Source organism: Tetrao urogallus (genome assembly GCF_951394365.1).
Source record: "Tetrao urogallus genome assembly, chromosome: 24".
In the NCBI taxonomy this organism is placed as follows: Eukaryota; Metazoa; Chordata; class Aves; order Galliformes; family Phasianidae; genus Tetrao; species Tetrao urogallus.
Window position 1 is genome coordinate 4,484,193 of NC_136837.1, and position 69,202 is coordinate 4,553,394.

At 53.6% G+C, this 69,202-nt stretch overlaps 3 protein-coding genes across 5 annotated transcripts; 2 read left to right on the forward strand and 1 right to left on the reverse strand.

Moving 5' to 3' along the window:
- Window positions 1-5,635: 5,635 nt before the first annotated feature.
- Window positions 5,636-8,598, forward strand: MYOG (myogenin; the record flags this gene model as incomplete). Its single annotated transcript, XM_079546315.1, has 3 exons — window positions 5,636-6,115; window positions 7,940-8,021; window positions 8,477-8,598. The coding sequence occupies 3 exons, from the start codon at window positions 5,636-5,638 to the stop codon at window positions 8,596-8,598; spliced, it is 684 nt and encodes a 227-aa protein (XP_079402441.1).
- Window positions 8,599-10,941: 2,343 nt separating this feature from the next.
- Window positions 10,942-35,050, reverse strand: PPFIA4 (PTPRF interacting protein alpha 4; the record flags this gene model as incomplete). Of its 3 annotated transcripts, none has more annotated exons than XM_079546493.1 (29): window positions 10,942-11,000; window positions 11,214-11,391; window positions 12,172-12,240; window positions 12,461-12,636; window positions 13,265-13,362; window positions 13,731-13,906; window positions 14,263-14,289; window positions 15,396-15,458; window positions 16,421-16,621; window positions 17,127-17,208; window positions 17,432-17,525; window positions 18,111-18,274; window positions 18,395-18,528; window positions 19,123-19,158; window positions 19,346-19,586; window positions 19,996-20,201; window positions 20,448-20,589; window positions 22,502-22,593; window positions 23,892-23,954; window positions 25,334-25,465; window positions 26,304-26,383; window positions 27,016-27,154; window positions 27,264-27,410; window positions 27,820-28,041; window positions 28,198-28,293; window positions 28,581-28,655; window positions 29,011-29,175; window positions 29,298-29,399; window positions 34,814-35,050. In XM_079546493.1, 29 exons carry the CDS (start codon window positions 35,048-35,050, stop codon window positions 10,942-10,944), a joined length of 3,696 nt encoding a protein of 1,231 aa, XP_079402619.1. The 3 variants fall into 3 exon arrangements, with proteins under 3 accessions (XP_079402619.1, XP_079402620.1, XP_079402621.1); XM_079546494.1 differs by having other exon boundaries at window positions 28,198-28,286; window positions 28,574-28,655; XM_079546495.1 differs by lacking the exon at window positions 14,263-14,289.
- Window positions 35,051-54,392: 19,342 nt separating this feature from the next.
- On the forward strand, window positions 54,393-65,605 carry TMEM183A (transmembrane protein 183A; the record flags this gene model as incomplete). The annotated part of the gene is made up of 8 exons (XM_079546428.1): window positions 54,393-54,489; window positions 54,927-55,016; window positions 57,873-58,028; window positions 58,874-59,033; window positions 60,375-60,555; window positions 63,796-63,876; window positions 64,524-64,679; window positions 65,410-65,605. 8 exons carry the CDS (start codon window positions 54,393-54,395, stop codon window positions 65,593-65,595), a joined length of 1,107 nt encoding a protein of 368 aa, XP_079402554.1. The 3' UTR covers window positions 65,596-65,605.
- Window positions 65,606-69,202: the final 3,597 nt, after the last annotated feature.

Genomic DNA, 69,202 nt, shown 5'->3' on the forward strand with positions numbered 1-69,202 from the left:
AAATCGGGACAGCAGCTCATTGGCCAGCTCCCCCGTGTTGTAGGAAAGGCTGCTCAAACCCTCCTGCAGATCCCTATCGGAAAATTCCTCATCAGCACAGGGGATGCACCTCCTTCCCTGCTCTTCCAGCCGGGATCCTTTGGCCCCAGAGCAGCACAAACATTACCCAAAGTGTCTGAGCAGCAGAGAAAGCAGCTTCCAAGCCCTCGTCCCCAGGGGCAGCTCGGTGCTGCTGCAGTGGGACATGTGATTTTTGCATTGCACACAACAACACCGCGCTGTTTGGCGGTGACATTCCCATAAGAAGTCCCTGGGGTTTCTCCTGCCTTTCCCCGCTATGGGCTGGGAGGGTCTGGGGCTGAATTTGTGCCCTGGGAGGTGGTGAATGCATTACCCAGAACCCAGCACTACTGTGGGATGGGATTTGGGGGTAAGATGGGATGGAGTTTGGGGATGGGATGTTATGGGATGGGATGGGGGAGCACCAGATTGCAGAGCAAAGACCTCAGATGCATTCTGAAGGCATCTGTGAGAACAATCCTGTATTTCCTCCATGTCTGGGGGTGCAAATCAGGACCACAAGTGGGGTTATCCCCAACAGTCCCCTCCTCCCCGTATGGGCAGCAGTCAGATCCCAGCGGGCTGAATGCAGGAAGGCAGCAGCCATTCCCCACCAGGAGCTCCAGCCAAAGCTGCGTTTGCTGGAGTCCATCTCCATGGGTGGAGCACGGGGACAGGGCAGGGGAAGGAAGCTCCCCCCAGTCCCCATCCCTTGTGTTTTCCTGTGGGGATGAAAGAGGTGAAACCTGATCTCACGTCTGCTCTGCCTTCCCAAAATATTACAGTATTACAGCTTCCCTCCTCAAAAGCAATAAAGTCGACGGGGCCAAAAGACCAGAAGTGACACAGGTGCCCGGCAAGAGCACCTCCTGCGAGAGAGATAGAAGGGACAAAACCACTGCAAGGCACAGCCCTGGGGCTCCCGATGGGGAGGACAAACTGGGATGGTAGAGCCCAGATCAAAAGTCCACGTCTAGGATGGATTTTCCTCCATCCAAACACACCAAAATTGCAATGGAAAGGGTTTCCGGGATGTCCCCCCCGCGTCCCCTCCCTGAATTGGGATGTTTTGACCCCAGAGAGACGCAGGAGCCTGGAAGGGCGACGGGAACCGAAGGAAGCCAAATCCTGAGCGCTATTTTCGGCTCTCGGACAGGAAAAGCACCTGCTGGGGTCATTACGCCGCGGGAAAAAACAAACGTTGGGATGTTGTCCCCGGGGGGTGGGATGGGAATAGCTGAGCTCATCATCACCGGAGGGGCTCGGGTCCCCATCCCCGGCACAGCGCGGGGTCCGGGCCCGGGGCTGCGGAGGCGGAGGGGTTTCGACGTCGGGTTTTGGCGCTGCGCGGATAACGCGGGGTCTGCTGCCCTGATAACGCGGGGTCTGCTGCCCTCTCCCGACAGCCGCACCGAACGCCCCGCGAGTTCCGCACTCGCACAGCGCGGAGTTCGCTCTGCTCCGCGTTCGGGACGCGCTGGGAGGAGCTCAGCCCTCTGCCGAGGGGCAAAACCTACAGCCGCCCCGTTACCATGAGCATGGAGCGGGGCTGGAGGCATCCACCGGGAGACGCGGGGGTGGGAACGGGATTTCCCTGGGGGGGACCTTTGGAGAAGCCCTTCCGCGTCTTAGCGCTGTCTGCCCGTCCACGAGGTTGGAAAGATCCGTGAATCCCTTAGCCGGAGCTGACACTGACAGCTGGGCATGCGAAGCCCACCCTGGGGAGGGGAAAACCAGCCTTGGGTGGGGGTGCCCAGCCGGGGGGCACGTGGGAGAGCTGCGTCCTCACAACGGGAATTCGTTGGGTGAGGGCACTCCAGAAGGGCTGGGTGTCACCACTGGCATGGCATTGGGTGGGTGGGTGGGGGGGGGAGCTGTCTTTCCTTCTCCTGTTCTATTGCATCCCAAAGTGAGGAAATCCCCAGCGCCTTCTTCATGCTGCTCTTCGAGCTGCCCCTGTGGGGATTTCAGCCATTTCAGTGCCGATATTTGGTGTCCCACACAGGTGGGGCAATGCAGCATCTACTCATTTACCTCCCTCTTTCCCAGACTCCCATCCCATAGGGCCAGGTCTGTCCATTGGGGCCACCTGAACCACACTGGGAATGTGCCCAGGATGGGGACAGTGGGACAACCCAATTGTCTCCTACCCAAGAGACCCCTCCCTGCTGCCCTGCTGCTGTCCCCAGCACTCGTCCTCGGGCCCTGCGCCATCCCCCTGGCCCAGACAGCTGTCCCTCTTGGGGGGGGGGGGGGGGTCAAATAGGCACCATATGTCACTGCTGAATCCCTCGCATTCATGGGTTTTCCTCCAAGCACCCACCTGTCCTCCCGCTCACTGAGCCAGACTCTGCCACCCCAGGAGAACAGCCCTTTGTTGACAACATGAGTGCCCCGGTCCTTGTGTGACGGCCGGGACATGGCACAATGCTGGGGATGGAGGAGCTGCCCCCACTCGTGCTGGAGATGCTGGGGTCCGATGGGTGTTGTGGGCATCTTGGGGGTGAGCACCCCTTCATCTGCAGTTTATGGGTGGGGATGGAAAGGGTTCTGTTCAGGCTTTGGGCCATGAAGCAGGGGAATGGGGGGATGGGGAGGCGTTGTGTTGGTGGTGGGGCAAGCGTTGTTTGGTGAGTGCAGAGGGTAAGAGCACCCAGTGTGGTCCCTGAAATGGGAACCAGTGAATGAGCACCTGGGTTGGTCCCCAGGTATGATCCAAGGAACTGGGGGTGGGGGTACCTGGTGTGGCTGAGGGCCAACATGCTCCATGATCCTCAGACTGAAGGTTCTTGAACCTGGGGCCATAACTGATGACCACAACATGGCCGTTCAGCTGGGCTTTGTACTCCGAGGAGCGTTGTTATCCCTGATTTCCTCATGGAGAGACAGGCACAGAACCTGCAACGATGAGAGGGAGCTGAGTGTGCTGAGTGTGGCGGCCCCATCACCTCCCAGCCCATGGGTGAGCCCAAAGTGGGTGAGGGGATGCTGCTCCCCCCCAGCTGGGGACAGCCACTAGGACACCATCCCCCATTGCTCCCTATGGACCGGACATGTGAGCAGTCCCAAATCCCCGTCAGGCTGAGACTTGGCCCTGCAAAGCCGCCGGCTCGCAGTGCTGGGGCCGAAGGGGCAAGGCAGTGCTGCAGCCCCACCGTGGCCGAGCAGCTGTCACCATCCCAAATCTCTGCCGAGAAGGCACGTCGGAAATCCCGGGTGTCGGAGGAGAGGTCTGCTCTGCATTCCTCATCCAGGAGTGGGGAGCAAGCCAAGCATCTCCCCGCCGCCTGCAGCTGCTCCCAAATATGTTATGACTTGTCACTGCGGCAGGAAGGGATGTCGGCGAGCCTGGAAAGCAAGAGGGGATGTGGGGCAGCGGGGGCCGGGGGTCGGTGCTGTTGGATGTGGCCTTTTGGAGGGAGCGGTGCAGGATGGGCCCTGCTGGGTGCATCAGCGCCCATCACTGGGATGGGGCCGAGGTAGGATGTGCCTGCATCACCTGGCTCACTTCATCATCCCATACAACCACCCCATTCTCCAATTCTTTTCAACAGAAAGGACCCCGCTACCAGTGCTCCACGCGGCGAGCTCACAGACCTCACCAAAACCCCAACAAAGCCACCACGGGGAGTCGTGGTGTGAGAGCCACCAACCTTCAGCCACCACCTCTCCCGGGGCCGAACCCGCCGTGATTTTTCTCAATGGAGATCAGTGTTTTCAGCTCGTGGTGCTGTCGGGGTGAGCCGTCCCCACGAGGCCGGGGCCCCCTCCTCTGCCCGCGGGGGAAGGTCACCCCGTGACGGATCGCAGCACGTTCTGCCCGGCGCACACAGCCCTGCTTTGTGTGCAGCCCAGCCGCCGCCATCCATCACAGGATAACCTGACAGCCGGCAGCACAGCCCTAAGCCCCTGCTGGCTCTGAGCTACCTGGGGCGCAGCCGGCAGCTGCTGTGGGCACCTATGGCACCCGGGGGAAGGTGCCCTGCTCACCCATCCCGTGGCTTTGTGCTGTGATGGGTACCCTTGGGGATGCTCAGGGTGAGGGGAGCCTCTGAGTGTTTGGGGTGCTGGGGGCCCATGGGAGTGCTGGGAGTGGTGGCGGCCCCATCGAGGTGATGGGAACCTGAGAGTGATGGGAGGGATGGGGGCCCCTGGGGTGCTCAGGATGATGGGGGCCCTCTGGGTGGTGTTTGGGATGCTCAGGGTGCTGGGAGTCCCTGGGGTGTTCGTGGTGCTCGAGGTGATGGGAGCTGCTGGGACCGCTTATGGGGCTGTTGTGGGGCTGATGGCTGCTCACTCAGCTGTGGGGTGTGTGAACCTGCTGGATGCACAAAGCCCACAGGGCCCTGGGGACCAATTCATCCCCTTCTCCCCATGTTCCCTTTCTGATCAGAAAAGCCCCGGCGCTGCTGCAGAACACTGCCCATGTTTTATGAAGTGCTAAATGCTTGGCCACTCTGCTATATGGCCCTGCCACGTGCCCGAGGAGCTGCTGTTTCACCCTTCACCCTCCAAACACAATCTCAAAATTAAAAAACCCATCCAGAGCTGGAGCAGTGCCACTGGTTTCCCTCACCAGGTCTGTGGACACCAGCAAGTCCCACCAGTGGGACACAGATGGAAACTACTGGCTTGGGTTCTCCCATCCTAACTGCTTTGTGTCACCGTTTTCATGATTTTCCTCGTGGCCCCTAAGAAATCCCTGTCTGTGCTGGCAGAGGGCTGGCCCCCAAGGGGAGATCACCATGATGAGCCCCAGAATGGGGCTCAAAATGATCCCAAAGTCAGGCAGGGCGCCGGTGGGTGGGTGTTGGGAATGTGCTTCCTCAGAGAGGGTGATTTGGGGAATAAAATCCCAGCAGGGTCAGCTCTGCTCTTGTCTGACATTCTTTCCACTGACCAATCCCTCCACTGGAATCCGGCCCAGAGCAGGAATAGGAGGAGGTGGGAGATGGTTTCTGACGTTCCCCGTGGAAAAAAGCCCTCAGGATTAGTGACAAAGCCAGGGAGATGTGGTTGGAGTCCTGGGGAAGGGTGAAAACCCATCCCATTGTGCTAACCAAAAGCCCATCGCCATGCCTCAGTTTCCCCATTGGGAAGGTGGGAACCGTCCCTCTCAGGGCTGCGTTCCTCTGCTGTCCCACAGCTCTGGGGGGAGCACGGGGGGCACAGCACATATTGAGCAGCACTGGGTTCTGCGCCCCATGGTGCAGCTGCCCCCACCCTGACCACCTCATCCCATAACTGAAGGGACCAGATGACGCAGGAATGCAGGCTGGGGCTGGCAGCCCCTGTGCCACCCGTGGGCTCAAACAAAGCCCCCGTTGGGGCAGCCAGGGCAGCTCCCACCATGCCAATCCCCCCCCCCCCTCACCCCCCTTTGGGCCATGCAGTCCTCGTGGCCGCAGCCGGACAAGTTTTGATGCGAGGCAGCAGCTTAGGGTGGGCTCAGGTTTCCTTTAGGTTTTCTATATTTATCTCTGTGATTTAATGCCAGCGCCGGGGTTTAAATGGCACCGAGCAGTTGGCGCAGGGAAACGGAGCAGCCGTCCCCGAGCCGTGCACACGTCCTCCCATGGAGCTCTTTGAGACCAACCCTTACTTTTTCCCGGAGCAGAGGTTTTACGATGGGGAAAACTTCCTGGGCTCCCGCTTGCAGAGCTATGAGGCAGCCGCATTTCCCGAGCGGCCCGAAGTGGCTCTGTGCCCCGAAAGCAGAGGGACTTTGGAGGAGAAGGACTCAATGCTACCCGAGCACTGCCCTGGGCAATGCTTACCGTGGGCTTGCAAAATCTGCAAGCGTAAAACAGTGTCCATCGACCGGCGTCGGGCGGCCACGCTGCGGGAGAAGCGGAGGCTGAAGAAGGTGAACGAAGCCTTCGAGGCGCTGAAGCGCAGCACTCTGCTTAACCCCAACCAGAGGCTGCCCAAGGTGGAGATCCTGCGCAGCGCCATCCAGTACATCGAGCGCCTGCAGAGCCTGCTCAGCAGCCTCAACCAGCAGGAGCGCGAGCAGAGGGAGCTGCGCTACCGCCCTGCTGCACCACAACCTGCTGTGAGTGAGGGGACGGGTGGGGATGGGGGGCAGGAGCCGGGGTGGGTGGTGGTGGAGGAATGGGGTGGTGGAGCTCAGGTTGCCGTCCCTATGGGCGGGTTGTTGGGGGGCTGATGGCTATTGCGTCGAGCGCAGTGGGTCGATGGTGATTGGTGGGGAGTGGGAAGGTTTAAGTCACAGAAACCATTGTAGAACCATGGGATCATAGAGTTGTGGAATCGTGGGGTCGCAGAACCCGCAGAATGGGGTCATAGGACCATGGAAGCATGGAGACATGGAATCATGGGGTCATAGGACCAGGGAATCGTGGAACCATAGAGCCATGGAAACACAGAGCGCTGGAATCATGGGGTCACAGAGTCATGGAATCATAGAGTCAGAGTCATGGAAACACAGAGACATGGAATCATAGGGTCACAGAGTCATGGAATCATGGGGTCATAGAACCATGGAACCATGGAATCATAGAACCATGGAAACACAGAGTCATGGAATCATGGGGTCACAGAGACATAGAGTCAAGGAATCATACAGTCATAAAATCATAGCACCATGGAATCATGGAATGATGGAACCATGGAACCGTGGGGTTCTATATAGCACAATACAATGCATTACAATACAGTGCAACGCAATATGGTACCATACAATACAGTGCAGTGCAGTAACAAAATGCTGTAACAACAGCTATATAACGTAACATAAAGTAATGGGAGGTAATACAACACACCAGGCCTGGCCACCTGGTGCTTGGGGACTTGTCCCAGTGGGGAGCACCACTGGTTTCTCAGTCCAATGGCATCAAACTGGGATCCAGGCAAGAATCCTTGAGACAGTGGCATCCTGCCCTAAGCACGCAGGGTGCGGCCGGACTCCATCCTCCCCACCATGAGATTGTGGTGGCTGAAGCACGTTTTGGGGGGATATTTTTGTCTGCTGGGGGATGGTGGCATGCGCCTCCTGGCTGCTGAGGCTTTGTATGTGGGAATGTGGAGCTGTGGATAAAGGTATGGGTGATACAGATACAGATGAGAGATGTAAATGATGTATAGCTACAGGTGATACATAGATTGCAGATGTGTCGGTATGAATAGAGATTATGTAGATGACAGGTATAAATGATACAGGTATAGATATGTACGTATAGATAGCATTGAGACAGATGTAAATTATATAGAGATGCAGATGCCAGATACCTACATGTTAATACTGATATCAGTGGGCTTTGTAAGAGGGAAAGACTTGCAGAGATTCATCCTCTTTCAGACCTTTGCACTGAAGGACCAATTCTTTGGTACCGCCAGGCTGCTCCTCCAGCACAGCTTCACGTCCTGAGTACAAAATCAATGATCTGGGGCAAAACCAAAACTCCAATCCATAAGCCTTTCCAGTGTCAGTTGGAAACAATTCCAAGCATTCGTGTACTGGGGGCCTTGAGCGAGCAGTGAGCTGAGGTTTAGGGGTTCCCCAGCAGCTCCTTGGTGCCATCTTTTATTTAATGAATCAATGAAGTGATTTTCAGTAAGTGGCTGTTTTGCCCAAGGATACTTGTCTGTTTTTTTCCTCATAATTGCTGCCTACAGAAATACTGCATAGCAAGCAGGTGGCCACGCACCCCGAGCCCAAATTGGGTTTTTCCGGCATTCATGGAGATTAATGATGAGCCTGGCACTGATGGATCCCCAGGACCCCAGATTTCACCATCTGCTCTGTGTCTGTGACCACGCATTGGTGCCATGCTGTGGGGATGGGGGTGTTTGGGGGGCAGGCAGTGGGGTTTGGCTGGTGGAGGTGGGTCCATGGGTGGCACGTTGGTCCTTGCAGGCACCCAGTGAGTGCGGCTCCGGCAGCTCGTCCTGCAGCCCCGAGTGGAGCACACAGCTGGAGTTCAGCACCAACCCTGCAGGTAAGGAGCTCCCAACCCTCCATCCCAGGGACATCACAGCACTGGGGCTGAGCATCCCTGAGCCAAAACCCACAGCCAGTGGACAGGAGGAGCCTCGTCCTCCCCCCACCCTCATGTTGGGCGAACCCTCCAGCACTGCCTGAGTGCAACTCAGGTTTCTCCCATTGCCTGATGTACTGGAAGCAGCCCTCAGCAGCTCCACGTCCCTGTCCCATCAAGGGTTCATCTGTGTCTGCCCCATAACCCAGCTCTGCCCACTGCAGCACAGAGCACCTGTGCAGAGCTGCCTCTCCCACCCCCTAAAAGCTTCCCCAAGTTTCGCTGCCCGTTGCCATCTTTGAGGAAAGGTCTCAGCCCTCAGGAACGGGTTCTGGGAGCAGATCCCCGTGTCAGTGTGGTCACACAGGGCAGGGTCATGGGGTCACCATCCCATTGCCCTCCCCCTCTTCTCTCAGATCACCTCCTGAGTGACGATGCAGCGGAGGACCGCAACCTCCACTCACTCTCCTCCATCGTGGAGAGCATCGCCGTGGAGGACGTGGCCGTGACGTTCCCGGAGGAGCGGGTCCAAAACTGAGCTGTCACAAAGCCCCGCAGCTCTCTGAGCTCGAAACGGGGTGGGATTGAGATACTGGAAGGATCCAGCTGCTGGAAGTCATAATTACCCCTCCAACACTGTGGACAGCAGCGCTGAAACCGCCCGAATCCTTTCCCACTCCTCTCCAAAAGCTCCCACCAGTGGAAAAAAGAAAAGGGGAGAAGTGTGATGGCGGTGGCTGGCGGCGGCCCCGGGTCCCCCAGGCTGGGGGCTTTTCTTCCTTGGGGGCCAACATTTGTGCCACAGCCAATGTGGCTGTTTCCAAGTTGCTCTTCGACCAAGGTCTCTCTCCGGCGGGCTGCCTTCGCCGGCTTTCCTGCTGACCGCTGTGTGCAGTTGCCATTTGTTTGTGTTTTCTTTTTTAATTATTATTTTTGCTAACTTATTTTGATTTTTTTTTTTTTTTTTTTAAATAAAGGCATTCTTGTTTGAATTGCTCACATTTTCCTTTACCGCTGTTTCATGTCGTGCTAACCTCCCCCAACTCTTAGGCTGTGGTTTTCTTTTCCTCGTATCAGAAAATCCAAGGTCTTTGGATGGACATCAGTGGATGCCTCATGCTTAAATCAGCCCTGCAGAGACCACCGAGCTCACTGGTTTGCTTCTGGGGCTCAGCCCTGTGCCCCAAAAGCATTCAGGGCATCAGGTGATGTTGACTCTGTTTTCCAAAGTTTGATTCTATTTCCAATTTGGGCTCTAGAAAGAAGGCTCAAGCCAGCACTGCTTTAAAATCCTGTTTATTGGAACACACATACATCCTTTCCTGACCCGATCCAGGGTTTGGAGTCCATGCAGTACCAATAATATGACGAAAGAAGTAGGGCATTGGTAGAAAGGGTTCACCGACTCTTCAAATTAAAAAAATATTTAATACTGTATTAGGCAAATAATACACCAAAAAGACATTGTGACTGTATAGCCTCTCAGATATTGCACTTCCAGACAGCACATGATAAGTATAGGTCATTCCAGCCATCAATAAATATCACATCAGAAATAGGGGCCACACAAGGCAAACGTGGCATGAGGAGATGAAGAGATCCTACCCTACGGGGGAGAAATGGGAAGGGCTGAGAGCCTCCTGGATCACCCCTGCCTGCAGCCTGGAGGCAGGAGGGGAGAGCATCTCCTCTGCACCTGGAGGGAAGGAACGGGTCGTCCCAGGGTGCTGGGTGCCCTTGCTGTGTTTCCCTGCTCCCCAAGGTCAGGCCTGACAGCATCCAGGCCAGCAGTAAGCCAGACTGAGGCAGTCCAACCCTTCCCCACTTTGGGGCACAGCACAGCCCAAAATGCCCCGACCACCACCCCAGAATGCTCCTTGCACCCACAGCAGCCCCTTCCCACTCTGCCCTGTGCAGCGTCCATCCTGGCACTGGCTTCAGCCCCTCTGTCCCACCCAGGGCAGATCCTTGGCCATCTCCCCCAACGTCAGGATTTTCACGCAGAGCTGAGCCTGAACCCTCCTCGTGATGCCCGGGGCGCCGGTGAGCTGGTGTGACAGTCTATGGCATATTGGCAACATGAACCAGGCAGGAGAAAGGTTTCCAAATATTGCAGCCCACTTCTGGGGCATCTCCGCTTCTCTGATGAGCTGCACTTCCACCAGGGATGAAACAGGCACCTGGTGAGCACATCCAGAGCCTGGCTGGTGCGAGGTGGGGTGGGCAGAACAGCCACAGGCGGGAGGCACAGGGAGCCAGGGACAGCAGTGGGGCGCACAAGCAGAAGGGAGAGCAGCCTTTTCAGTCCATGGCAGTAGCACTGCGACATCTGTTGGTTTGGGCTGAGAAACAGGCACAGGCTGAGCTCTGGCCTTGTCCTGAAAGGCAGCTGGCACTTGGCCGGATGGATAGTGGGGATGTGCTGAGAAACAAGGTGGGAACGGCTCCGTGAGGACAATGGTTCATCTCCATCTGGGGACCAACGTGCCAACAAACCCACAGCTCCTGGCACTGGAAGGCATGCACTGAGGGACAGCAGTGTCCCAGGAGAACCTGCCACCCTCACTCCAATGAGACCCCTCATTTAGGATGGCATCTTGGGGACACCAGGGACTAGACAACTCATATGTATCACCCAGACCAGTGCTTGGGATGCTGAGCATCTCTTCTGCATCATCCCAGCATCCTGCGAGCTTCAGCAAGCAGCAGGCTGTTCCCCAACTGCACCCCAGTAGTGAGGCAGATCTTGATGACAGCAGGCACCCTGCCTGGGTCACACCAGCAGAGCATGCTGGTCCTCCTGCTCCCCTCTTGGTTCCCACCCAGCTCCGGTCCTCCTCACACGTACCCAGGGCTGGGCTGGCTCCCATCACACTGATCCTCAGCACGAGTACGTCCGGACCGTGGAGGTCTCCAGCCGTGGTGACCCAGAGGCACCAACTGGAAGAGAAACAAAAAGCAGAGCATGGAATTAGCGGCTGCCCCAATTAGTCCTCAGCTTCCCACCAACGCGTTTATTCGGCAGTTGTGTACTAAAGCCACGTGAATCAAAGTGAGAGGCTTTGTACCTTCGGGGATGGGTCAGAAGGTTTAGGACAAGTGGCATAGAGCTATCTGATCCAGCAGGGAGCCTGCTGGGAAGGGGTGGCATACCTTCTGGGGGCATTTTCTTGGCAGGGGCGGATGGAGGAGGCAGTGGCACCAGGCTGGTGACGCGGAAGCCGGCGGGCAGTGTCTCAGCTGAGCCACTGAGCATGTTGATGCTGTGAACGTCCCGCGGGCGGAAGCGCTTTCTCCAGGACGGGGTCCGACGGAAGGTTTTGTCATCGCCCTGGGATGGAAGAGCAGGCTGTGAACCCAGCAGCAAGGACCTCCCACCCTTGTGAGATATCCTCACTGCGTTCATCTAACTGCGTGGGTGCCAGCATGCCAAGAGAACACAGGCTGTGCAGAAGTGTGTGATAGGTTGGGCCAAGGATGTAGGAGAGATCTCTGGCATCCCATGAGCTGGGCTTCATTCTTCCCAGCACGCCCATCTCCTCTCCACCCCGCCTGCAAAGATGTCAACACAAAAGCCCCAGTAAAAGCCCAAAGGGAAGCACATAGCTGTGTACTCATCTGGAAGCACCTACTTGTCTTCATGCTCTAAAGAGAGCTCTGACCAGCTCTGCTATCATATCTCATGCAAGAAAGCTGTATGTAGGACAGATCTAGATAAATTCCCACCTTCAGTGACTCAATGTGAACAGCTTTCTGGCTGCATAACAGGGTATCTCCAACCCACGCTTTACCAGCTGCTATGTGTCATGTCCAGAACATCTGTGCTTCTAAAAGGCTACAAAAAAAAGTAGCTGGCAAGGAAAGCTGGGTGATTCCTCCCCAAATTCAACCCACTAAGTACTAGAAGAGACGCACAAGACCCTACCTCACTTGCTTCCATAGACAGTTTTGAATTTTAAATGATTTAGTTTTAATTTATTCCATTGTTTATGCAACTGCTAGTTGTCTTCCCAGGATAAGCTGGGAGAGGGAAGCAGTTCTGTTTCTCCTATTTCTTAAACAAGAACAGGAACCCAGCACAATTTGGGCATGGGAGAGGTTTGGTACTCACATCGTCCAGCCTCCGATCTGTGCCCAATGCAAGCAGATTGTTGAACTCCCTTTCCAACACTTGTCGCGCCTGAAAATAACATCAAATGAAACACTCTCCATCTATGGGAGCAGCTCTAAGCACAACTCCCCAACCCAGACCAGAGAACGATGGAGAAAAAGCCCATGCACCATCAGGGTGCTCTGCTTTGAAAGGCAGAATTGAGTTGGTGGGACTGGTGGAGTCACACTGCAGCTGTGTCCCATGCCAGCCATCCTCCTCCAAAATCTCCCACGGAGGCCCTCCTTACCTGTGTGTTCTGCGTGGGGATTTGCAACACGAGAGCCAGACTGTTGTGGTCAAAGTTTTCGTCAAGGGCCAGGAGTGCTCCATGCACCCCGCTCTCAACAAGGTTGTTTGCGTACTCGCGGAGCCCGATGGACTGGATCCAGTGAATGACCTGGTCATTGGTCCACACCAACACATCTGCAAAAGAGCAGGAGCACGTTTCAAGGCAGCCCAGACAGTACTCTTGGTTGTGCAATAGGTTGGGATGCGCTGGAGTCCTGGCACACAGCCCCAGGCTGAGCCTGGCGCTCTCCTTCCTGGGCCAGCAGCAGTGCCGTGTAGCTCACTTCGAGTTACCAAACTAAATGCAGAAATGACAGGCAGAAAACAACTGTGAAAATTAATGCTAAGAGGCCTGTATTGATGATGTAATTAGGGGCATTATCAATAATGAGTTGTAATGTAAGCACAGGAGATCTCAGGATAGCCAACAAGGAAGGGGAGCTTGATAAGCTGGGGGTGTCCTGAGTACCTGAAAGGGGCAGGAGAAGCTCACCTGATGCTGGGACAAAGCCCTTCCTGTCTTGACACCCTACCCCCCTACTCATGCCTGACTGGGGTGAGCTTAAGGGTACTTGGAGCAATCTGCTGGGGAAATACTGCAGGGACAACAGCCCTACAGGAGTGAGTGCTGCTCACAAATACTGGTTTTCATTTAGCAAGTGCTGTGTTAAGAATACGAGACAGGAGAGAGACCATTACTGGGCATCTCTTTGCAGGTTCTCGTCAGCCTTTCCAGAGCAGGATGGTGGATGTGGCTGCTGACCTTTGATTTCGTGCTGAGTCTCTTCTCGCCTCCTCTCAAGCTCTTTGCGGTCGTAGTTGAGCCTCTTCAGGCACATAATGCCATACTGTAGGCTGGTGCTGCAAGGACACGAGACATCACCCAACCTTCAGGAGGGCAGACGCCTTGCAGGGACCCCGCAGAGGGACCCACTTCCCTACTAACTCTCCATGTGCCCAAAGGATGTTTTAGTGTAGGATTGAGTCATCACAGATGAAATTCAAAGGGATGATCTTAGCTGGAAGCTGGGGAACATCCCTCCCTTTTGTGGTAATCCCCCAGTCCTTCCGTTTTATCCCATTCTACGAGCAGGCTGTCCCAGGTTTGGCCTAGACGAGCCACCCTCCAGCACTGAGGCTGGACAAGAGGAAAATCCCTCAAAAGTCCTCATCCCCTGGTCCACACGCGGGTACTGCAGCTCAAGGACCTCCCAGAGGAGGGGACTCACCGGTGGAAACTGTCCACCATCTTCAAATGCACTCTGAGGTCTTTCTTGGTGAGGTGGTCCAGCATCCGTGCATCAACAAGACACTCCATGAAGTAGCTGCGATACTGTGGGAGGCCCAGGCTGGGCAGCCACTCATTCCCAATCCACTCGTGGTTCATGTCCCCATAGGCCAGTGTCTGTAAAAGCAAATGGAGAAGCTAGGGAAAAAAAACAGGGCTTAGGAGACCTGCAGACAGCCCCAGATCAGTGACAGCTCAGTGCTGCAGCACGGGGGTCTGCTGTCCTGACGACTACATGGGGACTGGGGAGTTCAACCCTAGTTTGGGCTGGAGGAGCTGGAGGGAATGGTTCTGTTGGCCATGGCCCACGTTCTGCTCACAGATCAAGCACCGGGCGCAGGCTCAGCTCCAAGCAGGACTTGCCACATGCTGATGCCCCACGCTCATTCCCTGGGTGCCCCATGGTGTCCAGCTCTCCCTCCCACATCCACCCCACGTACCGCCCGATGAATGCGACACCGCAGGGACCTCACCTGTGCCCAGCTGCCTTCCTCTGTGTCCTAAGCGTGACACATGCAGCATGTCAATAGAAAGGACAGGTAAAGTCAGTACATGGCAGCATTGCACTGTGATGGCTTACGCCACGTGTGCCAAGCGTGGGACCCCCTCAGTTTGATGTGATTCTGGTGGGCTTGGGGGGCTCAGCCTTGCTAGCAGGTGCTGGGGACATCCCAGTCCTGCAGGGCCCAGGATTCATGACATCTCTGTCAAGCAAGGATGTTGGATGGGGCTTTTTTAACAGGTCTTGGGCATTAGCTGGCACAGACACTGGGGCTTAGACATCCATCATGGGAAGTATGGGCAGCTCTTGGGTCACCTCAGCAGCTGGAGAGAGACACTTAAGCTTCAGCTCATGGGTCACAAACCATGACAATCTGCCAATTTTGCAGCTTGTTACCATGGGCTGGTTGCTCTCAACCTCACAAAACCTACAAGGGAAAGTGTGGCATTGTAACAGCTGTAACTCTGAACTCTCTGTCCTGCCAATAACAAAGCTCTGTGCCACCCAGACAGCAGGCATTCAGTAAAATGCCAAATCAATTCACACTGCCAACCCAAAATGCTGCCCCAGCTCTGAGATTCAGACAGAAGGTCATTAAGTTGCTGAGATGGGAGCATGGCTACACCTCTCCAAAGGACCCACAGCTCTTGGGAGCGTGGGCACATCTCTCTGAGGAACCATAAGCTATCAACCAGTGATATTGACAGCAGGGGCAATATTTGGGTGTGCTATTGTCAATGGATGGTGACTTTTCTGGGTGTTGGCTGACCAGTGTGGGGCTCAGTCTCATGCATCAACTGAGATCACTCTTGTATTTTGTCTTTCTTTCCTGTTTAACTCATAACTGACACTAGAAACCCAGCGAAACCCACAGGGGCTTGACAAAGGAAAAGGCATCTGATGGTTTTTAAGCCAGCTTTAGAAATTGTTGGGATATTGAAGGCTGAAAGACGGTTTCTAGACAGGTGCACGGTGCTGGCCAAGAGCTGACACATGAGACACAGCAAAGATCCCCTTCCCTGCCGGGGTTTTTAGTGCCTCAGTGCATGTCTGGAGCCCAGCTCGGTAACTGATCCGCTGCAGCAGCAGGGCGGCCAGCCTCACCGTCTTGGTAGACGTCGCCATGTTCTCCATCTCCTCGTGGGTCACCCAGACATTTCCAGAGGACTGGAAGAGAAAAGGGCAGAGTGGTCAAAGTGAGCTGCTGTAGAACCAGGGTTCAAAGGTACGGTGGACACAATGCTGGCTCAGGGTGAAGGAGGATCAGAGCATCCTCACACGTGGAGCAGAGCCAGGAGGCATCTCGCAGCATCACTGCAGCATCCATGCAGCATCCGTGCAGTTTGAGATGGCGACATCTGAGCTGTCCATAGAGCCATAGAGAGTGCAGCAAGGTCTACTGGCATTTCGTCTGCCTTTATACTTCGGTTTTATGTTCACAGAGCCTGCAGGCTTGCCTCTGACAGCTGTGACCCCAGACAGGGCCATGTGAGGGCATGCCTGGGGCTGTTCCTTTTGCTGACTGTATTTCTACAGGCGTGTCTTGGCTTACTGGGGCACCATTAACCCCTTGGGGGCTTTAGGGACCAGCACAAGATATAATCCTGCTATCAGCTCCATATCTTATCCAGGCCAAGTGGGGGATCTGCACTTACTCTGACTTGCCCCAGGAATTTCAGACAGCCCCAAGGAAAGATTTCAATTGAAATAACTGAAATAATGGTTCTGCATAACTGAGCTGGCCCTGCAAACCAAACATGTGCTGTTTAGGTGGGATCTTATTCCCCCAAGATCTGACAGTGCCCAAGCTTTGCTCTTCACTGGCTGCTCTGCAGGGTCAGCCTCCTGCTGACAACCTCTGCGTGTGAGGATAAGAACATCCGATGGGGTCTCAAGGCAGGAAAGTGCTTCACTCTTGGTGGCAGTAAATGATCTTTGTGCCAGAGGACACGTGTCTGGTGGGCTTACTGGTCCTTAAGGCTTGTCACCCACCCACAGCCTGCACTGAACACTGGCAAGCTCTTTCTTGTTGCACTTGCCTGCAGTATTGGCAGACAAGAAACCAATGAGCCACTGTGGTCCTACAAAGCCAGGGGATGGGGAAAACAGTTGTGGGGTGGAGTGCTTACCGTCCGTGAGGTGGGTGGTGCCGATGGGCTCGTGAGTGAAACCATCTCCTGGATGGCCAGGCGCAGCTTCAGGCGATGCAGCGCATTGCTGATGCCGATCTCCCTCTGGATCTCAGTGTCAGACAATGCTGACATGATGGCTCCACTCTTCACGTTGGCTCGGCAAGCAGCAACGTACCAGGCTGGCATCCCGACCCAGAGCTGTTGAGACAGGGCAAAGTTGGGGACCCACCCTGGCAGGGTAGAGGACACCCTGTCTGCAGCTCCACATCAAAGCTGCATACACATGTTGGGCTCCTTTTCTGTTTGCACCTTGCACAGATTGCCTGTGGGCAGAGCAGCTTCCCTACATCTATCTCGTAGAGCATAGGGAAAGTACACCCACTGAGTCTTTCAACTCAAGAGCCTGAGGAAACCCCAAAGCACAACCCCGCAGACATGAGAGGGACTTGGGGATCTGCTCTGCTCCCCCAGCTCCACTCACTTGGATCTACAGACGCTCCATTGCCACCTCCCTTCTCAGCTGGGGAGCATAGAAAACATCTCCATGCTTTGGGAAGAGGTTCTGAGTTGCTGAACATGGGCTGTTTTGCAGCTACCACCCACAAGCATGGAACAAAATGGAACTGTGGGGTGCTGTACCCCTGCCAGGGGAGCACACTGCACACTGTGTGTGGGGACAATGTGTGGGCATGCTCTGTCTTACCTCCAGCCAGGACACAACAGTGGGGCCATCCCAGTGAGCAAAAGGCAATCCCTTCCTCCGAGCTTCTTCCAGAAGTTCATGCCTGGAGCAAAGAGAAGCAGAAGAGTGATTTATTGGGAGCCTGAGGGGAAGAAAGTAACTCGCAAATGGGAAGAGGCTATCAGAAGCAAAAACCAGCTGGAAACAAAGCAATTAAGGAGCTAACATGGCTCAAGAGGGGGCGAAGACAAGAAGTCTTCTCAGCCCTGTGTCACAGCTTAGCAGCCAGGGCCATTTTCTTTCTGTGGCAGAGGAGGTTCACTCACTTCTTCCGCAGGCGCCGATCTTTTTCAGCCTGAGCACCCAGCTTGCCGAGTCCCAGAGGGTCCTGAATGCCCACTTCTGTGTCGGTCAGCAGCACTGTTGGGCAAGCAAGATACTCCCAGGTCACCATGATGTCCCCCATGGCACTGCATGGATCCTTGCACTGAGGTTTTGGGCATGCACAATTACAGTACAGGAGGTGATGGTCTCCATTTCCAACCCATCCCCAGAGCATCCCTTGTCACACTGGAGCCCACAGGGATCCCTGCCTGCCAGCTTTCCCATTTCAAAATGCTCAACATTGATGCAGTAAAGGATTCCTGAGTGGAAAAGCAGCTCCCACCACAGGGCTGAGCAACATCAGGGAGGTGCCATGGGAGGGAAACAGATCTGAGAACATTAGGGATAAGATAGAGTGATGGGGGATTGCTATCTCTTGGAGAGCATTAGCACTGGTACAATGCTCAGGTCAGAAAGGTCCACGGGGCAGAAAGGACCAGGGCCTGCCCCAGGATGCCCAGAGCTGGTGGCCTCGATGTCCCCAGGCCAACCGACTGTCCCTGCTCCTCCGCCTGTAACCCCAACACTACTCCAAAGCCAGAGAGGGCCGGAAGGTGTGAGTAGAGCCTGACCCAAGAGAACGCCCGCCCGGCATGCACAGGAATGGGGCTGCTCACAGACCCTGCCCTGTGGCTCCTTCTCTGCTCAGCTGAATCAAGCGGCCCTTCTCTTTTTTCCCGAACAAACGCCCGATGGAGGATTTGATCCCCTTCCTCTTGGAGCCCTTGTGCAAGGAGTCCTGGCTGCTGTTGCTGCTGGGGTTACTGGCCTGTTCCTCCAGCGAGCTGGGGATGGGGGGAGAGGAACAGCAAAGCCTTAGGTTATTGCCGAGCAGCACAAGAGTCGTGGCAAACCCCAGCCCATCTCCACGCCGTGGACTGAGATGCAGCAGGTGCTCCACGTACCTCTTCCCATCCTCCTGACTCAGTGCAGGGTGGCCCAGCTTTTCCAGCCGCAACGTCCTGGGGGAGGATGGGGGAGAAGTCTCGCATTTGATGGTGGTTTTATCCTCTCGGCTTTCATCCCGAGCTGCAGGTGACTAAACAAGCACAGGAGCCATGAGGTTGGATGGCCAAAGCCCAGCATTGTCCTTGTCCTGCTGCCTGCCCCGGAGCCCCTCACTCTTGTTCCATGGAGGCATGGCCAAAAGAGCCTGCAGTGTCCTGAGGCTTTGCCACGCTCCAGGATAAGCCTGAAGCAGTGCTCCAGTGGTGGCTCGAGTTGCACAGGCAGATGGGGAGGATTCAGCCACAGGGCCAAAATCCTGGGAATATGGGGAATGAGGAGGAGAGAGGATGCAGCTCCATGGCCCAGATCAAGGTGTAGGGACAGACGCTGCTGCCACAGCAGAAAGCTCTGAGGAAGACAGATGGGAATGTCCCAAATACACCCTGTCCCCAGAAGGGATGCTCAGTGTTTGAGGACCCAGTGGCTGTCTGACCCTCCCCGTGTCCTGCAGAACTTCAGGCTGCCAGCTGGACCATCTCCAAGCACCTTATGGGATCCTCCTGCTGAATCCCTGGGGTCCCCAGCTCCACCCCACACCTGGTGCACCCTGACCTGGTGTGGGCAAAGCCAGGAGCAGGCTGGAAAAGGGGCTTGGACAAAAACCAGCAGAGTGGGAGCCACTCACTAGCAGTTTCCTCCGGTGCTTCCTCAAGTCGCTGGGCTGATCGCAAGGGAGAAAGCAAGAGAGACACAGAAAGGGTGGCAGTTAATGGAGAAACCCCTCAGCAAACGCAGGCATCCTGTTCCACACCGCTCAGCTGTATGGACACTGGGATGCTGCTTCCACCCTGAGCAGCCACATGCACACCCCGTGCCCACGCTCCCCCCTGCCCCACCAGCCTCCTCACCAGCGTCATGATCCCCATGCGGTCCAGGTCCTGAGCAGCACTGCGGGATGTCAGCTTCGGGGTGGAGCGGCCGCTGAGAGGTGGGGATGAGCTGGCCAAGGACAGGGCTGTCAGCGAGGTGGGGATGGAGGCTCTTTTGCAGAGCTGGGTGAGGTTGAGGCCTTCCATGCTGCCGCTGGTCACACGGGTCTCCAGCTCCTCTGCACGGAGCTCGGTGGATTCCTTCTCCTCTTGGATCATCCTGCAGGAGCAGTGGGCTCAGGGCTCCTGGTTCCACACCATTGTGGGGTGGTCCCCAGCCTCTGGCACCTTCCAGCCATGGGACTTACTGACACTAGGGAAAGGCAGTCTGGGTGCTGTGACTAGAGCCCCTGATCTCTAGGAATGGCAGTAAGAGCCATCGAAATCCACATGAATCAAGGCTGAGGGATGTCCCATTTCTTTCTTTTTTTTAAACAGTGATCTTTTGTGTGAACCAGCTCTGATGTCACCAAAGGACAGAAAGAACCAAGCCCTGTGGATAGATACCCCGGAGCCATTTCCCTGGCTAAAGTTGGAGCAAGACATCGATTTTAGGGCACCAAATCCTCCTCCCCACTCTAAAGCCATTTTATGTCAAAACAGCTGTTGGTTTGGGCTGTGACCTCTACCTGATCTCCTCGTTGATGGCATCCAGCTGCTCCTGGAGCATCATGGCCAAGGTCTGGGCATCCGAGTGCCCACCAGGGGAGAGCACATCCATGGAGCTGAAGAGCGTCTCGCGGTCATCTTCATCCACATCAGAGATCTCAGGATCGCTGTCAAAGGCGTGAGGCCCCGTGGCCAAAACGCTGCCTGCCTGGGTCTGCTCCCAGTCCTGGGGGAACAAGATCCTCTGGTCATACATGGCACCTCCACGACCCCGAATGCCAAACTGGAGGCCTCCAAGCAACACTCAACCACAGTACAGGGGGAAAGCAATCTTGTCATGTTACTTCCGTTCACTTGCCAGGTGAAGGAAATTCCCCCATGTCTCCAGGTCAGGGAGATGGGAGACCAACGTGCAGGGAGACCTCAGTTCTGACCCCAATCCTGGTCCTGTGCTGGCAGGAGGGTGGGTTACCTTTGCTGGCTCCTCTCTCCGGGTGGCGAATCGGCCCTTCTGGGTCCGAGGCAGGGCTGGGGCTGCTCCAAAGGGCTCAGCAGGGGCATGGACCACAGCACCCAGAGGGAAGCGCAGGTCTGTGGCACTGCCCATGTGGGACCTGTGAAGAGAGTTCCATTATGGACATTGCCCATGCAAGGATGCTTCTGTCCCTTGGCCGCTTTCAACATAGCCCTCAGGATAGAGGAGGGGGACAGGGCCACTCTGGAATGACCAGCCCAGCAATACCTCTCTGCTCTGCTGCAAAATCAGGCTCCAGAAGAGAAAAGTGTTCCATTTTCCCAGTCCCAACCCTGTAGGAAGCACAGCCCCAGGCCCTGCCCCACTGCTACCCCCCCTTTTGCTGTGGTACCCACTGAATATCCATTTTGGCCTGCACTGTCCAGCACCTCCCAGCATGTCTGGAGTCCCCTTGTGTGTGACCTCATCTCCACAATGGCAGTTAGACAAGCAGTGCTTCTTTGTATGTTTTCTTCAATATTTCCACAAGAAAAACCCTGATGAATAAAATCCCATTTGAAACAGATCTTCCAGGTGCAAGGACATGAGCATCACTTGGGACTTCCCACCAGAAACCATTTGGGACTTCTTTATCCTCCTCCTCCAAGCTCGTGCTGGTGCTCGGGTACAGAGCAATGCATCAGCTGCAGTGGGACATGAGGCCAATTACTGCCACTTGTGGGACCCTGTGCACACCTCCACATCACCTGCTCACCCCTCCTCACCCTAAAGACCATCCACGTGGCTGAGCAAAGCATCCCAGAGCACAGGGTTGTTCCTCCCTATACGCACTGCAATAGGAGGCACAAGGTTTGGGCTTGCTTTAGGAGGACAAAAGCATTTGCCCAGAGCAATCAGCAGATTTTCCACTTGGGTGGGTTTGGTTTCCATCAGAGGGCCATATGTAGGCTCCCCACCCCCAGCAAAATCACCAACATGAGCAGCTCAGCTCGGCGTCAGCTCAGTGTTTGCAGACGAAGGCACAGCCCAAGTTTCAAGAGGATTTAAGCTGTGGAGCTGCTGACAAGCTGCTCCCAAGCTAAAAACAGATAAAGGCGCCTTAGACAAAAGCTGACATTTCAACTGGGGGATTATTTTAGCCTCTGTAACTCAAGCTTTCTGCTAAACTGCCCTTCAAGAAATAAAAAACTAATAAGTGAGCAATGCCCTCGCTGCTCTTACAGACCCATACAAGGAGCTCCCATGTATGCTCCAGGCACTCCTCCAGCACTCTGCTGTCCTTCATCCTCACACGTTCTTCCTCACTCTCCCTGCTTCTTCTTTCCAGTGCTGAAATGCGTCCTCCACACACTTTTGCCTCTGCTGCCAGCAGATTTGAGGTTTGCTGCACCAGCTCTCATTATTTGAGTATCAGAGGCTGAGATCTGATGAACTCACCTCATATCCTGCAGCACAGGGCTGGGGCCCCCCTACCTCCCTGCTGACTTTAAATGAAAGCGTGGCAGAGCAGAGGGCTAAATGGGGGTCTGCACTGATGGTCACCATGGCAAGACAGCTTCCTCCTTCTCAGTTCATCCCCCACACACTGGGGGAGAAAGGCGTTTGGTGAAGACCCTGCTGTCATGGGAGACTTCTGCAGGACTGAAAATGAATCCCAGTGAAGAAAATGTTGCATGATCCATGGCAGTTTGAGCTGGGCAGTGAGAACAGGACCTCGATAAAGCCACCCTGGGGTGACACAGCTGAGAGCAAGGTAACACAAACTCCGAGTCCTTTGTGCAGAAAAAGAAATGTATGTCCAGTGTTGTTTTTTTTTGCCATCAGAAGAGCAAATCTGAGGTCATTCAGTTAGGCTGGGTTGTTCTCCACAGTCTGTTTCTCAGCCCAGGACAGATCTGCTGCGATGCACCACCGCGCAGCTCTGCATCAAGGCTTGCTGGCACTGAAATAACCCATGCCAACAGCATTTGGGGGCCCTAAAAGAAAAGTTCCCCAAAACCATCGCAGTGGGGTGTGTGTCAGAAAGCAGGGTTTCAGCAGAAGCCTCTCACCTTGTATGCACGCTCTCCACAAATGTCCCACTTCTGGTCTTGAGCTGATCAACCTCCAGCCGCAGTTTGTCGATCTCATCTGACAACCTCCTCTGTTTGGGGCAAAACAGATGGGCACAGGGGTTGGTTTCGCACTGAAGAGCAGCCAAGTTTGGGGCAAACCACATCCGCAGTTATTTCCAGGTTTTCCCTCTAAAAATCCCCATCCCTTCTTCAAAGTACCTTTGGTACACCAGTAAAGAAACAGCTCATGCAGGCGACAGTGAATGGTGATGCTGGGGCAATGCTGTGAAGGGAAGGAGTGATCACAGACACATGCGTGCTCGAAGCGATGCTGGCTTGCAAGATGAAGAACTGGTCCCACTAAGATGCTCTGGCTTTGCTCCAGGCTGCATGTGCAGATTCACCGTGGGAAACAGTCAGCAGCAAGGGATTTACCAGCCAAATTGGTGCTGGGCTCATCCCTCCTGCTGCCAGCACCAGGGAGGGGAAACTGTGCCTGCACTATGTGACCAGGCTGTCCTGTGGGAGATGCTGGGGAAGCTGCAGGTGGGCAGAAAGGCAAAGGGATGGAATCCTCCAGGCACAGCAGGATCCAGTCCCATGGGCAAATGGGCTGAACTGGGGGGGGCAACATGCAGGCTGCATCATGCGGGTCTCTGGGCTCTGCCTCTGAGAGCAGGAGTGATTGGGGAGCACAAGCAGAGCCCTCTAACTCTTCTTCTTGCAGGCAGGGAGCATCTGGGAGAGCAAAAGCTGCCAGTGAGGGGGAAAGCAGCTCCCCAGCCTTGCCAGCCATGCATGAGACACGGGGCACATCCCAAAAGCTCCTGCTGCTGCAAAAGATGCAACCTTCCAGCTTCAGACTCATCTCGCAGACCCTACAGAGATGCTTTATTTGAGAGCGGGGAAGGTGTGAAGACCTGCGGGGATTTCTGCAAGCTGGGCATGGAGCTGGGCATGGATCTCCCCACCAACAGAAAGAGGGGGCTGGGGCTGCCTTGAGGGTGAAGGGAATGTGGCTGCCCCAGCAGCACTGTCACTTGCAGCCAGGCTGCAGCAAAAGCACAGGGGCAAACCCTCCTCTAGAAATGAGGACGAAGCCACCACGACCTCACTGCTGTCCTCGGTGGGGGGATGGATGAGTGTGATAGAAATACAGAGATGGGACTGAACATGCCTGTTAGGGAACTGAACCGGGGGTCTCCAGGGAGGTGGGTGGCAGCTTCCATCCACTGCGTGGGTGAGCTTATGGCCTCCTGCTGCTGGGTGCTTTGGGATCCCAGCTCCTCCGAAACTAGAGTGTTTTAGGTGGCACGACTGCCACTAGTCAGGGGTTAGGAGTGAGAAAGCGCAGTCACTAGGGCAGGCTCCCTGCAGCAGCATTTACCTTGTCGTGCTGGTGTTCCTCTATCTGCTTTTGGGTATTTTCCAGCTCTTGTAACAATGTGTTCTTTGAAAAATGAAACAAAAGAAAAGGGAATAAAAACAGGAAAGAAGAAAAGACATCATTTAGGAAATGGCTGTGTGGGGATGGCCAGCGTGGAATCATTACATGGAGGGTGGGCTGGGCATCTAGCAGGAGGGACAATGACGGTTCCCAAACTGTTCCTCATCTACTTGCCCATGAACCAGTCCTCTCTGCAAACCTCCTGCTCCTCAAGCAGGGCTGCCAGGCCCAGCTTTGTCTCACACTGGACAATTAAGCAGTAATTAAGACATTTGATAGCTAGGGCTTGCAGATTAGGAAGTTTGTCTCAGAGGAGATCAACGCCTCCTGCAGCTGAACTAAAAAATGGCTCCAGCATCTGCAGTAGAGAAGTGGCAAGGAGGAAGCAGAGCTTGCAACTGCCTGACCTTTTTGGGAGGCCAAATAGCAGCATTTTTGCCCAGGGATGACCTTGAGAAACATTCTGTGTGTGTCAGCGATGGCAGCAGGCTGGGGAACCCACAGTGCCCCTCCATAAGGTGCCACCACCCTGGCCCTTGTTGTTTGCTGAGAGAAGAATTTGAATTTGGTCCTGTGTGTTCCTGTTCTTTATCCAGAGACATCTGCTGAATGGCTGGACATGCTGGCACAGGCAGGTCTGGTTGGGGACAGGAGGTGGCAGAGCAGCAGAGAGATAGATCTGTGCCTGGAGGCATTAGCAAGGAGGTGCATCTCCTCTTTGGTCTGATTTGGGGGACCAGAGAGTCTGGTCCCTGCAGGAACCCAAACAGAGATGAATTACCATGTGCTAATCTCTCGTTGATGTTTCAAAGTTTATCCCTGCTCTGGGTCACCCACTTTCCCAGCTAATTGCATTCATGCAGTTGAAAGGAAAGCCTGGCTTCCTGAGTGAGCAGGATGGGAGCTGGGATGCTGCTCACAGACACCTGGGGAAGGCAGATTGGTCTGGCAGCAGGGCCTGGTGAAAAGGGAGGTTTCAAAGCAGCACGTGGAAGGCTAGGGGATGAATGCTGCATTTTTTCCTGCAAAATGCAGTAGGGTTTCATTCTGACAGCTGGGTACAGGCTGCAGTTGAGGCTGCGCCAATGCAGACACAGAGAAGCAAGGGAATGGAGCAGGATGAATCCTGCTGCTGTCAGAAGTGGAGGTGATGGGGAGTGGATTCTGGTAGGCGAGGGCTGGCTGGAGATGAGGGCACGATGCTGAGCACGCTTCCCTGCAATCCCACCAGCCCTGGCACCTGGCTGGCAACCTGCATGGGATCGATTCCCCATCCCTGCACGGGTGCTTCCAAACTCCTGTGCTGCAGCTGGCAGAGGCTCCGTGCTGTAGGGGCTGCAGACCTTGCAGCCCTCCAAGGACCCCTTACTCTTAGCCACTACCTTTTCCTCCAAGGCTGCCATCCTCTCCTTGAGGTGCAGCTGCAGCCGCTCGTTGGATTCGCTCAGCAGCCGATCCACAGTGTCTGAGAGCCGCTTGTTGTGCTCCTCGTTCATCTTCTCCCTTTGACGAGCCTGCAGCAGCAAACAGCAACCAGTCACCCCAGATCCATTGGATTTGCTCCTCCTGCTATGAGGAGCTCAGTGACCTCCCATCTGTTCCTGCTGTTGGTGTCACAGATGACCCAGGAGACGAATCTACCATTTACAGCACAGATGGAATCCCCTGTTGGTTCTCTGCTGGTCTCTGCTATTTCAGGGCCACGGATGAGAGGACAGGGTTTGACTTCCCACAAGCTCAACCTGTGCACCCCCCAGAGCCAGTCACAACATGGTGACACTTTCCAGACTCCAGTGGATCCTCTGGATTTGCAGAAGTTTCTCCAAATCTCTACTCTTGGAGAAAGCAACCAGAGACTTCCCCAGCATGACCAAGACCTGGGGCACATGCTGCAATGGCAGCTGAGTGACCCAAGAAACATGCATGGCAGCCTCCCTCAGCTGCCTGCTGAGGAACACAGCAAGACTGTGCATCCCGTGACACGCTGGCTACATGTTTAGGGCTGTCCCATGTTTGGGGTCTTGGCTTGATGTTTTGTTTGGGCAGCATATGGAGTAGCAGGCACTCCACAGGATGGAAGGTATGATGCCAGGACAGGAATGTGGAACACTAACAGCAAGAAATGAATACCTAGGAGAGAGGGAAATCACAGCGGACTGGTGTAAGCTCCTAGGTGAGGAGACATTCTGGGCAGGAAAATATTAACCAGGTCCTTCACCTCACTCTGTTTTGGAGACAGCGGTGAGCCAGCCCTTTACACTGTCTCCAGGAACCCAGCTGCCAAGGCAAGGGAGAACTGAGGCAAGATCAGGACCTGCAATGGCTCCTCCATCCAGGCTGAGCAGCACTTACCCTGGCCAGCTCCTGGTTCTTCTCCTCCAGCTGGCTCTCCAGCTGCCGCAGGTGCTCCTCGATGCTCCCATGCCTCTCTTCTGCCTGGGAAAAGCAGAGCAGCCCTCTCAGATGGCGTTTCCCAAAACCAAAGAAGCCCTCCTGCATCCCTCCTTCCATCCCTGCATTTGCATCCTTTCCTTAGATGCGGCACTCCCTTCTGCTGCCTGTATCTCCAACATGGCTTGCTGTGCTGAGCTTTGAAATGACTGCTAGCAAGGGGACTGGAGATGGGGATGCTCCAAAAGCAAATTGGTACTCATCCCAGCACTCTGAAATGTCAGAGTTGGCCATATCCACGACTTCCTCTATGCCTGTACACTCCCAGATCTAGCCTGGTTCCCTCTTCCTCCTCTTTGTTTCAAAGTGGCCCCAGAAACAAATGAAGATCACCCTGACCAAGCAGCATCATCACCTTGGGGAGAGCAGCTGAAGGAAAGGAGCAAACCCTGCATGTGCAGGACTCATCAGGAGTCTTAAAAGCTGAGTACCGTCCCTGCAACCATAGGGAAGGCAGAGGGCAGCAAAGCACAAAGGCTGGGACTGATAGCAGGGCGCCCTGAGCCTACCAAGGGCTGTTGCTAAAGGTGGGCCATCAGACCTGCCTCACCCCCAGTTCCTGCACTGTCCCCTGGCCCCTCTGTCTCCCAGCACCCCCCAGCACCCCACACACTTGCCTTGGTGAGTGCAGCGATGCGCTGGGCCAGCTCTGCTTCCACCTCAGGCAGCGTCTCTGCTTTCCTCATTGTCTGCTGCAGTTTCTGCTCCGCCAGCTCCAGCAGCTCCTGCAGGTGCCGGGCTTTCTCCTCGCACTGTGTGACACATCACGATGTACCACGAGGCCCTGCATCGTGACCCCAGCCTCATTTCTCCCTCCCACGTCCCTGGGGTAGAGGGGGCCTCTGGGTCCTGGTTCAATACCTGTCGGTGCAGGGACTCCTTGTTGGCCAGCTCGCTTTCCAGCTTGTCGTTGAGGTCATGGATGGAGGTGGCTTCTCGCTGGGCTGCCAGGTAGCGTTTCTCCAGTGTGGTGATCCTCTCCTCCATGTCCTCCTTCTGAGCCAGAGCCTGAGGAAGTGATGGGACTGTCACGTCCTGATCCCTGGCCACCAATCTGGGAACAACTGGGCCACACAGCTCCTCCGAGCCTGGGACACCCCAAGTCCGAGGATGCAATAAAACCCCTGCTGCACACAAAGATGAGTAGGAGAGGGATGAAGGGAGAGTCACAGGGAAATGTTCTGATGTGGACACAGCTCACTGCCCTGGGTCTGCAGCACACCTGCATATCGCAGTGCCTGCTATAACATCAGGGCGCTCCTGATGGTCTCAGGAACAAACCCCAAAAGCAAAGTCCTGCTCTGGGGAAGGACCTTCACCCTCCTCTCTATGTGTACAATCCCTTCCCAGTCTAAAACAGCTGTGAACGTCTCTGCAACTGCAATGGGCATTGCAGTGCAAGGGGGCAGGGTCTCACCTCTCGGAGATCCCTCTGGTATTTGCTGCTCATCTCTTCGGATTTGATCAGATCCTTCCTGGCAGTGCCCAGATCCTCCTCCAGCTCAGCAACACTGGCAGCCAATGCAGAGATGTGCTCCTTGGCCTGGACCACTTCGAAATTCTGCTTCTCCAGGAGCTCCTGTAGCTCCACCACTCTCCCTGCCTCGTCATCCGGGTGGACAGAGCCATTGGAGAGCCTCTGCAAAGCAGCAGAGAGGAATGAGGATGCCTGGCTGCCCCAGAGCATGGGCTGACACAGCCTGTGGCTGTGCGCTGCGTGAACACAGCCCTGCAGGGACCCAGCAATGTGCCTGAGAGGGTGGCATGGGGTTTTTATGCTTTCGGGGGTTCTCACCTTCCAGGGAAGCTTCTGCGCTGGCTCCTTGGGCTCTCTCTCATCCCTCTCAGTTGCTGGGGCCTCCCGAGTGGCACCTTGCTGCAGAGCTGCCACCTGCACACCAACAGGGATTAATTAATAACAGAGAAATGAGATTGGGTGCTCTGGCTATGAATGAGGCTGCAGAATTTACAAGGTTTCCTCTTAAACATCAAGCCTTCGTGTAAATAGGAACTTCAGAACAGCCTTGCATTAAAATTCCCAAATGACACTTTTCTGATCTGCATGGGCCATAGTTCACCAAATTCAATAAGAATCCACAAACGTGGCATAGCTCCAAGCAGTTGTAGCCCAGCAGTTCCCCAGCAAGGGCCTGGCATAGGCTTCCAAACACCTCTTACCTGCCGATGGGCATCCACGAGCTGCTCCTCTAAGGTTGCCACTCGCTCTAAGGATGCTCGCAAGCGCTCTCTGACCTGCAGTTGGGTAATAGAGTGGGAAATGTGGTTATTTATTATGATGAGAATGCCCAGGAGCCAGGGAAAGCCCGAGTCCCTTTGATCTGGCTGAGGGCCAGGCTCAGATGGATCCAAGACCAGGGCTCAGGAATGCTCCAGGCTCTTGCTTGGGAGAACAAAAGCATGCTATAGAGGAATAGCTGGGGTTAACCTGGCTCTAGGAGGAGAGCCACGGCCAAGGGAGCTCGGAGATGTCTTTCATCAGAGCAAAATGTTCAAAGCAAATGAATCAGGAAGAACTATACGCAATGAAAAGAACAAACAGGGTGCCAAAGGCCAGCAGTCCTCATCAGATCCCAGCAGCCCATCTCACCTTTTCATCCAGTGCCTTGTGATGCTCAAAGAGTGACTTGAGTGCCTTGAGCACCTCGACCTCACTGGAAACCCCAGATGGTGACTGAGCCTGACGCTTCACCACGGTCATCCTCAGGGACCGCTCATGCCTCGACACCAAGCACTCCAGGTGCTCCAGCAAGAGCTGCAAGAGAGCAGATGTGAGTTTTTTACCACCTTGGGGCTGGCAATGCCGATATCAGCTCAGCAGCCCACGGCATCCTAGGTTTCTGGGGGCTGAAAGCTAGACAGCATTCTCACACTCACCCGGGTGTTATTGCGCTCAGCTTTCAGCTCTGAGATCTCCTCTTCCCTCTCCAGGAGCTGCTCCCGACATGCACTGAGCTCCCGCGTCAGCGTCGCAAACTCCTGCAGAAATCAGGGCATGGCCATTAGCTGGGAGACCGAGAGTTGGAGCCAGCATCCCAACCCTGCTGCTGGGACCACCAGCACGGAGCATTTCCCACCCCAACCCAGGCAGTGAGTGAAGGAGACAGCAACACGGGCAAGCTGGGCAGTGATTTATTCCTGGCCTCTCTCTGTGCTTTAGACAAGCAGGGAATCCAACATCCCGGTGTTTAACCACTTGGTTTGATGGCCAAGAAACAGCTCTCTGGCTCCAAAGGTCTTTGATGGCATTAAAGCACGTCTCCCAGTTGCCAACAGTTTGTCCTGAGCCTCCAGTCCTTGCTTCCATCACCGACCTCTTATGAGAGGTGATATCCAGCAAGAAAGAGCTGTGCACAGGGTGATGCCACAGCCAAGCTGCAAACCCAGCGCATCCCTGGGGATACGTGGACGCCTCAGTAACACAGTGACTGCATCTCTGGCTATGCTGGAGCAGAAAGGATTCCCATGGTGCAGAAGGGTTCATTTTCTCTTTAAAAACAAGCACCATGCACCTGGGTTAGCCCGGATGCATTCACCCACTGCTCCCAGTTGCCATTTTAGGGACCAGTTTGCACAGGGGCTACGCAGCATTTTGCAGCTGGGACTTTTTAGGGTGAAAAATGCAAATCAGAAAACGCTTCACGAATTTACACCCCTTTCACAGCATGAGAAGGACTGAAAAGGAGAAGGGTTGCAGAAGAGGCTGAGAAAGATTTGCTCGAGCATTAACAAACCAAATTTTGACTGGAGGCTGAGAGTGGTTTCACAGCATGCAAATCTCTTTCACTCTCATTTTCAAGTTAGACAAATAAGAAACCCTTCAAGCTGAAGCAAGACGTCGAGGCTCAGTTTGAATTAAATGCTCTGCTCGGCTCAAAGGGGAACCTCTTGCTGATGTCCCACCACAAAATTAAGAGTGCTTTAATCCCTGTTTGTCCCAGCTACATTTCCCCTCTCCCTTCTCACACCATGCCCTGAGCTGCCTGCAGTGATGTGGTTTTCAGCCTGCAGAACTGGGGGCAGTGGTGTCACTGGTGGCACCACGATCCCATAGTGGGGCAGGACCAAAGTGTGGGGCAGTGGGGAAGAAGGGAAAGAGCAATCCCAGCAGCCAAGCCAGTCACTGTCCCTATGAACCAGCACATCCCTGCCCATCACCACACCTCAGGGCTGCTCCTGCCTCAGCACTGCTGCAGCACCCAAACCCACCCCCATCACTTCCCCAGGGACTGCTCCAGATTGGCACCGTCCCCATCCCCCAAAATGGTCACCTCGCACCAAAACCTCCCTCACCAGCTCCTACAGCACCCAGGCACCATCCCGTGTTTGCTCTTGGATCACCCCACAGCCCCCTAAACTACAGGGACAAGGCTCTCCCAGCACCCTGCTCCCCCAGCCCATGGATTAGGGCTCAGCACAGCACCGTGCCACAGGCAGATGTGTGCACTGCTGTGTTATGCAAGTGCTGGCACACAAGAGTGAGCAGCATGTGAGCATCCCCATGGATTACACTGGGGCTGGGAGTGGAAAGGGCAGCAGTGAGAGGTACTGAGATGGGGTGTCCCCATATTGATGGCTGCTCTGGGTTGGGGAGCTTTTGTAGGTCGTGATGCAGGGACTCAGCACATCCAAAGCCTATAATCTGCAGAGCTTGGAGGCCTCTCACTCTGCCCCACAGAAGTGGGGGCGGTGGAGAGGAACGCTCTCTTTGCTGCAGCTCTTTGGAAACCCACAGACATGGGGTAGGAAGCTCAGAGCAACAGAGATGCTCAGCAAATTGCGAGGCAGCAAACGGTGCTCCCTGCAGCATGGGGCAGGTGGGGCAAGGCATCAGGGAAGCCAGGAAAGCAGGATGGATATGTCACCATGAGGATGGAGATCACCAGAGCCCAGCCCTCTGCACCCTGCTGTGCCTCCTGGGCTGGCAGAGCTGTGAATATTGCACCCACAATCGGGCCTTCGTTCCAAAATTCAAAGAGATTAAAAGAGAGAAAAAATCAGCAGGAGGGAGTCCCCTGTTGTCAGGGCCAGCGTGCTGAAGCAGTGACAGCTCTATCAGTGACAGCTGTATCCTGGGCTGCTCGGGGCTCAGCATGGAGCTCCAGCCCTGGCCCCACTGAATGCCCCTCTTGCTGGATCCCATGTACCAGCAGCACGGCTACCAAGCCCAGAGCATCCAGAGAGACAGCAATGCTTGTCCTTCCTTGGGGGAAAGCTGCCAAAAAAATAGCAAAAAAAATAGTAAAAAAAAAACAAACCACCAAAAATAGCAGCACCCCTGAGGTGAGACAGGACAGCAGCATGCAATAAGGGTTAGCTGAGCTTGCAGGGCTGGGGGCCACCTGCAAACCTCATTTTGATGCTTTGGGAATAAAAGTAGGAATAATTCACTCCATAACCCATATATAAGGCACTTCCATCAGTGCCCCAACACAACGACAGCCACACCACCAGCAGGCATCCAAGAGGATGTGGGCACAATAAGGACAAATGTCCCTAGGCCCCGGAGGAGGACAGGCACACCACAGAGCCCAGCTTCTCCCCTGATCCGCAGGTGCTTTTGCCTTAAGCCTCAGCAGCAAAGAGGAGGCAGAGATTTGCCTGTCCCCTGGCCATGGTCAGATGCAGAGTTGTGCTGCACGCATTGGTTCCAGCAAACAGTCAGACTAAGCAGGGACACCTCTAAATGGATTAGAAAGTGGAGCAGAGGTGCCTGATCTTCAATCAAACAAAGGATAATCAGACACAACACTGAGAGCACCCAGGAGCCCTGTGGGAAGCCCAGCAGCCTGGGAAATGGCTAATTTGGATTAAAACCAAACCACCCAAAGCCGGATGAGTGCAACTGGCTGGGCTCAGCAACAAGCCCCATGCAGGAGGGATGCAGGGGCATGGATGCTTTTCACAATGCATGCAGGGCTGGGGACGTGGAGCACCACAAGATGCACGGAAATGGGGTGCTGTGGCTCACGGCTGGGCTCTTTGGTCAGCAATGGGCAAATTCAGGGTTCAGGGCCTCCTGGCTGGGAAACAGGTGCATGGAGACCTCAAGGAGAGGCACCAGGGTGGCACTTGTGGAAACTGCCATCTTCCTTTGTCCTTTCCCAAAGGGGTGATGGTTGATGCCAGCACCCTGCCCAGCTCCTGGGGGTTCTAGCAGGCCTGAAAGTCCCAGTAGGTCTGCCCTCCCAAAAAGCCCAGCTCTCAGCCCCCTGGGCAGCCCCAAGGAGCAGTGAGGGTGTGAAGCATGGGGTCTGGAATTAAGAATCGCAAGAGGTTTCCCAGGACATCGGTGGCCCTCTGCACAGCTGCCTTGGTGAAGTCTGAGAGCCTGTGTTCTTCCCCATCACAGACAGGGACAGGGATTCTTGCCAAACCCCCAAGCCCTGGGCAGGGCATAGATAACTGTGGCCTGACGCACGAGCACATCTGAACACATCTTGAGTGCTGCACGTGGCATCCCTGGGTCACACCTGTACACAGCAGCCAAGCAGGAGGGAGTTGACAGATGTGCCAGGGTCCTACGGTACTGCAGAGAGCACTCGTGCCCTGGTCAGGGCTTGATTCCCATTGCCAGCACTCAGCTGCATGCCCCCATGCAGCCAGGAGGGGAAAGGGATTGGAGCTGAGAGCTTTCAGCCCGATTAAGTCGCGTTCAGCGCTCCCACATGAATAAATAAATCATGTAAAGAAGCATTAAGGCAGCTTAGTCTCCCCAGGAAATCGCCCTGGAGTTCTGCCTTTTTGGGGGCTGAGGGGTGCCCCTGAGGATTAGGAAGGGGGGTCTCAGCCACGCGGCAGCCAAACCCCAAATGGGCACAGGGTAGGGGGACAGCAGCTCCAAGCAGGAGCATTCTTGGAGCACTGCTGCCTGCCCCATCCACGGGTCTGCACCACACCCAGCCAGGATGCTGGACCCGTGGCATCCAGCTGAAAGGATGCAGAGTGCCACCTCCCAAATCAAAGTATCCCCAAGCTGCACATCATCCACACAGCCAGGGCCTGGCTCTTTGGAGGCATGAGGAAAGGGATGTCAGCCTAAGGCGGCCACTGAGGTGTGTGTGCTCAACCCTGCTCCAAAAAAAGGTTTCTTCAAGAGATCAGTCCGACCTCTCCCTACTCAATAGGGTCTGACAAACTGCAGTAAGCTCCCGGGCAAAGCAGACATCAGGAAGGAAATACCAAAAAGGAGGAATAGGATGGGACAGGCACATGGGAAGTTCCCCTCTACCCTGCACAGCACCCCAGGGTAGAGAACCGCCGCGTCCCACTTACCTGGTACATGCACATGCTGGGATTAATCCCATTGGGCAGGTGAGAGCCTTTGGGTTTGCTCCCCGTGTTCATATTGAGCCCTCATCTCCTGAGAGGGTGGCTGTGCCCGGAGCCCCCTGTGCCCACATGGGGAAAAGCCGGGCAGCAGCAGCAGCAGCCCAGGGCAATTCCCCATCTGTCACCCACCCTCATGGCATCTCTCACCGCAGGGCAGGGAGCCGCAGCGGGGCACCCAGCCGGTCTCTTTGCAGGCACAGAGCTGCCACCGAGTGCCTTTGTGCTGACCCAGTTTGTTCCGTCTGCACGCTGCCCGTGCGTAGCATGGGGGACCCTTTATTGGAGCGGGAGCAGGGAGTAAATCCGTGCTGTCCCTTAATCCGAGGCGGCAGGGCGGGCCGTGCGCTCAGGGTGACCTGGTGTGCTCTCTGCAGGGAGTGCTGGAGGGAGCAGAGGGGATGCGAGCCCTGGACGTGTGGGAAGTGGCAGCACCACTGCCTGGCATTTGGGCACGACTCAGAGCAACTCTGGGCCATGGGGACCCCAGGAGCTCCTGGGGAAGCACTGTTGGGTGTTTTGCTTTGGGCAGCCGTGGAGAGCTGAGAGAGCCCAGTTCCATGCATAGGGACACAGGTCACCTCCCTGCTGAGCTGCCTTCCCCCGTCTGGAGCAGAGAAGGGATGCAGAAAGCTGGCTGGCCACCGGCCCAAGCTCTGCCCTGGCTGGTGCCATTCATATTCCCCTCCTGTCTCCCTGGGGTGCCCCTGATGCCCAGGTGCGGCACGAGGGTCTGAGATATCAGCACCAGCAGGAAGCACGGATGTGTTTGAAGCCTCCTGCTTCCCTTGGCTGCTGGGATCCCCCCATATTCCACTCAAAACAAAGCCTCCAAATCCTGCTTCTCCCAGGTGTGGGATGCTGCAAGACCCCACAGGAAGGCAGTCAACTGCAGCGCTGTTCTCCTACTCTTCTCTTGACCTCATCTCTCCTAGCAGAAGCTGAGTTTGAATCCAGGTCTCTGGAGCACCTGGAGGAGCTGGGAGCACTGCAACACCCAACTCTCAGTACAGCCAGCAATCCCAGCAGAGCCACGGCAAGCCCCAACTCCCCCATGCCCTTACCTGAGGGAGGGCCGAATTGAGCTGCCTCTGGAGCTGGTCACGCTCCCGCAGAGCCTCCTGCAAGCGGCTCTGAGTGACAGAGAGCGTCTCGCGGGTCTCCCGCAGGGTGTCCAGCAGCTTGTCCCTCTCGTCCAGCATGTTCACCATCAGCTGCTCGAAGTCAGCATCAGCCTCGGAGCCCTGCGGGGGGCCCAGAGGGTCCCCCTCGCTGATGGTGGGCATCACCTCACACATCATGGTGGGAAGTGACAGGCAGCTGAGGGTGCTGGAGGTGCCCGCTGGGGTGCTGGTGGGGGCTGTCGAGCCGTGGGGCCCCGATCACATTGCTATGGGCTCTCACATGCCAGGGAAGCCGGCACTGAAGAGGGTAACGCGATGCTGAAAGTGAGGGGGTGCCCCATCCCTTCTTGGGTGCCCACCGAGGGCTAAGCAGAAGCCAGCATTGCTTGAGCAGGGACGGAGGGACGGCCTTGGTACCCACAAGGTCCTCACAGTCTTAAATCCCCCTGATCTGCTGCGTGGTGCCGTCAGTGCACTTGAAGCTTTTTATGCTGCTGCTCTGATGCCTTTTGAAGGGGTCGGAGCATTTGTGAGCCACAGGGATGCTCAGAGGGGAATGAAGTGACCCTTGGGGACACGGCCCAGCGGTGAGCTTGAGCTGGCAGCAGCACAGGGCGGCTCTGGAGGATACGTGGGCTGCCTGGGCATGTTGAGAAGTCAGATGAAGAAGAGTTGCTCCCCTTAAGGTGAGTTGAGACGGTCCCAGCTGGTGCAGAAACGTGTCTTTATTTGGAGTTTAAACACAAGGTGGTGACCTGCAGTAGAGATGATAAGAGTTCAGATCCCTCCTGCTGCCCCCAAACCCCACAGGGCACCCGCCCAGAACACTTTGTACTCATCCACACACTGGTGGATAAAAAAGATGGGCTCAGCACCCACAGGAACGTGTTGTGTGGTACCCTGCTCCCATGTAGCTGCTATATAGCAGCCAGAGTGGCACCAATCAGGCCTTTTCTTTTGCCTTCAAGGGGACGATCCTAGGGCCAAGCAGCAAAACAATGTGGTGAGATCGATGAGAGCCACTTCTCTAGTGCTGGTTATGGGATTGTTACTCTCAACACGAGTTTTTAATGCTTTACAATAGATTAAATGGTTGAGAGAATGTCTGAAAATCCCTATCTCACCTCCTTTCGAACCAAAAGGTGCACATTGACAAAAAGATCTTCATGCTGTTATGGGCAAGAGCAGCCTGTTCTGGACTTCTGAACTGGAATAAAAGCCCAGCATCAAAGAGCCTGAGCACAGCAAAGGCAGCGTGTGCAAGGAGATGCTTTTGTGCACACGAGGCCATGCAGGCACCCGAGACTGAGGGAGCTGTGGCTCCGTTCTTGAGCTGACACTGGCTCATCAGCTGATGGGAAGTTTGACACAAAAACCCTCTAAAAATAGAGAAGCTCTGGCAAAAAGCACCAGCCCCTCAATGTGCATCCAGCGCGGGTAACGCTGCAGGCCAGCTCCTGTGCAGGGATACGGGGTGGGGGTCCCACAGGTGGCTGTCCCACAGCCTCTGCCTTATGGATGTAAGCATCTTGGCAAAAAAGAGTCTTATCTTAGGGCTAAACCCTATCAGGTTGAGTGCAAAACCCACACGGAGTGGTTTTCATATCCTGTCTCACTGCTGTGCCTCTGCCTGTGGGTTGAGAATGGAGAAAGTGTGTCTGTGCCATGGAAAGCCAGATGTTCCCAAGCGCAATGTAATGTGAATGGCAAAAGCAGCCCCATGGCTCATCTTCCCCCCCCGGCTGCTGGATAGGAAGTGAAGGAATTAAGGCGTGAATTAAGAGACATCAATCAGCACAGAGGAATGAGCCTCGTGGGTGAAGCTTTGAGGGAGCTCAGAGAGGAGAAATGCTGCAGGGAATGACCGGGACATAAATCTGATGGCAGCGATGATGGGGTGGAAATGTATCCCAGCTGCAAGAGAGATTCACATGGCACGAGGAGACTGAGACAGCCTTGGTGGCTCCTTGAACCCCACACAGGGAATCCAAGGGGCCGGACTCAAGGGTGCAGGAGGAGGTAGGTCCAGATTTACCCCACGCACCACCCAAGGGTACATTTTCCCAGTCCAGCAGGTACAGGATGTGCACTAAGACATAAGTTCTGCTACAAACCTCGACAGCTGGAGAGGCAGGGATGAGCCTTCCTGGCACCACAAAGCACAAAACCCCTCTGCAGAGCACAGGTGGGCACCTAGCACACGTCTGTTAGGGCTCTACAGCTGCCCCACCACACCGGTGCACCAGCAGCATCCCTCTGCCAGGGGGTTTCTAGCAGCTAAATCCATGACGATGCTTTGTCACCTCCAAGCACTGCTCTGGAAACATTTGAGCCATGTGTGACCACCTCCTGGCTGAAAGCTAAGCACACCTCAGGACTGGGAAACAGCCCCTGCACTGTGCAGGCATCGGTCATATCCACAACCACTGCAGACACACACTGACACTTCTTCAGCCCAGCATGATTTAGCATGGGATCCAGTCACATAAATCCTGCTGGAGCAGCCAGGATGGCAGCTGAAGAAAGGAGAAGTCGCCTCCTTTGAATCCATCCATTCTCCCACTCCACAGACTTGGGAGTGATTATTCTTGGATTATTTCTGGATTCAGTCATCACGGCTCAAATCAGAGCAACAGCAAAACCGCAGTCCTCAGAGCAGCTCAGCTAAAGAGAAGGACTGTCATCCAGGGTCCTTCTGTGGCAAAGGTTTTAGCTGTGATGCTGAGTGATGAAGCCAGATCCAATCTGGGTTTCATATCTGCTATTGGGGCTGAAGTCTGCTTGGTGAACAACAAAAAGCTGAGCGTGCAGGGATGTGCACAGACATAGGGAGATGCACATCTGCAGGGAGCTCATCCCAAGTGTCAGCTCACACCCTCCAGAGATGGCTTTGTTCAGGACAGACCTCCTCAAACCACTGGACTTTCTCCATTCTTCAACAGGAATAGAAAACCTCTTATTTCCATTCACCTTCTCCTCCATGTGAAGCTCAGCATTTCTCAAGCAGATCTGAATGCCCAGAGAGCCACTTTTAAGTTCCCTGGGGTCACTGCTGTGCATTACCACCCACAGTGCTGCTCACCTGCTCGTGACTCCAGCAGCAGCAGAGCAGACCAGAGGCAGCCCTTTACTGCTGGATGTCAGAGGGCTCCAAGCCTGCTTGCAAAATATTTCCTGCGAATCTCAACTTTTCAACTGCATCTGCTAAAACCACGTAAATGCCACTGCCTGGGTTTAGAGGGCCTTATCTGATGGGATAATCATTGGGTGGAGGAGTGGGGATGCGAGAAGACAGCTGGTGAGCTGAGAAAACAGACACTGAGCAGCTCTAGCATTTTGCTGGGTATTTTTAGCCCCGCAGGGCTGCCAGGCACAGCCTTGCTGGAAGCAGGTTTGTTGCCGGTGAAAACGTACTTTCTTTACTACCTCTCCCCTCAAAACTGTGCATTCCTCACATTTTGCTACGGCAAATCAGCACAGCCATGCACTGCCTGCCTGGGGAGGATGGTTTGCAATGACAGAGCCCAGATGTGGAGCAGCTGATGGAGAACAAGGACTTGTTTTTTTCACCCCTGGGCTGCTTATTTGCTCAGTGTGGCACCGTGGCAAGCCAAGCTGGCAGTGAGATGCTCGGCACCCACCCAGTGCCCTCACTGACAGCCCAGGGAGTACACTGCCTTCTCTTATATCAGGGAAAGAAGCACTCCCAGCGTCTACCCATGCAGGCAGAGGCAGCCTTGTGGTTTTCCTCTGAACGGCTTCGCTCTCATCTCAGCCCTGACAAAGGAAAGAGAAGAAAAAAAAACCCTCCATGGTGCTGTCAGCAAGATCATCACCCCAGCAGGCAGCTGGCAAAGCGGGTTTCACGCGCACCTCGGAGGCAACAAGCTCGTGGAGATTGATCATCCCATAAAAACGTCAGTTTGATCTTTTCCACTCCTAGAAAATCCTCGTCAGCTGCCCAGCCTGCCCTCGCAGGAGCAGCACAGCACAGCCCACACCGACCTGCTGCTCACAGAGCCCGGCGTGAGGGCGGCTGCCCCTCCACGCTGCCCACCACCCCATGCCCACTCCTTTGGGAGGAAGGAGGAGGGTGATGCTCTTTTGCTGCAGGCTTTTCCTTGAAGCGCTTCTTTTTTTCACCTTTTCCTTGTGATGCTGCGTTAAAGAGATGCAGGGTCATATCCTGCGAGCATCCTGCTGATGGCTCAAGTCCTTCCCAGCCTCGCTGGAGCTGAATGTTGCTTCAGAGCAGCCATCCCTGACCCATGGGACCGCTCACAGACAGCAGAGCATCCACAGGGATCACAGACATCTCCACAGCTCTGCCACAGGGCCCACCTTCATTGGGAGATGTGTTAATTACGGGATGAGAAAATGGAGATCACTCCTGCACATGAGACAAACGGGATGCTTGAAACACCCTGGCTCAACAGAGCAAACCGTCACTGTCAGCACACAGCCTGGAGATGGAAATCTCTACTCATGCTGGGTGTCTGAGATGCCTTTGCCATGCGCTCATGCAGGCAGTGGGCTGGGATGTCACCTCCGGAGGCATTTCTCCCACAGCAGAGCTGCTGCTCGTGGCATGCTGTCCAGATGGGGCTTGTCTGCATTGGAGACAGCTGGCTGAGCCCTGCAAGGAGCTCCCCGCATCCCTCTCCAGCCTCTTGGGCTCCAAGGGTCCCCCTCCATCCTTCCTTTCCTTGCCGTGCTCAGGCACAGACCCCCACCTCTATGCTCCACAGGTTTCTTACAGCTCCACAAACCTTAGCAGCACAGTACACAAACTCAAGCCCCTGGCTTCTCCATTCTGGAGGACGTGTAGGAAAAAAATCTTCATTTCAATGAGAAAACCAGCAGATTCAGCCTCATCCCAGCAGCTCTCACAGTTCCTTACATTTACACCCTCACCTCTGAGAAACCACTGGGGTACATTGTGGCCTCTGGGACCTCCAGTAACTGAAGAAGGACAAGGAAGACCCAATATACAGTGAGGCCCACATGCTGGTGGCATCTCCACATTGCACACTGCAGCCCTGCTGATGGCAGATACTGCACAGATGGCACTCAGCCGTTGCCAGGGACAGCCTGTGGCCAGGACACCCAGGGACAACGAGGGAAATGGGGCATTCTGGCTAGAAATAAGGTGCCAATTTTTTTAGCAGTAAAAGATTGATTCACATACTGAAGGGTGAGATGGTTTTGCACATGGAGAGTCGCCACTGCTGAGATCTGTGCTGCGTGTAATTGAGACAAGGTGCAGCGGTGCTTGCTCTCCTTTCTATCTGGTCCCAGTGCCACGTCCCAGCAGGAGATGCAGCAGGTTTGGACCCTGTCTTGGAGGTGGCAGGGATGCAGTGAGTGGCTCTAAAGCATAATTAAAGGATCCTGCAAGCACTAAGACAGCGACTCCCAGCATCTGACCTTAATGCTCACCCCTGTTCTGAAGGCTTGCTCCAAACCCACAAAGCTGTTCCCATCCTCAGCCTTTGCTTGCTCTAAGCTGCTAACTCAGAGGAGAAACAAGGAGGAAACATGTCCAGATCTAGCTGCTTCTTTGCAGTAAGTGTTAGTATTCCACCGATATTTATAGTTCCCTGTGGGAGGAGAGGCATTACACACAACTTCCAGCGGGTATTTTCAGAAAGCCACCTGCTCACCACCGTTGTGCACAAACACCATTGTTCTGCAACAAAAAAGTTCGTCAGACGATGAGCTGAAATCTCTGCCACGTCCTCTGGGGCTGACATGGGATGTGTGGGGTAGGGGATGCTGAGCACCCCAGCAGGGGCTGGAACCACATCTGAGCTCAGCCACCTGTGCCAATATGCAGGATGTTACTGCTTGGAGGGCATCACGTCAGTCACGTTACGCTCCCTGACTTAGTTTCCCTGCTTCTGGATGCAAATTGGGCTGTCTGTCCCCACCTGACCCCAGAGAAAGGCAAAACCTTTCTCTAGGTTCTCTAGGTTAGGATTGCTAGGAGCACTCTGGCATGGCAAGGGACTGCTGGGGTAAAGACACCAACAGGGACTGAAGGATGGAGCCAAGGGAGTAACACTGACTGCAGGTGGGACTCAGAGCGGTGGCTGTGCCTTCACATGGGGGTTTTGCCATGGGCACATCCCTCCTGCCACTGTGACGTTTGCAATGAGGAGTTATTTCACCCAGGAGCTTGACACCCCAGAGCTGGGGCTGTCCTCCTCGCTGCCAAACCAGCACCCACGTGTGCTAATTTATTCAGCAACTGAGGAAGAGCTGCCAGCACAAAGGGAGCTGCTGAAATCTGCACCGGTGGTGCAAAGCCCTGAGAAAAGCCATGGAAGAGCCTCATCACCCAGCCAGGCATTGGCACCCATCTCACAGCCAGCAGCTGGGGCTCATGGCACGGCCCTGGGCACATGGGAGGCTGCAGACTGGAAGGAAACCCGGCTGCAAACACAGCTCAACACATCTCCACACCCAGGAACATCGTCCTCACCTTTGAGCATGGGCTGCACACTTGGAGTGGTGTCAAGGAAAAGCCCAGGGAGGTCATTAGTGAGCCAGAGTGGCAACTTGGGCTTTAAATGTGAAATTTGGGAACTATTGGCTCATAATCAGAGCTAGCAGCAGGCAGACTGGGGAAGTGCCCAGTGCTGCTGGCTCTGGTTTGGACTGCGGCAGACTTGGGAACACATCCCTCAATCTCACTCTAGGAGCTTTCACAGCCAGTGCAACCTGAATAGGAAAGCAATGCTCCAAGAGCACGAGCCACACCACTGGGAAGCCTCCAGAGCTCAGCACTTCACCACCACTTTAGCACACAAGCAGAGATAGAGGCAGTGAGACCCCAAGCCTTCCACGTGCCCCCCATTCCACATCTAGGGGCTTCCCCAGGTGCGTGAGGCACCACTTCATCCCACTCCTCCCAGACGTGGGAGATTTTAGTTCTTCCTACCCAAGAAGAACACCAGCATCGTGGCTTAGGCTCTGGATGGCCCCAACCAAAATCATCTCGGACAGTTTTGGTAACTCAGGGATGTGGGGGCTCCCACTGCATTCATCCCCTGTGCTTTCCCTTCCTTATGCAAAGTGCAGGCTGACACCACTCTCCTCCTGGCTTTTGTTTCAGCAAGTTGTTTAATCAGTTTGCTGATGGCAGAGCAAACATTAACTGCTTTTCGCCCAGCTACAGACGCTGCTTGGTGAGGAGCAGAACCCAGCATCGTGCTCAGCTCAGTGCAATTGGGCACCAAGATAATGGGGCCAGATCCGCACAAGGACAGCCCTGTGGAAATGACCTCGAGGTTGCCCTGCAAGGCAGAGAAGGTGCAGGCAGCCGGGCGTCAGCTCCTGGCACCGCATCCCTGTGGTTTATGGCAAATGACACAGGCAGAAGCAGCCGCACGGGGACATCTGAGGACAGTGACATTTAAAAGGCAGCCAGGGGCAAGGCACAGACACTGGAGCTCTGTCTGCCTCGGTCTAACCCACATTGAGCAAGTCTCCAACCCACCCTCTTCATTAAACACGATTAGCCCACAGACAGAGCTTGCTGGCACACAGCTTGCAGGCACAGCACAGGGGCCACGTATCGACCCCAGGCAGGCACCTCAAAAATACCCAAGCATGGGAAAAGCTCCACTTGGAGCTCACTCCTCACGGACGGAGTCCAGGAGTTAATGACAACAGCAGGGCTTCCTCCAAAGATCCCAGGGTCTGCAGAAGATGGGGAAGAATAAATCGGGCTTTGTGATCATCACCAGCTTTCAGCAGAGCCCCAAGGGCTTTGCCCAGCTCTTCCCACTCCCTTCTTGCTCTCTCTATTAAGCAGCACCTCCTGTCCCTGCTAACAATCCCCAAATACCCCATCAGGGATAGAAGTGCCATAGGGCAACCGGTCCCTTGAGATGTCCCCAGAGAGGCAGAGATGATGCTGGCACTTTGGGGCAGCAAAGGAGAAGTAAATGTGCTCCAATTCATGTCAACTCCATGCCAGTCAAGCAGAACTGGGAAAGTTTTCCCAGTGAACCCATCACCTATCCTGCTTGGCATAGCCCCAGTGGTGCCTTTGTCCTCATCCTCTGCACCAGCACCTGGTGTGGTGGAGTTCAGCACAGAGCTTTATGAGCAGAGAGTGGGAAAGTGAAAAGCAGCAGAAGCTCCAAATTAAGGGAACTAACATGAAATTGCTCCAGAAAGCATCATATGTATGGGAACTACTGAGTCACGGCCTGAACCGTGATTTGATCACCTGAGGTGAGCCATGAGCCAGCCAGAGGAGCACAGGTGAAGGCAATTCAGCTGTGCTGCCAGAAGGGGTGGAACCAGGCTGCACCCCTCCTAGACCTATTTAAGAGCTGGCTGCCAGTGGGGAAGGATCTCTTCTGGAGATTGTCTCTATTGGTGTTTTGTGGTTAGCCCAACTGAATGGTAAGCCTTCTATTTCATTCTCTTTTGTTATCATTGCCCACTTTGCCTAACTCTCTTGATTATATTGCAGTTGTAACATCTTGATATCCATTGATTCTACAGTCATAGCGCCAAGGGAGTGTCAGGAATGAGGGGAACAGTGTGCAGGCATCTGGCCAACGCTGTGAGGAAGGGAGCAGCACCCCAGGAGCCCCGTAAGGATCAGAAATGTTATTTCCTTCAGTCTCTTTCTGCAGGCAAACCAAGCACAGCAGCGAAGGTGCTTTTTAGTGAGTTTAATTACCACGTTTGCAGGCAGTTTTAAGCTTCTGTCTTCTTTATAGTATGGATTTGGATCCCAGACACCCTACAGTGCCCAGCTCCTGCTGGTGTTAGTGCAAGTGGAGCCAGCTACTCCTGCCCAGCTCCATCAGCAATGGCCTAGGGACCTATGTGACTGCTGCAGTCCCTCCAGGCAAGGCAGGGGAAAACATAGTGTGCCAGAGGTTGGTGGGATGCTCATCCAAGCAGAAGTGGCTCCAGTAGCATGCTCTGCTCTGACCTTCCCAGGCTCAGATGTTCCCTGTGGCCATCAGCCCACCTGAGATGACCTTTACCTACTGTGTGATGTGAGGACGTTGGATGGGTGCCCAGGATATGCACACTCAACAGACAGAGCTCCCTGAATTGTCTGCACAAGGAAATAGAGCGATTTATCTAATTTTGGAAGGAGTTTGGGTTGGACAGCTGTAAGCTCTTCCCTGCTGTCGCACAGTGGATCAAGGCCATCTTGTTAGAAGTGAAACTTGCTGCTGTGTTTCACCTTGCTAATATCCACATCAGGGCCTTTGCCGAGCCTGAGAGATGAAATAAGATAAGGATCAAATCTTCTGGAGATGTGGAGGAATCCAGTTCCTGAGTCCCAAGAACTGGATGTATGACAGAGTGGCTCTCCCCATTCCCTATGCCCTATCCTATGAGCACATGGTCATCCTCTACTCAGTATGCTCTGGGGAACGTGGGATAAGACAAGAAGGGCTTCTGGGTCAACCTTGGTCTTGTGGAGGGGAACAGATGGGTTTTCTGGTGGGACTGACGTCCTGAAAAGCAATTACACATGAAGCCGTCCCCAGCAGACTAGGATGTGCTCTGGCCCGGGGCCCAAGTCATCGTGGGTTTGGATTTTAATTAGGCCCGTTTTGGGTATCTGTTCTCTACTTCCCTTCAGATAATGATTTAATTATTAGAGACATGCCTTCAAATTAGCAGCTTCCTCAGTGGATTATTCAGCTGGGATCTCCTCAATTACAGTGCCCATCTCACTGCCATTAAAAGAAGAGGCAGGAAAACACAGAAGAAAACCGAAACTTCCTGGAAAGGGAAACCACACAGGCTGAGCAGGTCACTGTCAAGCCCTTCTCCTCCCTTTATCTCACAGTGGAATAAGAAGCCTAGCTCTAAAACACATGCTGAGTGCTTGCATGGTGCAAGACCATGGATGGCATCATGGCTGCTTGTGCCTCCTGTCACTGAGCCTTGGTACTCAGCAGACCACAAGCAGGTGGGGAGTCTAAGGGTGAGAAGGAGAGAGCAATAGACTGCAAGGTAGGACTCCAAAGTACTTCTTTCTAGTAGGACGGGATGTCTGGTGATCCCCAAGCAGAAAGGAGCTAGGGAGACATGGTGAGGACCCCATTTATTGCCATGTTGGAGCCTCCCAGTCTGCTCCCTGTTGGGAATTACTACAGGGGCAAGAGGAAGGCAGGTGATGGTTGGAGCAAGCAGAAGATAAGGTACAAGTCCTGACAGCAAGGCAGACCTACTCCTTGGGCAGTGAAGTGTGCCAGCTCCAGCAAGGCTCCAGGCCTCAGGGATGAAGGCTGGAGGAGAACAGCAGTGCTGGTTGCAAAAAAGAAATACCAGACACAGGCAGAGTGAAAGACACAGCGCAGTGATGGTGAAACCTTCAGAGTGTGGCTTGACAACATGCCTTAGTGCCAGTGAGCAGTGACTGATCCACAGAACAGCCACGTTCTGACTAAATCGCCAAGAGATGAGCTGCTTCCCTGCTGCAAGACCCGAGCTGAGCACCTTCATGCTGTGGGGCTGCAGCAAGCTCCTTAGGGCCTGACACGACCCCTCTCGCCATGGCAGGCCAAGGAAGGATGTGCATGTGTAGCCCCCCCATCCCTTGCCACAAAGCTCCAGCCACACAGTGAGAATCTCTTTGGTCCTCTTCTACCAAAGCATGTGAGCTTTTGACTGCAGGAGCTGCAGGATTTCACTCGCTGGGAGCGCCGTGACTCCCATGCCAGGGAAGAGGATTTTGCAGCAGTTGCAGGAGAAGCACTGCTGCCTCTCCCTGCTGCAATGGGAGCTGGGTCTGCAGTGGGAAATCTGTGCTGGCTTCTCTGTCACTGCAGCTCACAGCAGCTTAAACCGGCTGCAGCTCTTGCTGCTGCAAGAAGAGCCCTCGAGCACAGCCATCCGTGAGTCTGCGTCTGGAAACACAGCCTGGGTCTCTCAAAATGAGCTTATCGCCCTATTTTTGTGAGGCTACTGCTGCCCTCCTCCTCTGGTTCCTTGCCTGAGCACACAAAGCAGCTGGGCAGTAAAACAGCTGGGTGATGCAGCCTCTTTCCCAGCTGATAGGGATGGGGACACAAAGGCCAGGCATTGCCTGTGTCTGTCCACCTCTCCTGTGGTTCACTTGGCAGAGTTCTGAGCTCTCTCCCTTGGATTTGCTATGAGACTATCGTGCTTGGGAGGGAGTGGATGAGGGAAAAGGTTGTGCCAACATGAGCCATTTCATTTCCTTGAGAAACTGGGCTAAAGAAGATGGGAGTGGAAGTGACACAAAAGAGAGAGAGGATATTCATTAACCCGATAAAACCTCCTGGAATATGATAACAGCAGCAATAACAGACACCTCCCCTCTGGCTGAGGACAAAGAAAGGCTTTCTAGTTATGAAGAACAGGAAGAAAATTGGAGTGGAAGAAAGGAAATGATGTCTGAAATGTCACATGTTATTAAAAAGCCTTTATCTAGGGGAGAAACGATGTGTGATGAGAACGGGGATACGATGGGAAGCTGAACAGCTGGAGAATGAGTGGGATGGGGAGGAAGCATCCAAGCAAGGCTCTGCTGGCCCCTGACAGCCACACAGTGCCTACGGCAGAGGGCCAACTTCTGGAGGCACACATGGGGCTGTGCAGTGAGGAGGGAAGGGCAGCAGCCATGGGGAGCCCCATCACAGCCTCGACCCACGCAGATCAATGAGCCCCACAGAGCTGCTGTGATTGCCCTGTGCAGCATTATCAGCCCTGCTCCCTGCCACCCCTGGGCCACACTACTGCCATAATGTGATGTGACGTCCCTGCCCTGCAAGTGGATGCTACCATGCTTTCTCAGGGCACCATCAGCACAGCCAGGAACCCACACCTACCAGAATCATGAGCTGAGAAGCAAATGGAGCAGCCCCTCCAGCTTCCCCACGAGCAGTGGCACCGAGCTGCAGGTTCTGTCCTACCACCCCAGGAGCTGAGCTGTAGCACACGCAGCCAGGCAGAGCCCCAGCTGGTGCCCACACCAGGTGAGCGTGGCCTCGTGTGGCTCCAGCTTTTCAGGCTGATGGCCAAGGAGAGGAGCGTGGGACTGGATCGGTGTCACGCAGCATTGCGGGCTCCCACAGCAGTGAAGGCAGCTCCGGTCCAGCCCAGGAAGCTCAGCCAGAGCTGCTCTGGTTCTTCCAGCACAGACACAAAGTCCCTCTCCTGCTCACGCTGCTGAGATGAGCCAGCCCCCCCCAGCCTCTTTGGCATCTTGCAGGCAACGAAGCGAGGAGATCTGCAGGCAGGAGTGGCTCAGACTCCCCACTGCAGCCTCCGTGCTTGGCATCGCTCTCTGCTGCTTCCCTGCCAGCTGTGTTTGTGGGTAACACCCCCAAGGGGAGACCCTGACAAAGGCAGCTCCCACCCAGCGAGTGCTGGAAGCAGGCACACGCCTGCAGAGCCTTGCCTCGACTCTGCTTTAATATGCATGCAATATGGCCAGAGCTGCTCTGAATCTGACAGGATTCACTTTTCAGAAGAGAACAAGCAGCAGCCAGCAAACAGCACGCATCTCCCTGTCAGAGCAAGGTTGGGGCAGGCAGGGTGCTGGGAGCTGTGGCTGCACATGGGATCGACTCTTCTGAGCTCAGGCTTCATCTTCAGAGCACGATACGGAAACAACAAAGCTGTCACAGTGGCCGCTGTCATCTCAGCATCCTCCCAGCGCTGCCAGTCTGCACCAGCTGCAGCCTGACTGGGTACCAGCGTTACCAGCACTCATCCTGTGCTCAGGAGTCCTCCCAGATGCACCACGTGTGTCACCACATGTGTCTGGAAGCTCCTTCTTCCAGAGGATCAGCCTCAGCCCAAGCTGATGGTGAGTGAGGTAGAGGGAGACCACAGATCACCTGAGCACGACCTGCAGCGCCTCATGCTTTGGAGAGGAGGGGCTCAGGCAAACCCCCACGTGTGCCTAGCTGCTGCTTGATGGAGACATTTCTCTTTCCTCCTCCCCAGCATCAAAACTTGGATGATAATCACTGGCTTGCTGCCATTGCTTTGGGGCTGCCATATTTAAAAAAAAAAAAAAAAAACAACAAAAAAAGGTTTTCATTTGATCATCTGCTTGTAGTTAATTTAGTTACAAGAGTTTTGCAGTGATCATTTTTGGAGATGGCAATCGGAGCATCTCTGCAAGCAGAAATGGCTATCGCTGCCCATCTCCTTTGTGTTTACGTGTGTATAAAGACATTTTGTCTCCTAACGTGAAGCCAAAATAAGCCCCAGCATTGCTGATCGTTGCACGGCTCTTCACGAGCGCCGGTGTTGCTTTCAAATCACACGTCGTCAATAAATCTAATTCTAACTGCCCTGCAGCAAATGGCATCAGCCTGCACTTGGAGATCTCTCCCACACGTACTCCTCTGCCTAAAAATACCAGTGCTTTCATTCTCAAATGACTTGGCTGTTGTACAGCCACCTTTTTTTTCCTTTTTCCTTTTTTTTTAATATATGTGTATTGCTGCATGGCTCGGTACAGGACATCTGTTATGCTACAAAGGGTGAAATTCTGCTCTTGAGATCCGGTGCTTAAATAATTAACAGCTCTCAGGGTAAAATGAACACTGATTCCTTTTGCTCTGTGTGCTGTGAGGTGTCTCACTTAGGGGGTGTTTGGGGAAGCAGAGACCAGGAAGGGAAACTCATCCCTGATGTCTCAACTCTGCATCAACCAAAACATAACCCAAAACTCAACCCATTGCCAGAGGGAATGCCAGTTGTCTCTGCTGACTGTCCCAAGCATGCTGGCAGCACTCAGCCAGTGCTGTTTCTGCCTCAGGACAGAGCACACATGGATCTCAGACAGACAGCATGGACTGAGCAAACCCTTTCTGAACCTGGGCTGGAAGAAAAGACAACTTTTATCAGGAAAGATGAGTTTGCTGGCCAGGAGAGCTCACCATTAAACACTGACAGAGCTAAGATAAGCCACGTTGTTGTGCTCAATGATAGGACACCGTAGAGCCCTTGCTTTGCCTTCAGCATCCTGAAGATGCAGGCATCCAGCACTGCACTGCCAATGAGGAGCAAGGACAGCAACTGTTCCCAGGCAGATGGGAATCTCCAGGACTTCCGCTCCTCAGCTCTTCAGCAGAACCAGCTCTTCCAAGTGGGAAAGTAGTACCCAGCATTTTGTTTGCCATGGGTCCTTGAGGGGCTTCAGGTTTGCACAGAGTGCTACCCAAACCCAGGTATGGGGCAAACCAGCAACCTGGCCAGGTTCTCCCATGGATGGTGCTAAGATTTCAAGGCATGATGCTCCATCTCACCTCAGGGATGTTGGGTTTGGACCCATACCCAAAGGACAGGAAAGCACAACCTGTATGCTTGGCTTTGGTTGCTTTGAACTCCATGGCAGCTCACAGCACCCAGGTGCTTTATGAGCTCTCTCCCAAGATGAGAATGTCATCTCACAACCTCACCTGGAGAAATCACACTCTCACGAGGTACTCATGTGTATGTGGGACAACTTGGGACCAGAATAGCTTCCCCTCCTGGCTGATCAACGTGTGAATAAATCTGCCTCAGACAAAAATAACCTCTGGACCTTTTATCACTCCTTCCTGCAATATGCTTGAGGGGGGGGAAGCCAGAAAGAGGCTGAGATCTGGTCAGTGAGTACAGCTGCCAGGCACTGGATTACAGGGGAGATTAACTGGATGTTTGAGGGTGTAAACTTTGTACGAGCCCATCTTTCTCCTCACTGTCTGCAACCCCTGGCACCAAAAGTTCTTGGATAGGGAATAGCACCAGGCACCACCAGGAAGATTAAGGGCTTGGGATCAGGTTTACGACACATATGTTAATGCCTTGGCAAGGCTATAAACACCCTTCCTCATTTTGGAAACCTGAAAGGCCAGGCTTAGCAGGAGAGCCTCCATCCCAGGATGCAGCACACTCACAAGGCTTCTGAAGAGGTAAGAAATGGGGGAGCATTACGGCTGAGCATCGCTCCTTTCCTACAATCCCATTGCCCAGCCCAGCCCTTGCCTCTTGGCTACTGAACCTTCTGGGCATCACAGTGCATTTATTCTGCCCCAGCACATTATCCACATCTCAAACGATGATAGCAGGAAAGGTAAAACCCAACTGTAATTGTGAAGACGATTCATTCCTACCGAGAAGGGGTGAAAACCAAAGCTTTGAACCAGCAGATGAACAGCAAGGTGGGACAGATCCCTTCTCCCCCCGCTGGCCCATAGTACCCAGCCACTGCTTCTCTCTCCTGGATGCTGAATGCCCTCCTTGCTGCACACAGCTGAGGAGGTTGCAGTGCAGGGAGGCACCGCATCAGGCAGCAAAACGCCCTGGGAACTGCCCTCTCCTGGAAATCATTTGCAATGGGCAGGATGAGGAAAAAGAGCTCTCATTTGTCACTTATTTTCTTCCTTTTTTTTTTTTTTTAAATGCAATTAAAGGCAGCCACCCAGCCGGTGCATCCTTACGCCTGCTAACAGAAGCGTGGAAGAAATTGAAAAATGGGAACTGGAAAAAAAATCTGCATTTCAGACAAATTCCAGCCTTGTCAGTCCTGCAGGATTACTGCACTGGAGGCAGCAACCTGTGAGCTGATTTAAAACACCAGAATGGAGATTTGGGAAAGGAAAGGCAATTTTGAAGAGATACAGTCAGGCCCTTCATGCCTTTGGAGAAGCTTTGGCACCCAGTTCCAGGATGCCTCCACCTGTAGGACAGAAACCACTGCACTGTGGTGCAGCACAGGGGCAGGCAGGGCTGTTCCCAGCACAGCTCTGCACAGAAATGACAGAGAGAGATGAAAACCCACTTCATCCCTTTGTGTGTCCTCACCGTGCAACCTAAACTGATGGCTTTACAGTGTCCCCACAAGCATTTCAACCTGCTCGACCACAGAACAAACCAAATTAAAATCCAATTATATCAGCACAACTCTCCTAATGGCAAAGGGCTCTGAATCATTTCACTACTTCACAGCCTGCACTGATGCCGGAAAGTCATCCTTGCATCTGAGCATCACCAGGCACCAGCACCAGCCACCTGCTCTTGCAGACCCCTGACAAATCTCCAGGAAGATCCTGGACATCAGTCCCACCTCCCAACCATCACCCTCCTGAGATGCCCACAGGGATGTGTGTGTTGGAGCACCATCAGGAGCAGTGATACCCATGACTCCCAGAGCACTGGAGCCACACAGACACCAGCTTTCCATCTCTACAGGCAGCACCACAAGCTAGAAGCTCCTGGACCACACAGGCACAACCATCCAGGTACCAAACTCCAGTTGACACCTTGCCTCTGTATCAGCTCGCAGTGCAGTGCTATGGTGTCAAACCCACCAGGAGAACCTCATTCTAGCATATAAGCAGATGGTGGAAAATGAGCTTAAGTGAATGTTTTGCCAGCACCTACTTGGCCAAAACTGGGGCGTCCCCAGAAGGTTTTGTACAGCTTTAACAAAACCTATCTTCCTAAGCCAATTGCGGTTATAATGATGCAATTTGGGGGATAAATGAGGCCCTGAAGGGCTGGTGTTATTCAGGAGGAAATCACAGTGTCTGGAGGCAGCTTGCCATGGCTGTACTGAGACAGCATTGGCTGACAGGAGAATAGGAACCAGTGTGAGAACAGCTGGAGGCAGGCTGGCTGGCTGGATGCTCACTGGGTTGATCCAACCCCAGGTTTGGAGAACATCCACCCGGTGCAGAGCTCAGGACCATCCCTGTGAGCTTCCCCATGAGCTGGTCCAGCTCCAGGCTCAGTGCTGGGTGGATGCTTGAGGGCTGATTCAGACTGGAGTGGATGCTTGCAGACTGGAGACAACACTGAGGGAGGCAGGAGGATGTGGCACACAGAAATCGGAGCAGAAGGCCACAGGTAAGGACTGGTCTCATCAGGATGTCCACCCATAATGGAAAATGGGAGCCAGGGGTGCAAAGCTTGGGACCACAGTGGAGGGCTGCTTGGGGCAGAAGGCAACTGGGAAAGGCAAGAACTCCCCCCTTCCCCCCCCCCCCCCCCCACCACTCCAGGGTTATAGGAATCGCTGCCCCCCCCAAAACCTTGCAGCTTGGAGGAGGTCTGGCCACCTCTTTACCCCTCCTGCCCACACATCCAGTGGGGATCAGGGAGCCCCCATCTGTGGGGGGCACAGCAATCCCTGGGCTCAGATTCCTGGCCTATGGGTGATGCCTATGGACAGAAGATCCCGAAGGTGAGGATGACACCCCCAGACTCCGATTCCATCCAAGAGAAACAGGGATGCTCAGCACATCCCTGACTCACAGACCCCCTCCAAGCGGCAACGGAGTGGAACAAAGCTCCCCCAGACGCAGCACTCTCTCCCGCACAGCCCCTGGAGGCAGCGCATCCCCACCTGCCACGGCGAGGCAGAGCACCCCCAGTCCAACCCCACCGGGTGTAACAGCGGGGAGCGAATCCCGGTCGGCCCAGCCCCAGGAAGGATGCAGAGCATCCTTCGGGATGGCAAAACGAGGAGAGCTCCTCCGGGCAGCTCCACAGGATGGAGGATGCAGAATGGAGGCTGAGCATCCCCTGCCCGGCCCCGCGGATAGCTGAGCATCCCCCGGGGCGGCGTGGGCCCGGCCCCGCCCGCACTCACCGAGCGCCGAAGTCGCTGGAAGCCGCCGCCGCCGCCGCCGCCGCCGCTGCCTCCCGCCGCCCGCCCCGCCCCTGCGTCGCCGTCCCCGCCTGGCCACGCCCCCCTCCCGCCACGCCCTGTCCTGGCCACGCCCCTCCCTCATGTGGTGGGGGGTCGAGGTGGGGTCCTGGGGGCCAGTGTTACCCCTGAGAGGGCAAAAAGCTCATTTGTGGGGCAGGAACTTCCATGGGCAAGGATCTTCTTGAAGGGGCAGGAACTTTCCCGGGGGCAGGAGCCCCCTGTGGGGCAGCAAACTTCCTCGGGGAGCAGGAACTTCCTTGGGGGTAGCAGCCCCTACAGCAGGAAGGATCCTATAGCAGGATGAAGTCCAGAGGCCTCATCCATTCCTATGGGGAGCGAGGCAGGAGCAGACTCAGGCTGTGGGGTGAAGGGCAGCTGTGCCCTGGGTGCACCTTTCCCCACCCTTACCAGGAATAAAGAAAGTGTAACACACCCCAGCACTGTGCCCAACAAGCCCAGCACATGTAGGCTTCATTAGAAGATAAGCAATTAATCTGGGGCTTCTTAAACCACAGGCTGCTCCTTCAACTCTTGCACGGCCTTCAGCATCCTCTGGGGCATCCCTCGCCTGTTCCATCACAGAGCCCTCAGCGATGCAGCACTTTGGTATCACTGGCAGCACTGCAGTGAAGCACTGCTTCCTGTGCCTCACCGGATTTGTGCAGGGACACGGAGCTCATTCTGTGATATTTTTGCTGGGAAATCTCAGAAAATAAATGCCACCGATGTTATCAACCTGCTGGATGAGCAGCTGTGCTGGGCACACCTGGAAACAGCCATCTTTGCATGGCTATTGTCCCATGCTGGTAAAACTTCCTCTATTTCCCATATGCCAGAGTTACCCAATAAGAACTCTATTTTTAAAAAATACTGTGATACAGTTCTCAAATATCAATGATGACTCCCATATTCCAAAACATTTTTAAGTATCTATGCAACCAAAGAGGCGGGTAAAGCTATTAATGTCAGGATCTAGCTGCATTAATTGCTGTTCTCTTTAATTCATATCAGTTGATCCAAACCTAGATGAATACAATTAGAAACAGCATTTTTGTCAAGGATTGAACTTTCTTGTCCGGAATAGACAAGACTTTTCTATTGCCAGGTTTTTTGCTGATGAAATTCTCTCATTATATTTTAAGAAACTCTGAGAGGAAGAAATGCACTGGGCTGTGCAGTGTCCACTGGGATGGTGCTGAGGATGCTGGAGCTGGGACTGAACTTGTGCTTTCCTTCCAAGCCCATGCTGCAGGACAGCCGTGTAAATGCAGGTCAGGGAGAGCGTGTGGACTCGCAGTCCAACTGCTTGGACAACCAGTGATGTCCAACAGGATCCTCCAGTAGGAATCTCAACTCTTCACGGCACCTTTATAACTCCTTAACCAGGAGGTGGCATCACCAAGGACTGACAATTCAGCACGGTCCTAAAAGAAATAGGAAAAGCAGCCGAGTGCCAGCTCGTACCCATTGCCAGACCCACAGGAGCTGGGTGGGGTCAGTGCGGGCTGAGGTGCCTGGCAACGCACAGGGGCTGTGACCAGACATGGGGTGGCTCAGCTGCAACCCCCTGGACGGTGGGGGACCCCAGTGTGGGGGGTGGAGGGGCAGGGGGCTCATAGGGCCGTGGCTTTGGGGCATCCCACAGGGCTGTGGGCAGAAAGGACCGGTTACCGAGCGCCAGTTTCTCCAGAGCTTACCGGGAGCACCCGCTACCCATTTACATATCCCCGTTACTGACACCACGACGCAAGGGCGCGGCGCACAGAGATGACGTCACGCTCTCGCGAGGCTCTGCGAGAGGTGGCGCTTTCCCCGCGGCGCCGCGGCGGCCCCGGGCGGGACGGGCCGGACATGGCCCCGCGCGGCCGCCCCGAAGCCGCCGCCATGCCCAAACGGGGCGCCCGCAAACGCCTCAAGTTCCGTGCCGACGACGTCTGCTCCGAACGCGGTGAGGATGCGGGGCGGGGATGGAGGGGAGCGAGGCCGTGCGAGGGGACGGGCCTAGCGGGCCCTGCGGCCTGGCCCGGGAGCGGAGGGGCTCGGAGGTGGGAGCGTTAAGGCTGTGCGTGAGGGGAGGCGAGGCTCCTCAGCTGGTGCTGCGCGGCCGGCGGGCGGGGAGCGGCGGGTTGGGCTGCTGCGAGGAGCAGCGAGGGGTTTGTGTGGGCTGGGCACAGGGAGAGCTGCTCCGTGCTGGACGGCGATGGCTGTCCGTGCCTGTGGTGGAAGCCTGTGGGGCTGCCGGGGCTGCTTTTGCTGCGTGCTTTCTCCTCGGCGCTGTCCCCGTGCAGCGTCCTCCTTGAGAAGGGATCGCACCTGTTAGACCTCCTCTCTCCCCTCCTTGTAAGCTGTAATCCCCTGTCGCCCTGTCTCTTGACTCTCCTGCAGTGACGGTGGCAGATTATGCGAACTCAGACCCGGCTGTCGTGAAATCTGGACGGGTGAAGAAAGCTGTGGCCAACGCAGTGCAGCAGGAAGGTGAGCATTGTGTGTAGGAAGCCTGCCCTGCCAGCCGGCATGCGGGAAGGCTGCCCCCCATCCCACCAGCCTCTGTGCTGTGGGGCTCCTCTTCATCCCCATGGTCTGAGAAAACAGTTTGGTTTGATGCCTGAAGATGAGTCTGCATTTTTCTGTGGGATTATTCAGATCTTAGAGAGGATTTTTGCAGAATTTCAGCTGCAAGTCCACCAAGAATTGCAGAGTCTTTCCTGCTGCCTTAAATCGAAGAGTTTTTTTCTTTTTTAATGTGGAGTGTTACCTCCTGCTTGAGGCAAAAAAAAAAAAAACCTCACCAACTACAACCCACAGAACAAGAGTCTTTATGGCTACGTTACCTCATACAGAACTATAGATAATTTTACTACCAGATAAAACTATTTGAAATTAGAATAATGGAATGATGTTAGCTCTGATAAATTGTGCTGCAGGCTGCAGTGAGATCTTTTGAGAGTATTGCTGTTGTTTAGTTGTAAGCTGTATAAGCAAGCAGTTTCCTGAACAGCTATTGCAGTGCTTTGTTCTCTACTTCCTTGGTTTTCAGCTGCTGAGAGTAATGGGAACATTCTGGGCTAACTCACCCTGCTTGCTCAAGAGCTGTTAGTATTTAGGATTTGACTCCTAAGTGGAACTGGTCTGACATGTGGAATTGGTTGGAGGTGGATGTTATTATGTGGACAGTGACTGCTGTAAAGAGGTGCTCTTTGCATTGTGAAGTTGTACAGGATAGCGATGCCACTCAGTTTTCCTTTCTAGTCACTGCTCAAGCTTTTCAGATCAGGGCACCTTCCATTCTTTGTACAAAGCTGGAGGCTTCCCTCTCCCTGTTTTGTTTCCTGTTCAGTCTTACACAGACTCTCCGTTTGAGGCAATGCCTCCCACTGCTGCACTTCAGCTTCATAGCAAACTGTAATATCTTTCCCCTCTTGCCCCCACTCTGAGTCCTTGCATTGCTTGCCCTGTGCAGTTTAACCCCTCTCCTAAAATCCAGCATCCCGTTGCTGGTTCACCTTCTTGCTGCTCAGATGACTGCAGATCACAGCGATTCCCTGCAGAACTGCTGGGGCTTCACCCTTCTGATGAACTGATCCTCAGGCTCTGTCCTTATCAGCCCCAGGCTGTTCTACAGCCTTATCTGTCGTGGTCGTGACCGTGGGGCACCCTGACAACCAGCAGCAGGAAGGAGATGGCCTCTGCCTGGGGAACTTTGGCCTTGCTCACCTCTTACCTTGCTGGTTCTCAAACATTGCCCTGCCCATGGCTGCCAGGAGGCAGGGAGGGGAGCAAAGGCCGGGTGGAATTTTCCTGAGCATTTATCTGTTCCTTCCTAACCCGCAGGGACAAAGTGGGGGTGGCTGCTGTGAGATGAATGGGATGGAATCTCTCTGGCAAGATTACGATGCAGCGTGACTCAGTGTGAACAGCCTTGCTGAGCTTTCCTTCCTAGAGTGTGACTGCCTTTTTCTGAACCCTTCCCTGAGTCTTGATCAGTTGTCATCTCTTGCTTGGCTGTATTTGATGTCACAACTGTCATGTGTTGCCATCTGCTTCTATTTGGTTTTGCCTGCTAAGGTTGTATGTAGAGGTGAGTGCTGTTACAGAGCGAGGGATATCACTGCCACAAATGCATACAGTTTACAAAGTAAATTGTGCAAAATATGGTGGAACTCATTTGGCAGAGCACTGCAGTTCTGTGATGTGGCCAGAAACCAAGTGATGCAGTCCCTCTTCCTAAACTGCTCAAGCTCTGTCTTAAGACTTCGTTTCCATCTGCTCTGTTATCATTTCACAACCTTGCTCTGTGGTTAAGAAATGAGGAAAATCTCTAGCCTAGGTTTATTTATAATCAGTACTTAATGCTTTATTTTTTTTCTGCCACTTCTTGCTCTCTGCTGGCTCTGCTGGCTGTATCTGCAATATGTAAAACCTTCCAGGGGTTTCCTTTGCTAGGCTAGAAAAGTGTGAGCAGCACAGATCTCCTTTGAGGGAGCCAGATGCCTCTTGTAGAGGTGCTTTTCTTCATCCAAGCAAATTCTGTTGAAATTCAACTTTCTTGAATGCACGTGGCCCCAGATTTTAGACTGTTTGCAGAGTGCTTGTAATGCTGTTATGCTGGTTCCTCTGTGTCTGTGCCTTGCTCGGCCGTAACACAGGACTGCACCTTTCTTTTTTAAGACTCCTGTTATTGCCTCACACGTGACTTTTTCTGCCCCAGTGAGTCTTCAGTTTACAGTAAAATATTTCCTAACAGTGAAGTGTTTGAACATCTCCCCAGAGGCAGCAAAAGAAATTCTGTCTTCGCTTGCTGTTGCTCATTAGGCCCTTCAATAAAATCTGAAGTGGAGCTTGTGTACTTGGCTCTGAGTTCCGTTGCTGATGGATTGCTTGCCTTCAGCCGCAGGATCTCTTTGTCCTGCTGAGAAGGAAGTACACTTCCAGTGTTCTGAGGACAATTAGAGCATGGGTGCTGGCTTTATGCAGGCTGAGCAGTGGTCAGACAGGGATGCTGTGGTATGCAGGGCAGCCAGTTGGTGCCGCACAAGAAGCGGTGGTGTTTTATTCAAAGTCATAAACAGCTTCAGGGAAACCAGTGGATCATCCTCATTGTTCCTTCCTTGAAACAGTATGCTGTTGTTTCTAAGTCACTCACCTGTGCTAATCTTGCTCTGAGAAGGTAATCGCAGGGCTTAGGGTTTCCATGCGTCACCAGGACACTTTAATGCAGTTATGTTGCTTCTTAGCAGTGGCTCTGGTTCCCCTGAAGTATCTCCTGAGCTTGAATCATCTGTTTCTGTCTATCTCCTGGTATACTTATCGTGTCATTGCTTGTCATTCTAGTAAAATCCCTCTGTGGTTTGGAAGCTTCTTGTGTTCCTTCTGAGGAAGTTCTCTCCATGTCAGGAGAGTCTTGTGACAGCAGTGATGAAATGGATACAAAGGAAAGTATCAGTGGGCGAACTGCATCCAGAAAAAAGAAGAGCAAAAGACACAAAGGTATGTTCACCAGCCTCTCCTGGGTGCTGTGTGTGGGTTTCTTCAATTAACGACTGCTGTTTGCAGGTTAAACCTGCAGCTTCAGGGCATCCTGTAATTTGTATTTTGAAATATAAATCATAATAATGCAAAGGATTGAATCACTTTGCCCCATTTCTCCCAGGAACCTGCTGTGACTCAGTCACACGTGTTGTCTTTTCACTAAAGCTGAGCTTTGGGCATGAAATCAGAGCCAAAGAGCTTGCTGCTTTCAGCAGTCTTCTCTCAGCCTTGGAAAATTAATGCTGCTGTGAGAAGAGTTGTGAAACTTTGCCATGGGATGTGTGTTACAGTTCTTGCTTGAAAGCATGCAGGTGAAAGCAGAGTTTGCTTTAGGAAAAAAACAAACCAACAAAAACAAACAGACATTGATGCCCATGTTGTGTCTGTTGGTGGAATCCAGGCTCTGTTGGTTCCTGGTACTTAAGTTTAACTGTTAGTACTGATAGCAGTTTGATATCCAGGGCTGTGTGCACAGCTCTGCTCTGGGGTCATTGCGGGTAAGTCAATCTGTAGGTGAGTGAGCACATCCAGAACCTCCCTTGGCAGTAGTGAGCTTCCTCCTTTCAGCCCATCTTATTCTTTCTATCTGCCGCTCTGCACACGTGTGCAACCTGTGCAGCAGTGATAAATGGTGGCACCTGTCCAGCAGTGTGAAGTGAAATTGTCTCAGACTTGTTTAAGTTACTGCATTTATGTCGGTGTTGCAGTTACTCACCCATGCTAACAGCACTACAGCATAGGCCTCCAGCTGCGATTTGGTGAAGAAGTTCTTTATTACGCTAATGTATCTTGATTGCATCTAGAAAATCCTGATGGTGATGGTGGAGAGGAATACCCCATTGATATCTGGCTGCTGTTGGCTTCCTACATTCGCCCTGAGGACATTGTCCGGTTCTCTTTGATTTGCAAGAAAGCCTGGACTGTTACTTGCACTGCTGCCTTTTGGACCAGACTCTACAGAAGGTGAGACTCTAGAGAATGTCTTAACTATTCTGAGAGACTGCAGCCATGGCTGGCTTTCTGTAGAGCTGTAAGTAAGAGAACACTTCCCTATGGTCTGGGGAGCTTAATATTTAGATGGTGTGGGCCTCATTTGGGGAGGAGTTGTGGTGTATTGCACCTGCTTTGACTGTGGGAAAGGATCTGTCTGTGGCGTGTTCCCATGTGCTTTCTATAAGATCTCAAAGCTTTGTGCACTTTTCTGCTTGCTGGAGCCTACACACTCCTGTTCACAAGTGGAAGCACTTACAGTAACGTCACTGCTTTACCTTAGAGACAGGCAATCACCACTGACAGAAACCTGGCCCTGCCTCAAGCTTTCATCATAGTCACCTTTGTGTACTTAGGATGGCATGAAAGAAGCTAATGCATTTAGGAGCTGTCTCAGGAGCAGAAGTAAGCTTTAAATGAAGTAAAAGAAGAGAAAGAGTATCAGCATCCAGAACAAATCCTCCTGTCCTTGCACATCTCACTTGAACTTTCCTTCAGGACAGAATGTTTTCTCTATTGGAGAAGAGAAGGCTCTGGGGAGATCTTTGTGATCTTCAGTACTTATGAGGAGCTTACAAGCAGGAGGGAAATAAATCCAATTTTTTACTCACTTAGATAGCGATAGGACAAGGGGGAATGATTCAAACTGAAAGAAGGGAGGTTTAAGTTGTATGTTAGGAAGAAATTCTTTGCTTGGAGGGTGGAGATGCTGGAGTGCTGCCCAGAGAAGCTGTGGATGTCCCACCCCTGGAGGCCAGGCTAATGGGGTCCTGGGCAGTCTGATCTAGGGGCTGGCAGTCCTCACCACAGCAAGGGGGTTGGAAATAGATGATCTCTGGTGTCCTTATAAGTGATAAGGTGTATATAAGTATAGAGCAAACCACAGCTATGGGCATCCCTGTCTGTTTTTTCAGTGTGAAGTTCCCTAGCAGGTGCTTCCTTGGCGTGTTCTGTCTGATCAGAGTAGCTCTCGAGCCCAGGCATCCAGGCCGTTCAGGCATTTGTAAGCATGCAGCTCAGCTGAAGTGGGTCCTGGGGAACTTGAATGCACCTGCAGGCCTTTACATAACCCACAACTAAAATATCATTTGCTCTGTCTGGGCAAACAGCCTGCAAGGGAGCTAGTGGGGAGCTGCAGCATCGTGTGCCCGCGTTGTGTTGGAGGCGGTACAGAAACCCTCACGCACTCCGAGTTGCCAGTGGGATCAATCAGGTGTTTGCTTTTCTCTCAGTGCTGATCACCTCTCTCTCTCTCCTGCATGTCTCTGCCGTTCAGACTCCTTAGTTTGAGTTGGGTTTGTCGTTGGTTTTCAGGCACTACAGTCTGGATGCATACCTGCCCCTCCGCTTGCGGCCCGAGTCCATGGAGAAGCTGCACTGCCTCCGTGCGTGCGTCATCCGGTCGCTGTACCACATGTATGAGCCTTTTGCATCTCGAGTCTCCAGGAACCCAGCTATTCCAGACAGTACTCCCAGCACTTTAAAGAATTCCAGAGTAAGTGGGATCCTGAGGAAAAGTGGGATGTCTGAGGTGCTCCTTGGCTGTTTTCTCCTTCTGGAAGAAAAATAGGTGGTGTTTGAAATCGGAGGAGAGCTGAGGTTGGAAGGAATGTTGAAAGATAGCCGAGTCCAAGCTTCTGTGTGAGGGTTGGGGTGAGAATTAGCTCGGACTGGTAACGTTTAATAGCGTGGTGGTTATCTGTCTCTGTGCAGTTCTTCCTGCAGAGCATTTTAGTTACTCTTCTGGTTGCTTCGGTCCTACTGCAACAGCTTTAGAATCAGCAGAAAGGCACTCGTTTCACTGAACATGAAAACTGTTAGGGATATTTGAAGCTCTTCCCTCCTCTGTTGCAAATGTGTTGCTGAAAGGAGGCTGCAGGAGGGACAGTTTTTATATTCTCAGCTTTATTCAGATGCTGCCAGAATGCATCTTCTCTCCATAGTAGGCATCTGAAGAGATCAGAAGCAATGCTAACAGCCACTGAAAGGGAATCATTTTAGACTCCATTCCTGTAGCTCGTGCTTCGTCTTTGGTTTCTGAGGAGGGGAAGGCAGTGAAGTTGTGAGCATGGCAGATGTGCAGTGAACGACTGCTGTAGGACTGGGCTGCAGCTGTGTTGGGCTGTGAGAGGTTCGTCACTGGCGGGGACAGGCAGCCTCCCTTCATCTTGCAGCTTGGGGCCCTTGTATATCCATCCCTCTTTAATCACTGCTGATCATTAATTTAGAAATGCCCGTGTTTCTTGTTTGGTTTTACCTCACAGCTGGCCGTACTTTGTGAACAGCTTAAGCAGCAGTGTGAATTCTCCATCCTCCAAATGAACAAACTTACTGAATGAGCTTTTTGAAGATGAACTGCAGTGGCTTTGTTTCAACAGTTTATTTTCCATGCAGAATAGAGCTACCCATCTATCTGTGTGCAGTATTGCTTCTTTCTTCCTTCCTCTCCCTGGACAAAACCGTTGTACTGCTGAGGGAGCATTGTGCAGTAACACAAGCAGATGGTGCTGCAGAGCAGGAGAAAAGCATTTAATTCTGTGTCAGAGTTCTGTGTCAGTAGTCTGCATCCAGAGCTGTTTATTCTCAATTTCCCAGCTTACATGTCATCTTTCTTAAACTAAACAGCAGAATAGTTCTAGGAAATGCCCACTTAGCCATAGTCCTTCAGTCTCACTTCTTAGTGTCTCCCCTGCTGCTCAGATACGTGGTGTGGCTGTGAGGGGTGAGGTGGTGCTGGCAGGATTTTGGGAGCGTTCGTGTTGACATCATAACGGCTTTGGTGCCCACTGCTGATGCTTCTACTGCACTTCAGTTTGAAGATAGTTCTTGAAGTGCAGTCTTTCGTTGTTCAGGTCTTAAAAAAGGAAATTAAAGGATGATAAGGCTTTGCTTAGGACAGCAGAGATCTGACCTGACCCCCCTGGAGCACTAAGGAGCCATCACAAGCCTGGTCTTGCTGTGCTACTGTGCTGCAAGACAGTGAGCTCCACACGTGTGTTACTGTGCACTGAAATGTCAAAGCACAGTGGGTATGGAGGAGGGTCTGACACTGCCTTCCCATGTTCTTGCTTTCATGGGCTTTGGTTATACCTCTATGGGTCACTGAAAATAATGGCAGATTCTTACGTAAGCTGCATGTGGCAAGAGGAGACTCCAGTCCTCCGCGTTATCAAATCCAGCTTTTCCTCTTTAATTTCCTTTTTTCTTTCCCTAGCCTAGCTTGTGTGGGACACTGGAGCTGTTATGGTGTCAGCAGAAGTGTTTGCCCTTTAAAGACATCCCCCATTATTTTTGGTGGAGCAGCAGGCCGTACGGCGCGTCTGAAGGGCAGGACGGCTGACCCGTGGACAACATCCTCTGCCCCTTAGGAGGTACTGACCATTTTGTGCTTCACTACTTGCAAGTTGCTAGACCAGGCCGTCTGTGCAGGTGAACTACAAATAGCACTGATGGCGGAGTTAAACTGAGATAAGAAAGATCTGGAGAATGTTTTTATTGGCAAAACGTGAGGGCTGCCTCCTCTCCTCCCACGTGGAGGTTGGTTACTTGATGTGTGTTTCTGAAATTGACTGCTTTGGTCACCTCATGAGGACTGTGGAGGTAAGGGTCCCTAATGAGTCTTGCTTATGGATGTGACTCAAAGTTGAGGTAGGGGTCCCGCATCACCTCTAGTCTCTAATTGCAGAGGTCCTGTGGTGGATGATGGCTCTGGCTTTGATTCATTCAGGGTTCCACTGTGCTGGATTTACATTAGGTGTGAGCTTCCCAGCGTGACCCAGTCAGGCCTTCTTGGTGTGCAAGAAATGGTGTATGGATCGTGAGGAGTTGTCTTTACCAATGCTGTTCTTTCTTTACGTGCTGACACTGTTAGAAGGACCAGGTAAGACCAGCAGTGGTGGGCTGGCATCTGTGCTGTGGAAACCGTGGTGTGTTGATTTGCCAGGTTCTCTTGGTGGCTGTTGAAGGATAGTTGCTTCTGCCTGTTGGTAGGCAGTGAAATTTCCCCCTCCTCTTTTTAGTTCAGGAGTTCTGCTGAGACTCCTGCTGGAACTGGTGCTGTGTGCTGGGATAGATCCTGGGACCACGCTGTGATAACTGGGTTAAACTGGAGCACGGTGCTGCTTACCTCTGCTGCAGGAGGCCCTTTTCTCATTTCCTTCTAAAACACGAGCAGTAGGTTGCTCAAACTGTGCTAACTTGGCAGTGTTTTTATGCTCTGCAGTACAACAGTCAGTGCCTAGTGATGTCAGGACCTTCTTTTGACTCTAAAGCGGCTTCGGACCTTTCACATCTGTCACCCCGAGGGTCACACATCATTCTTGGCATTTCCCTTTGGATTCTCTCCTTCCTGATCCTTATTCGAAGTTGTTCCTTTTTGCTCAGTCTTGTTTGGAGTCTGATTTATTGGGACTTCTTGGTGGGTGAGGGAAACGGGCGAATCTGTACCGCTCACCTCTGCCTTATGGAAGGGATGGATTGTTCAGAGAGCTTTCTGTTCAGTGCATCAGTGGCTGTAAGTTGCATCATCCTTTTGTGTGATAAGTTGGTCAGCAGTTGGAGACCGAAGTGCTGGGTGTGTTCTTTGGTAATAATTAATTTGAGTAAATGGCTCTGACTGCTCTGTAATTGTGTTTGTAATGGAGTTGTAATGGGGAGTCTCAGCACTTTGCTGTAACTTATTGGAAGTGATTCCTCCGCAGGTTTCATGGTTTTTGTTTCTTTTTTTCCACCTCAGTGTCTGCTTTTCTGGTGCAAAAAGATTGAAGGGAACAGACAAGAAGCAATGTGGGAATTCAACTTCAAGTTCAAAAAGCAGGTATGGAAACTCAGCTGTTGTGAAAGAAGAACCGCAATGGCTGTGAGTTTTTTGGAGAAGTAATGATTTTCCTGTGTGGTGGAAAGGAGTGAGGAAACAGTTTTATGGGGTCAGACATCAAAGGAAAACTCTGAATCCTTTGGTAGAACTGAAACATGGCCTGAAACTGCTCTCAGGTTTCAGTCTGTATCACCGAGATGTTTAGAATCTTGTGTATTTATTTTCGGTGTTTCTTTGCTCGTTGCTCCACTGTAAGACGTGGATTGTTTTTCACCCCAAATAATGTAATCTTTGCATCGTGGCTCCTGACCATCACCAGAAAACAGACTGAATAACTAATCAAACAGTCCACATCTGAAGCTGCTTTACACTGGAAAGATTTCCACGAGAAGTGAAGGAGTGCCTGCTAATGGAGAGCCTCCATGAGTGGTTCTCAGGCTGCTTAAGGCCCCCTTAGGAATTCTGCAGCATTCCTATGTAAGGAAATAGTCCTTCAGATTCTTTGTCCTGAGGGCTGGCTTTCTGTTGTTCACGCAGCACTGCGCAGTGTGTGGGGATGCTCTGCGAACCTCCTGGGCTGCGCTGGTCTGAAGAAACCAAACTCATCACAGATTCCTGCTTAGCTGACTGTCTCTCTTTCTTTCAAGTCTCCCAGATTTAAGAGCAAATGTTCCAAAGGTCTTCAGCCACCTATTCAGTATGAAGAAGTCCATACAAACCCTGACCAGGATTGCTGTCTGCTGCAGATCACCACCTTTAACTTCATATTCGTGCCAATAGTCATGGGTATGACGTTTACCTTGGTAAGTGCTGGAGATATCTACCACCCAATCTTTGCACGCGAAAGGGGAGGGAGAGCTCTTCTGTGCTGTGTAAATAGCACTGCTCCATCACTCAACCAGCTGTGGAAATCTCAGAGTTATCACAGGAGTTGCCTACAGTCTCCTCAGTTAAGCTTCTGCAGATCTCTCGGCTCTTCTCTATTGGATGCAGGAGATGTGGTTTGTGCAGAGCTTCTGTGAGAAGCTGAGCTGTGTGTGTGCAGCAGCTGGGAGCAGAGTAGTCACTACCAATGGGGGAACAGGAGGTGGGATGCAGGAAAATGGAATCCCTTCTTGCCTGAAGGCAGCAAATTCTGAGAGCAAAATGTGTTTGACCAAAGCTGTGCAGTGTGTCTTCAATCCTTGACTGCTTGGAAAAACAGCAGCTTTTGAATTAACCCCTAGAAGCTCAGCTCCATACAGAGCTGTGGTGTTAGAGAGCAGCAGAGCAGCTGTGCTAACGCACAGGACAGCACGTGTGTCTGTGCTTGAAGTCTGAGAGGTTCTTTCGGGTGTCACCAGTTCTGTTATCTGGGGCTTCCAGCCACAGGGAACTGGTTTGGAGTGTAACCATTGCAGCGCCTGCTGTAACACAAAGAAGTAATTTTGATCCCCAGAGTCAGCGATCAGTCTGCAGTCGCTCATACCTGGAAACAAATGCATGTTTCTGCACGTCTGCCTCCTCCAGCACCTCCGTGTCTCTCTCTTGCAGTTCACCATCAACGTGAGCACAGACATGAGGCATCATCGCGTGCGGCTGCTCTTCCAGGACGCCCCTGTTCACAATGGCAAGAAGCCACGACTCGACCAAGGCGTGCAGGTGGTGCTGGACCCCGTGCACAGCGTCCGGCTGCTGGATTGGTGGCACCCTCAGTACCCCTTCTCCCCAAAAGCTTAGTGCTCCCTGCACCGCAGCAGTGACCCGTCTGGCAGGCTGAAGGAAATTCCCAGGAACCAGGAAATCCTATTATTTTTCTTAAATAAATTCTGCAGCCTCCTTGAGAGAGTGGTTGAAGCTACTGAGCTGGTGTGTATGTATATAACTCCTGGTCGGTGTTGAGCAGAGCTGAGTGTAAAGCAGAAACTATTTGTAAAACACTTTTATGTAAAATTCACGTTTTATGATTTGAAAGGAGCTCCCTGGAACTGTTCATTTAAAATCCTTTTGGTGCTAATGGAAGTGGTCGTGTTTTCTGTTCTTCAGGAAGAAGTGGGAAGTTTTGCTTTCCAGCGTGGACGTGACCAGAAACAATTCACAAATGAAGTCCCTGCTTTTGTTTTGTTTTGTTTTTTTTACTGGCACAATTGCATTCAAATGCAGTGTGATATTTCAGTGTCTGAGGAGCAGTAAGCAAAGCAGCAGTGTTACAAGAATGCTGATTCACAGTCCGTGGTTGCGGATGTTGGTTTTTTTTTAAGGCATAAACAATCAAAGGAGTTATTTCAAAGAGGATTTGTAAGGCAAAGGTCCTTGAATGTAAAGATATTCCAAATTCTCACAGTGATCTCCTTTGAAAAGAAGATCAAGATTTCTAAAAGCAGGTTTTTCAGAGAAGACAAACAGGGAGAGGTGATGCAGGTTGTGAACTAAAGCTGCTGGAGCAGTTGTGAAGGACTCAGGTCTGGGCTTTTTGTTCAGACCATGGAGCAGCATTGGCCTGTGGGCACCGGAAAGCCCTGGAGCAGACAGAGATGTGATTCTTAACAGACAAAATAATTGTCATGAGGGAGAAGCAGCCCCAGAACTCTGCAGCTGCAGTGGCTCTGGATTATTTGTCAGTGTCACAGAGCACCCCTACTTGGAAGGGACCCACAAACCTTATCCAGTCCAACTCCAGGCTTCACCAGGACCAGCCAGAGTCCAAACCGTTCAGACATTAAGTGGAATGGCCCAGGCTGCTTCAACTGCAGCAGCTTAGGGCTGTGCTCCCTGCCCTGGGCTGCCTTGTTCCATGCCCACCCCCCTCTGGTGGGGAACCTTTCCTTAGCCCCCACCTGACCCTCCCCTGGCACAGCTCTGTGCCGTCCCCAGAGCGAAAAGATGTGTGAGAAGGAAGTGGTGCTGAGTGTGGGTCTGATGGCAGTGCAGTCTGCTGTGTCCAGAGTGAACTGAGAAGGAAATCCAGCAGGTTTCACCTCACTGCTGACAGATGCAGCGGGCAGAGGACGTGCTGGAGTGCAGGTGAGCAACTGGAGGTAGTAACTAACCCTGCTCTGAGTTTTAACATCAGGTCTCATCTCAAGCAGGAGTAACTGAGCACTTCCTTCCTGCTGGCCAGCTGTCCTGTTTGGCAAAGGTTTTGGAAAACAGAGTGACTGGGAGGAGGGAGAGTTCAATTTAATAAGCAAATGCCCCACAGTCTCCACACAGCTGCCTGGCAAGAGTTTCTTGTATGCATCTCCACTGCCATGTAAATCACCACCAAGGGCATCTAAACCCAAACGTGGATCTGTGTTAGACTCTGTGATGTTGACTTCAAACACGTTTGAGAAAACTCCAGGTTCCGTTGCTGCTGAGTGAAACTGACATTAAGTTGTGAAGTGAGATTAGAGAGTGCAAGAGAAGCACTTTGAGTGATAGCAGAGCTGGGCTCTGCGATAGGGGAGCCTGCAGCGTGTGATAGGAGGTGCTGTATGACTTCAGGTCGCGTGCTGGGCTCTTAAGGGCTGCTGGGGGAAGGGGATCGTCTGATCTTTGTGCAGCAGCGTAGGAGGGAGCAGCGCCAGGGCAGCGTGAGTACCAGACCTCATGGTGGCCTTGGTGACAGTCCCCTGGTGGTGGACTTTGTCCAGCAGAAGCTTCCAGCAGCACGTGGCTGTGCGAGACTCTGCAGGGCAGCGCAGGAAGCAGGTGGGTGGGGGAGCTTCCTGCAGCTTGTGTTGTGAGCTGTGAGCTTGGAGACCGAAATGCTGACAGATCCCTCACCCCCAGAGCTGCCTCTTCCACTCCAGCCTTTTTCAATATAGAAACAGAGAAGAACAGCTTTGATTTTTTTTTTAATAAATTATTATTATTTTGTTTGCAAGCATCCCTGCACAGCACGGGGCTGACATCCCATCCTGCAGGAGTGGCTGTTAGTGCTCCCATGGCCAGGTCGGTAACACCACATCCAAACCCGCTGTGTGGGGCCCTCTTTCACCTCTGCTTTGTTCCACTCTGGACCTGAATAATGCAGGGCTGTAAGCTGATCCTGGACGCCTCTCGGGTTTCCCCGCAGAGCTCAGAGAGGCTGAACCTGCAGCTGCAGCACTGTGGGGCTGCTGCTCTGCTGGGTCCGCTCAGGCCTGGCCTGGCTCCTCAATGCATGCAGTCTGGGTGTCCCACGGTGCAAAATGCAATGAGGATAAGGCCGGGCTGCAGGCCCTCGGGGTGCTTGGATGCTGCACATTGAGCCCAAGCAGCCTTTAAGATTCATGGAATCATTCTGGTTGGAAAAAAAACCTCGGAGAACCCCAGGTCCAACCCCTCTGTGCCCACTGACCACATCCCACAGTGCCGTATCTCAGCATCTCTGAACACCTCTGGGGATGGTGATTCCCACCTCCCTGAGCAGCTCTGCCACCGCATCACCGCTCTGTGTTAGAAATGGTTCCTAGGCTCCAACATCACCAAGCGCAGGGATGGGGTTGGACTGGGAAGGGCTGTCGGACAGCCGCCCCTTTCTGCTGCCCTACTGCACTCCCCGGTGCAGCCCAAGCCCCGTTCCCCACTTCCTCCCACCGGGGCAGGAAGCACTGAGCCCCGGTTCCTTCCTGTGTCGGGACGGGGCTGCAGTGGGAAGGGCTGAGCCGCGTCTTGCAGCTCGTGGCTGAGCGGCCCAGGGCCCCCTGAGCTGAGAAGCAGGGCCTGGCCGAAGGTAGGGAGCACCGAGGCAGCGTAAGGGAAGTGGGAACAGAGCGGGGGGGGAGGGCAAAGCCTTCCCTGCAGTTCGGCAGTGGGGCACATCTGCTGTGCCCTGTGCTGCCCCACGCTTTGGGCGTGCAGGAAAATGGGGGGATGGGGGATCGCGGTGCTACCTGCTCTGCCTGGCCGAGATGCAGCTGCAGCTCAGCAGCCGTGTGGCTCCCGGCCACGAACGGGAGCAGAAAAGCAGCCCAGCTCTGTGTCCCGTGCTCCTGACCTGCACTCACTGGGAACCCCATCGGTGCTACTTGTGAGCAGATCTGCAAAGCGGTTTGGGGTGTGGGAGCCCTCGGGGTCCTCCAGTGGGGTCCCCATCCCAGGGAAGGCCAGCGGCGCCCATTCCCAGCTGCCGGCTTACCTGGCCAGCGGACGCTCCTCCTCTGCAGGAGGCAGGAGAGGCCGGGGTGGAGCTTTGAGAGCCAGATATCGGAGCCCAGTGGGGACGCTGCCAGGGCCCAGCACCCCACGAGCACACAGCCGCCTGACGCACCTGTAAGTCTGTGCTGCCTGGGTGGGATGGGCGCCGTGTGTGAGCTCTGGCCCTTGGCTGCATGGGGAAGGGTGTGTGAGGAGCCTGGGGAGGAGAGCAGAGGGTTGGGGC